The sequence below is a fragment of the Numenius arquata genome, chromosome 1 (genome assembly GCF_964106895.1).
Source record: "Numenius arquata chromosome 1, bNumArq3.hap1.1, whole genome shotgun sequence".
In the NCBI taxonomy this organism is placed as follows: Eukaryota; Metazoa; Chordata; class Aves; order Charadriiformes; family Scolopacidae; genus Numenius; species Numenius arquata.
The window spans coordinates 122,594,406-122,665,420 of record NC_133576.1 but is presented as its reverse complement, the minus strand read 5'-3'; the positions used below and the strand labels follow the sequence as shown (position 1 = coordinate 122,665,420).

The 71,015-nt window shown below is 40.5% G+C and overlaps 1 protein-coding gene across 3 annotated transcripts; it reads right to left on the bottom strand.

The window, feature by feature from the left end:
* Nucleotides 1-22,586: 22,586 nt before the first annotated feature.
* RDX (radixin) lies at nt 22,587-64,102 on the bottom strand. Of its 3 annotated transcripts, XM_074146908.1 has the most exons (14): nt 63,835-64,102; nt 55,919-55,990; nt 45,948-46,031; nt 40,087-40,182; nt 37,594-37,868; nt 33,686-33,769; nt 33,073-33,219; nt 31,497-31,593; nt 30,691-30,854; nt 29,908-30,038; nt 28,072-28,232; nt 27,015-27,107; nt 25,956-26,198; nt 22,587-24,970 (listed from the first exon to the last, which is right to left on the bottom strand). In XM_074146908.1, exons 2-14 carry the CDS (start codon nt 55,928-55,930, stop codon nt 24,806-24,808), a joined length of 1,752 nt encoding a protein of 583 aa, XP_074003009.1. In that variant the 5' UTR covers nt 55,931-55,990; nt 63,835-64,102; the 3' UTR covers nt 22,587-24,805. The 3 variants fall into 3 exon arrangements, with proteins under 3 accessions (XP_074003009.1, XP_074003028.1, XP_074003018.1); XM_074146927.1 differs by lacking the exons at nt 55,919-55,990; nt 63,835-64,102 and adding an exon at nt 46,764-46,815 and having other exon boundaries at nt 45,948-46,033; XM_074146917.1 differs by lacking the exons at nt 40,087-40,182; nt 63,835-64,102.
* Nucleotides 64,103-71,015: the final 6,913 nt, after the last annotated feature.

Below are 71,015 nucleotides of genomic sequence, written 5' to 3'. Positions count from 1 at the left end.
TGTGGTCTCTGGTTATAATCTTTGGTGCATCAGGGGTTTATATGCAGCACTTTCTATCCTCGCTACATGTTGTTGGGGTTTTTGTTTGTGTTTTTTAACTTGCTGGGTGTTTGTCCTTGGGCTGCGTGGTATTAAAACAACCTGCAGAAAGAGGATTTTGCTACTTCTGGCAGGCAATTTTCAAGCCAAGTTTTTGAACTTTTTACACCACCATAAGTATGTATGTCTGTTCGTTCGTTTGTTTTTGTGAGCTTTTTTGTGCTATAATCATCTATTTATAGGAAACAAAGATTTACTACAGCACTGACTTCATTTTTTAAACAGATAATTAAGTTACCAGTTAATGGTGAAATGGGTAACAGTATATTAGTAATTTATAGTATGGCACTTTTCATTGCTTTCTTTGTTTTGTTTAAATAGTTACATGTTTTGTTGATGCAGTCGATTAGTAATATCAGATGCAATCAGAGTAGGAAAAAAAAAAGCCCTTTTTTTTTATTAATTTACGGTTAAGGTAAAGGCCTTATTGCCCGATTTTCAAAGGTGCTGAGAATTTGCAGCTCCCTTTGAACTTAGCGGAAGCTACAAAGGCTCAGAACCCCCCCAAACCAGGCCACCCTGTTTCAGTTCCCGTCTGTTGTTACCCAGCTCTGCGTGTTTCTGGCCAGTAGAAAGGGAGCCTGAAATCGTAGGGTCCCGCTTAGTTGTTTTATGTGTTTTTCCTTTGTATTGCTGCACAAGTATACTGGATAAAATATGCTTTTCATAAAATATTTACCTGTTTTTAAATGAATTTAATTATCTCAATGCAAGTTTTGTATTTAAGATACTGTTTGATTTTTCTTGCTATTTATCAAGGCTGGCCTGAAAAGGTATTTTTGTGTTGAGGATATGCAACCTTTATTAACTGCACTATGGTAATGATATTGTAGCTCAAAATAATAACTTAAACTTTTTTTTTTTCCTTTCTGTCTGGGCTGGGGAGGGGAGGGTTGCGGGGAGAGAAGATACCGTATGTGTTCCTGAAGTTAGTTTTTGGACTGTTGCATCGTGTAGGCCTGATTCTTGCCACAAATAGTGTAGTTTTAGAAACAGACAAACCAAGTCTGTTTTAGTATTAGTAAGGGATATTTCTGGTTTTTAGGTCATGGGTTTTACTAGCACCTCATAAGCTTTTTTATATACATATATGATAGAAATAGATCTTGCAATTGATGTCAGATGTACTTACGCGACATAGTCAGTTGCCGACAGTTTTACGTTTCCATCCATTGTAACGATGTTCAGTGTTAAAAAAAAAAAAAAAAATCACTAGTTTACACTATTACTGCTGATAATTTTGGTACACTTGCTGGAATTTAAAGTAAGGCCCTGAAGAACCAGAAAGTACCTTTTACTGTTGATACAAATTGTATCTTTTTAACTGAGAACTATTTTGATTTGTAGATTTAGTAGAAACACAAATGTATAATTATAACTAGTCTTTTGGGCAACATTTTATCCCTTATTTAAAAATTAGAGATTTCAGACATAGACTAGACTTAGACAAGTAAAAGTAGATATTTATTTAGGTGTCTGTCTCAATTTCACACATTAAAAAGAAAAAAAAAGAAATTATTGGCATCTTCTTCCTTCTAAAATCTTTGTAGTGGAAACTCACTAAAATAAAGGTAAAATGCTGCCTGAAAATGATGTCCAAGCACCTTTGAATACGAAGACGTTTTCACTACTTGTGTGACACTGTGTGTTGCAGCGAGTAGGGTTTGGGTATACAGTAAATGCTTCTAAAGAGCATTGTGCTTATAGAACATATCCCATAATCTGAACCGTGTTCAGCAAACCGATTTGGGAGGCGGTGCCCACGCAGCTGCCGCCGCGCTGCGGGATCTGCCCTCGCCTGTCCCTGCGCTGATGCCGGAGGGCTCTGTGCCGTCTGCCCTGCCTTGTCTGCTTAGGGAGGGGACCTCTTCACCTGTGGCAACAGTTTTTCCCTGGATTTGGTTGGTCGCCATCCGTAGAGCGTGTTGTAATGTAGAGACGGATGCAGCACTGACGCTGAGGTTTGGACTGGGAAATGGATCTCATCTTAGTTGTACACTAAGATTTTTTTTAAATTGAATTACACTTAAGTACTACACCATAGTGTAGATGCAGCTGTTTTAATAATGCAATTATTATATTTGTGTTTTTAATGGGTTTCTACATTTATTTTTTATGTAGGAATTCACTTCTGCCAAAAGTTGAATTCCTTTCAGCATGAACAGAAACTTGTGTGTAGAATAGAGGTGTTTTCTTCTTTTTCCCTGTCACATGAGCATCAGAATGCTTCCTACTACCTACATGTAGCAGTCTGGCCTGGAGTATTGGATGATCAGGCTCAGACGCGTTGTGAAAACGGTGCGAGGAGACACGTGGGACTGTTGTGCTGCAGCGCCCAGACCTGGGTTATCAGTATCGATTGCCTCCGCCTACATTTAATGCAGTATTGAATCCCTGAAGGTGTGTTGGTTGCTAGAGACTTCTTGTAATAGGTTCTGTGCTTTGTACTCAAGCACTGAAAATGCTTTAAAAGTATATGAACAGGAGTAATTTGGTGGTTTTTAAGGTTGTGCAATGATGTGCTAGTTCCCCTTAGGCTCCCTTAGGTTGGGTAAAGCAAATTTACTGTGCACAAAATATTGACCTTGATACTTCTTTTGGTTTTGCTGTGATAATAGAGAGAATGAGGAGTTGCATGTGAACTCCTCTGCTCCTCCTCCTCGAAGAGATCAGTCTATATATTTTACAGCCTACAGAGAGGACACCAGTAATGAAGAGGAAAGCGATGATACTGGTCAAATACTACATTTGTCAATGTAATTGTGTTGATGCAAATAACTGAGCTGTAACATCCTGTGTTTCTGGAACAGTAAAAGGTAGTTCAGTGATGCTGTCTTTGCCCCCGTTGAGTGCCGGGATTGCAGTGAAGGATAAATACCTTCAAGTTAGGCCTGTCCTATCACTAAGAGGGCAACGCTTTCCTTTGTCTTCAATGCTTGAGAGTTGTTTTGATATTACCAGAAACTGCATATTTTTAGATACAATCCCAAGCCATTATAGCTACATCAGTAATAGTAGATAGAGACACAGTATTTTGAATGCACATTTACATTAGGTGTCTGCCCACAGCTGTTTTGTATACAACGTGTTGCCAATATTTAGAGTTTTTAAATATGTCCCATGGATACCTAGCTTTGAGCTGAACATTGCCAGGCTACAACAGTATTAATCACTTTGTTGTCTTTTAAAAAAAAACAACAAAACGTGTGTGTGTATGCACACACATATACGTTTACACACACATACACACATCTGCTTGGCAAGTGGGTTTAAGCCGACTGCTAATAGTCTGAGGTAAGATCGTATCTTTTCAGGTGTCCGGTTTTCCTTTGTATGTTTGAATTGTAGCTCAGCCCTCCAGTGCAGAAGAGCTCTGGGGAGAGCCAGAGGCCTGGTGTGTTCGTGTGACACCCCAAATAGAAGGTGTCCCAGTCTGGTGAAGACCTTGGAGGGGACTTTGGCAGCCTTGGAGTATGTGGACTGTTGTTGAGCTGTCGACCATTTTCTGCTGTGAAAGTTGTCGCTAATGGTGAACACTTTTCTAAAACTCTCAAAGCGATGGCTGTGAACCAGAGTACCTCACCTGGAGCGGAAAGCGGGGGGCATACGCCCCAGCAAGCTGGGCGCCAGAGGACTAAATGCCTTGGGTGAGAGATACCGCAGCATCTTGCCGCGGTAAGAGACTACCAAAACATTTATCAGTTTGATCAGTTGATGGTTTCACCAAGGTATTTTTCAATGTGTAAAGCTTGAAAAAGGAGACATAATGTTTTCATACTGTCCGGAGCATTTAGAAAAATACCCGACTGACTTTGCATTGCTACTGAAAATTTAAAATACTGTGCAATTAAAGAGACCGTTTTTTTAAATAAAAATAATTTAGAAATTATTTATTTTGATTTACAGTGTGACTCTTGCTAATTTATTCCTTGCATTATAAGGCCGTGGTGGAGTGCTGTTTATATTTTTTTATTTATCATAGGAACTAAAACTGCTGAGAGGAAAAAACAATAGATTTAAACTTAAAACTCTGTGGCCTTGTTTTGTTTTTTATAAAAGGGCTGAGGTTTTATAAATGTCAAATCATGCATTTTATATACTTTGTACATTTTAGAGAAGCGTAGTTTTAAGAATTTTGTTCAAATTAAATATGTATATGCTCATTGTTTAGACTAACCATGTAACTACTCCTAAAATCACCTGTGTTAAATGATTGTTCCAGCTAACCTTTTGCTAGGTAACATGAGAGGTGTTCAGGCTTCATCTTTAGATGTTCTAGAATACATTTCATATACCTTAAGGTTTCATCAGAAACTGGTGATGGAGTCACCTCATCGCACCTGAAATGTCTGTTTGCACGTGAACCGTCCCACTGTCTGGGGGATTCTCCTGGCAGTGCGTTACAGGGTAATACACTGGCACATGTGAACTGGGTGGTGGGTGTTTGTACAGGCACTATTGGATACAGCGTGTTGTCTGTAGTTAACAAATATGCTTTAAATAATTTTCCAGCTTCTGTTTTTTCAGGTTGTAAAGGGTTGTCGTAACTTGTGCTTGAAGTTTTTATTACTCTGTCTGCCCTTTAACCTGAACGATTGCAATACTTGGTGAGACCCTGGAACAGGTTGCCCAGGGAAGTTGTGGATGCCCCATCCCTGGTGGTGTTCAAGGCCAGGCTGGATGGAGCTTTGAGCAACCTGCTCTAGTGGGAGGTGTCCCTGCCCATGGCAGGGGGTTGGAACTCGATGGTCTTTAAGGTCCCTTCCAACCCAAACCATTCTATGATTCTCTGAATAGTTCTCATGCCCTCTCTTAGACTTAACTGCCCTTCGAGACCCAGACTCTGAACGCTTACGCATACGCCCAACCTGAGCCCAAGTGCTCGCATGGGCCAAATTTAGTGGCGTTAGAGAAGACCTGAGTAAAACTGGGGTGTGTGTAAGCGCGGGAGGACTGGAGGCCTTGAGGGGCACAGCTGGGGAACCACCTGCTCCCAGAAAGAGGTGAGATCTGACTGGTGCTGGCAGGATTGGACTCTGTGGGTACTGGGAACACCTATAAACCAAGTCTACTCAGATGTTTAAGCACATCCAAAGGTGTAATAATCTACTCCTCACCTTGTAAAACAAAACCTCTCCGTTTTTTGTAAGCCAACTTTATCTTTTGGTCTCAGATGAAGTCCAGTTTACCAAGTTCGGTTGGCTGGTTGGTTACTTTTTATTTATCTGAATGACATTCTTAATGAAAGTGATGTTTTAAAACTGTTTTACCAGCATATTACAGAACATCCTACCAAGGAAACAGAAATGCAGATACAGCAGCAATAACTTGTGTTGTGTAGATCTTTTCCCCCTCATTATCTCTGTACTTGTGTTGAGTAGGTAAGAATTTAATATTGTCCTGAAGTCGGCTCCGGCAAAAACATTAGTTAAAAATAATGTTTGGACGACTCGATAAAGCAATTGTCAAACTGGCTCTTCGTTCCTTCACTCGTTGTTCTGTATTATTTCTGTGATGTGACTATTCACATCTTAAACCCACCTTCTAAACCATACCAAAAACCCCATGTACACGGATTCTGCTTTCAGAGAAAAAAAAAAATAAAGATTCGTTTTCTTGATTGATGGGCTGGTTTTGTTTCATAAAAAAAAAAAATAAATAATAATCTCAAGAGCAGCATAGGGAGCATATCAGGGAGTTACAGAGAGCTTTGTGCTTCTGCCTGCACAATGAAACTGCTTACTCTGAAGTTAAACAGAGAGTTTCAAACATAAAAAAAAAAAATATTGCTTATCAGTTCATTTTTAATGCAGTAATTCATATTCAGTAGGTGCTTTCCCTTCGTTTCGCCTACTGAGAAGACTAAAACTCTGGGGTTAGATAACAACATCAGTCATGTAGTAGCAGAATTTGGATGGTGACTTTCTGCCTGTGGACTTGGTCTCCTTTCAAGTACTGCTACACGTCTGTTCATCTTTCATTGCGTAATTATTAGTGGCCTGGCTCAGAATACCGCGGGGTGAGTAGAATAGAATAGAATTTAGAAGAGAAAGCAGAAGCTGCTATAAGCTGTGGTAAAATGACAATCATCTGGAATACATGGAGGTGTTGAATTGGGGTTTTTTTGCCAAATTGCACTGCCTGGCAGGGGCCAGGAACCCAAACTGGCTGCGGCCGCCTTTCCTTCCCCCTCCATCCTGACGTGGGTGCAGGAGCAGCCGGGCAGCCCTGCAGCGAGGAGCGGTGCAGGGAGATACGGCTGCAAATGGAATCGGCAGCTGGCCTAAAAAAAAACCCGAAAAAAAACCCAAAAGTAGTGTTGCCCTTCAGCAGTTGTGACCACTGGCAAATGCTTTGCCCAGCTGTGGACATCTGCTCTTTTACTGTACCCAGCCTGAGCGTATGATGCGACTGTGCCTCCTTCCAGGGTAAGCGGAGGCACTGGAGTGAGATGTGAAGGTCCTTCCCCAGCAGCTGGGTGGAAATACCGCAGCCGTGTACCTCCGGGGACGCTGATCTCGGAACCCACCATCCTGTGCACGGAACATGGCTGATCCCAGCGGAGGAGCCATTGGAAGCTGTGTGTGTGCAATGCAAGGGGCAGGAAGCGCTTCCCCGTCTCTTGGGGTGAGGTGGTCCCATCCTGGGACCAACCTGTGCTGCCCACACCACCGCTGAGACCCAGCTTGGCTTCAGGTGGGGGATTCCTTTGCAGGCTCTTGGTCCCTAACATCCCATTTTGTGCCTGCATTGCGTTTTCCTGATGCGCTGCTCGACTCCGAGCCCCACTGTTGCCCTGTTGTGGGCTGGGGGAAGCCGAGGCATCGCTGGCCCAGCTGCTCCCATCGCCTTCGGCTCAGCGGAGCCTTCGTGCTCGCTGCACGGAAAGAGGTCGCTTTCTGTCTGAAGGGCAGTTTGAATTGTCAGAGCTGCTTTTCAGTAAATCAAAGCTTGGAGCCTGAGCAAACAGTGTGTATGTAAACAGAGGGGTGGACAATCCCGTCTCCAGCAGGAAGAGCTGAATTTATGGCCTTGGGTGAGGTTTCCTTGGCTGCTGGTCTGTGCCACACAGTGCTCCCGGTCTGTTTGACCAGCTGCTTAATGTCTCTCTCTAAAGCATTTGCATCACAGAATGATATGGGGTTGGAAGGGACCTCTGGAGATCATCTAATCCAACTCCCCTGCCAAAGCAGGTCCACCTAGAGCAGGTTGCACAGGAACATGTCCAGGCAGGTTTTGAATGTCTCCAGAGAAGGAGACTCCACCACCTCTCTGGGCAGCCTGTTCCAGTGCTCTGCCACCCTCAGAGAAGTTCCTCGTCATGTTTAGATGGAACTTCCTATGTTCAAGTTTGTGCCCATTTCCTCTTGTCCTGTCACTGGGCACCACTGAAAAAAGACTGTCCCCCTCCTTCTGCCACCCACCCTTTAAGTATTTATAGTCATTGATCAGATCCCCCCTCAGCCTTCTCATCTCCAGACTAAAAAGACCCAAGTCTCTCAGCCTTTCCTCATAAGAGACATGCTCCAGGTCCCCTAGGCCCCCCCAGGCGTCTCCGCATGATAGATCCAGAAATCTTCTATTTGCAGTAGGTGAGGAAATTAAATAGCACCCTCTGCACACTTCCGCTTACACTTTTTAAACTAGTATCGTAGTATTCACCTGGCAAGAAAATGCAATTTTGGAGGGCAGAGGCTCCATCCCCCAAAGCATAAGCAAAGGAAGGACTCAGTTTATGGCCTCGGTGGTGTGAATTACTTCTGCTGTACTTGTCAGGCTGAGCAGAGCTGTCTGAAGACCCCACACACACATCTTGGAGGGCTGCATCCTGCTTTGCTTGACCTGCAGCCCCCACCCAGATGAGTTAAGGAGAAGACAAGTTGGTTTTCTTGCAAGTCACAGTTCTCTCAAAGGCATTGCTTAGGGTAAGAGAAGAGAAAAACCCATTTCAGATGGAGAAGCAAACTGCAGGGGGAAGAGACACTTTGAAGCTGAGCTGTTCCAAAGCTGCGAGCTGTAAATCTGGAGAGCTGAGGAGCAGAAGGTAGGGCTGGGCTCACGCTCACAGCCCAACCACAGCCACCAGCTTGTTGTCCCTGCAAAGAGAGAGAGGTAACAGGGCCTGGAGCACATCCTGAGCTCGGGTCATAAGCCCAGTACGAGATCTAATGAACCGGTTCTAACTTTTCTGCTAGGTAGTTTTTCAGCACGCTGAAGTTACTTATTTTCTAAAAAATAGTCGCTGCTTCCTTGTTTGCGCTGCTCACATCTCTGTTTGACTCTGGACTGTAGGATGCCCCAGCTCTTGAGCTGTGGGATGGCACCCGCTAGGGGATGCTTGTCTCTCCTATGAGGTGGCCAAGCACCTCCAGAGCGCAGCTTCCAGCCACAAGTGCCCTAAAAATTGCTTAATTACTGAACTCTTTGTTTATGTTTGAGATGCTGCATTCATCCCACTGCAGGAGTAAAGATCCACCCAGTCTGTTACATACAGAACGGTCGTCAGTGGTGGTGTTAAACACTGAGGGAGGGAGCAGCAGAAGTGCTGCATCTGACCTCGACCGATGGATCGCTTTTAACATCAGCATTCCCAGCTCTAGCTCTTCTCTTTGGTGAGACCTCACAGCCACTATCAGAGTTGTGTTTGGTCCTCATTTGCTGAGGAAACCAGTGAACTGGACAATTCAGAGGAGGTGCAAAGCCACAAGTGTGATTTGGCAAGTCCCCGGACATGCTGGTTTCTTCATAGGTGGTTTGCTGATGTGGGTAAGGTGTAATTTTATGAAATTGCTTCAAGAATGCCAAATCCAGCCTTTTTTAACTCAGGCCACTGGTGCTTCTGTAATCTGGTTTGGTCTCTTTGGATGGTGGTCTCACCACTGTAGCCTCTTCTCCATAGCTCTGATTTCTCCCTTGACCTGACCAAGGCAAGTGAGTTTCCCCAATTCAGTTGAGTCTTTAAGTCCCATGAAGATCTACTTGCCTGCATGGGGCAAGGGAGGCTTGGGGAGCTTGGTACCAGGCTGCAGATTTCTCTTGTGATAGCTTTAGCAAGAGCCTGACAGGGATCCCAGCAGCTCCTGATGGAGGTTGAAATGTTGTTACTTTGGAGATGAAGAGATTCTGTCAGTCACCCAGGAGCTGAAACCTGAACTAGACAACCTGCATGACCTTGTCCAGAGAAGCTACAGGGGAGGCTGTTGTACAACCACACAGGGATGCTCCTTGCAAGGCCATTTCCAAGCAAGACAAAATGTCTTTTTGGATGCTTCGGGCAGCGTCCTCCAGCCTTGCCGGATCTTTGAGCTCATTCTGTGCTGAAGAAATGTATGAGAGATTTTCTGTTTCAGTGCACAAACTGTCCCTTGTGCTCCAAAGGTTTGCTGTGACTGTAAAAAAAAGCTGGCAAGGAACTGGGCACATCAGGAGCGCACGCGTTAAATGCCACCCTCATCCTGCTCTTCAGCATAACGAGAGAGGACCTGTGTTCAGTAGCCCCCAGGACCCACTCTTGAGACCCCAGAGTGGCAGAAGCAGCAACATGTTGAAAATTATTGAAATACCTTCCACCAACCAGGTTTGCCGCACACCCTGTTTCACTGCCCCTTCCCAACCGCGTGGCAGGCTCCCAAGGTCCTACAGCCACCACCAGGAAGGAGCTGCTGCCCTACATTTCTCTGCCCATCCCTAGGGACGTATCCAACCCCACAAGCCTCTCCAAGGAGACCTTGGGTAAAGCTCCAGGCTGAGGAGGACCTGCCAAAAACCAACTCGTAGGAGACTGAGGAGACCAGTCCTCACTGGAGTCCCACAGGGGACTCCTGGACAGGACCAGGGGGTGGGTTGAGGAGCAGGGGTGCCCCTCTCCCACCACAGCCAACAGCCGTGTGCTGGGACGTATGTATGAGCACCCTGTGGTGGGTGGGCAGATGTTCCCTCTCTGTTTAATGGTCTCCACAGAAAGGGCTGGACTTTTTTCATCTTCTCCTGGTCCCTCCCCCCCCCCAACACAGCTGAACTTGCCAAGAGCAGCAGGTAGGTATGACAGAAATCAAACACCGCTATTAATTTACATGAGGTGGGTGCAGTGTAAGCAAGAGGAGCGTGGGGGATAGGGAGCTGGTGATAGGCGCTCACCGGGCAGGTCCCTTTTGCCGGCCGGGCTCGCCTTACACAGCTCCCCAATTCCACCCTGGAACCGGAGCTGGGGCGGTGCTTGGGGTGACCCCACGCTCCATCCCTCGGGAAGCAGCCTGGAAAGGGGAACACTGCGCCGGGGTCTGGCCAGGGGTGCTCGGGAGGTGGGGAGAAGGAATTTGGGTTTCATCCTCCTAGACAAAGCTTTCAGGCATGCACAAACCTGGATTTAATTTATATTTGGCAAATTTCAGAAATAGTAATTATCTCTTTTTTTTTTTTTTTTTTTTTTTTGTTCCCTGAGAGGAAAAAGCTGAACTGGATTCAGAAGCAAAACTCTCCTTCTCGGGCAGTGTCTTTTCCTACCTGGTCCCCTACTGCCACCACCTCGCAGACCACGGCAGCACCTCTTGCTGCTCCAGCAGTTGTTGGTGACTCCAGGACGAGCCACATATTTGCAGACTGGCTGTAAGCAGCGACCTGCTGGGGCTCAGCCCCAGTTAAATGTGGTTTTGGGGTGGTGCATCCCATGGTGGCCCTGACCTGCCCCCAGCACTCAGGGGCTGAGGCTCTGCCCTGGTCCTGTCACGGTCACCATGGCTGAGGAGAGGCGGATGCCCCAGGAACTGCAGAGAGGGATAATGTTCTGTTTCTTTATTGATTTATTTTATACGAGATGAAATGAGTTGCGCTTGGCTCCTTCTGCGAAGAAGTGATTTAATGAATGCTGGAGCTCTGTGCACACGGGACACAGCAGAGCTGCTCGTGGTCGGCATGGGCTACCTCTATAGAACTATTTCAGAGAAAGGAAAATGTCAGTGATAAAAATGGAAAGCGTTAGTGTGCCACGTGCTGCCAGGAAAGGGGGTTGCTACCCTATTCTAAACCTGGATCAGACTTTTAATGAGATTTAACTTGTTCACCCCACCCTTTTCTTTTGACATTTAAACTAACTTAGTGGGCTACCACCCCCCTGCTGAGGGCCAGCAAGCGCTGCCACAGGAGGTTACCGGGGCTGGGGAGGCATGCAGGCTTTCATTCACTGACCTGCCAGTGCACATCACCTATGGAAAGCAAAGCGGCAGCAGAACTTCAGTCATAACATGACCAAAACCAGGGAAAAAAAACCCCAAATGTATGTAGGTTTAGGATGTTGCCCTCCACGGTGGGGGCAGCGAGGCGGCTGAGCCCCAAGAGCTCTTGACCACCTGGCCCTAGCCATGGGCAGCCCGGCTGCCTTCAAATCCAGACCCTGCTGCAGCCACAACTCCAAAGACCACTTGTGAAATTAGAGGAGAGACCCATGATGAAGTTCCACCAGGACCAGCAGAGCCGCTGGCCAACCACCAAGCGTGGAAATAGCATAGAGACAAGAGGTGAAGGGGACAAGGCAGGGAAAACACCACTTCGAGTGGTGATCAAGTCACTTTCTGCCTTGCAGCCCAGGCACTGCTCTTCCATGCTGGGGACTCACAGGCATGATTGAATTCACGCTTTCCTTCCCTGCAGGACAGCATCTCTCATCATGCAACTCTGCTACAATAAAACTTCAGACAGACCTTTACCTACGGGTAAATACCGATCTGCTGTTTCACCAACATCCTCCTCCTCACCAGGGCAAAATCCTGCCTCCCCCGGGGTGACTGAGAAACCTCCTGTGGTCTTCCCACCATTCTCACCCCACGTGGAAGGCTGTGACAATTTTCAGCCATCAAGTCTCACACAAAGTGGCTGCTGCAGCGGAGGAGGTGACGTCCCTGGCGCTGGGTCCTCCAGCAGCTGTCAGTGGGGAGCTGCCACCACGTCCCGGAGCCACCAGCAGCGGGTGGAAACCTGCAGGTTCCAGCTAACGAGCAGCCGATCTGACCCGTTACAGCCCTATCAGAGCAGCTACAGTTTGAACGAAGCCACCACCAGCAGTGAGAAAGAGCCCACAGCTTTCCTTATGTCAAAATCGCTTCCGTGCAGGCTTCTATTTTTACATCTGGCTGCTGAGGTACATCACAGCTTCGTTCTGCGCAATTCCCCCTCTGCAGGACATCCACCAGAGACCTTCAATGCTGACAACAGGAGCCAGAAAGCATCGTAGGCAGACATCAGCAAAGGCAGCACAACAGTAAATAAAATCTTTGGGAACATTTTGCAGTTGTACTGCAGATGTAGCCGCGTGAAAAGGTCTTATTACCTTTTACTGTTAGAAACCTGAAGTAAACACCATCTTGGAGAAGGCTGCTTCTAGTTGCGGTTATTGCAGAAACACTTTAAAATCTGGCTAGAGAGAAAATTCATGGAGGCCACTGTGCCTCGGTTCCCCTGAGCACCAGGGACATCTCTAACCCCACCGTGGGTCACCCGGGGAGAGAGAGGCTGCAGGAACAACTTTTAAAGGAGTCACCAGAGCGCTGGGCAAGCTGGTCCCACGGCACCAGTGCCTGGCCTAGATGTGCAAAGCACAGCCCACAGCTGCTGGATTTTATGTTTTTCTGGGGGTCCTGACCCCAAACCTTACCCTCCAAGAGCTGAGCCGGCGTCTTGCTTTAACCAGTGGTGCCCTGGTGTCACCCACCGCCAGTCAGAAGTGGGGGGAGGCTTCCTTCTGGGCTCTGCAGGGGTCGTAGCAGGAGGCTGAGGGTGACCCACAGCCCACCTGCAGTCCTGAGGGGTGGGGGACGTGGCCCCAAACCCTGCCAGGAGGGAGACCCCCCTCCACAGGCAGGGCTGGAGGGCTGCTCCCGGCGGGCGGTGGGGGCTGCCGAGGGGAGGCACAGCAGCGAGCACCAGGGCAGGGTCCCGGGTCAATGGGAGGCCTGTGGGGCACTGAGGCAGTTCCCGCGCTGGGCCATTATCAGCCAACGATTTGGGACACGTGCTGTGAGGCTCTGACAGCCCCTGTTTCAGATCTAAGTCCTCCGATGGATCTACCTGCACGGTTCCCAGCATGGGAGGCCATTGTGCAGGAAGGCACCACGAGGAGCACAAATGTTTCCAAGGTTTGGTGTATTCCCAGGGGATGCCAGCTGAATTTGGGAATAATTCAGGTGTCCATCTACTCAATTACCAGCTCCCACCTTTTCCTTCAAGAGAGATCCATTCTCTGCAAATCCAGCCTCCCTTGGTTTATCTGAGCACGAGAGGTATACCTAGAAACTCCACTTCGGATTGGTGCCACAAAATGAATTAAACTTCTCAGAGAAATGAAAAAAAAAAAAAAAAACAATGGTACAGTCTGGCAATAAGCAACACTGATCATCAAAAGAACAGTGATTCTTTGGATTAACATTAAACGCCATTTATTCAGGCTTTTGTGCAAGGGTGCACAATTGGACGCGGTTACGTATACACAGTATGCACATCCTAACAGCGTACAAAAAGGCAAGTAGCAACGGGTGCTTACACTGGAAATGTATGTACAGACATATTAAACCGGGAGGTTTACATTAGAAAATTATCTGACGCTAGTCATATATCATCAAGGCTATTAGAAACTGCGTAGAAAACCAATAAAACTTGGAAAGTATCTACTCTTACTTCACTCGACCCAGGCTGGATATAGAGTCAGGCTTCCCACACTACACCATTTTGTGGGCAAAGCCTACAAGGTCCCCGAGCACTTTGAAGGGTCACATCACCGGTCACTCTAACACATCCCATTACATGTTAAAGATTAACATATTAGCATTATTTCCCGCTTTTCTGGGAAGAACAACAGCTTAAATACTTCAAAAAGCTAATTTTCTCCTGGGAAAAGACAACAAAGGAAAGATTTAGAGAGACCATGAGAGAACCAAACATTAACGAAATGTCGTAACAGCACTTCCTGGTCCTTCCAGAAAACTCTTCACGGACCGGGCAGCACCTAATTTAAAGCGCTGTAAACTGTCCAGATTTACAGAAGCGCAATAGCAGGCCCCAGGTCTTCTGCTGATCTTTACCTTGTTCCTATCCTAAGGGCTGCAAGAGATCGTACTTTTGTAACCTGCACAAAAAGACACAGAGAGATCAAGTAGATTTAGCAAAAGGATACTTAAACAAAAACAATGAATAGAAATAGACAGCAGCATCATAAGAGCCATGCTTCACTTCCTGCAACTACTCCAAATTTAATTTCTGACTGAACTTTGTTTCTAAGACGTCAGCAGGATGAGGGAGCACTAGAAAATGATTTAAGAAACACGTGGTTCTTGTGGCCAAGGCCCCCATGGACACTGAGAACCCGTCTTCATTGACTTTCCGCTGGAAGAGCGGGTCCCACTCTAACTATTCTTCCACGCCAGAGCCAAATTCTTGCACGCACCAGTACTGTTTTGATGGCAAATTTTAGCAAATTATCAAGAACCTAATGCAGCCAACACAAACCACAGCTGAGCGTGTCGGGTTAAGACTGAGCTAAATCCACTCCCAAAGGTGGCTGAAATAAGATGTGCATAAATACACCAAATATAGGACATCATTGTAGAACATTCAATCACAGCCAGTATGACTTCAGACATCTCTTCTTTTCAGCACAGCACACGTGCCATAGAAGCTCTGGGGTTTAGCTTATTCGGTTTTTTGTCTTGCATGAGCCTTTTGGGGGAAAGGTGAGGACAGCACAAAGAATCTCTCCCCAAATGTATTTCTCTCCTGAAGTTTAAAGTTCCCCGGTGGAAATCTTTACAATGAGTCAAAATTTACTTGAGTGAAGATACTTTTCAAAAATATAGATTTTCCATGTTGTTTTTTATGAAAACTCATTGCTGAACTGGCTTGAAAAATGTTTTCCTTTTAGAGAATGACTTCCTTAAATATATTACATTATGAATAGGAAAAGAATAATCAGTATTTTAAATTCAGCCTTCCTATAGTGGGAACCTCTCGTTCTGATTGTTTTGGAGAAACACTTCAGGTATAATTATTAATAAAACAGAATTTTATACAAAAGGAATCAGGAAAAAGACTTAACTACCAGATTCTCCTTGAACGAGTTGCTACTCAAAAATAAGAAGCCCTCAATAGCACTTTTTTTTTACGTTTACGAGTGCAGCTACAGCGGGTGACACGCAGGGACGTCACGTCAGATGTTATACCCCAGCCTGTTTCCCACACAAATCATTTTCTGGCACAGAAAGTCAGTGGGAACTTCCAGGGCTTGAGCATAAGCAAATAAGATGTGTGGTTAAGATTTGGAAGCACTAAAACCACTCCGGTGTTTTAAAAATCCGACAGCAATTCCTGGCTGGGGCTGGGGGTGGGGGGGGGGGAAGAACTCAGGCTTCTGGCAGCGAGTGAAACCGTGGAGTGGGAAAGTACCACTGAAACCAGTGAAATGTTTCCTGGCACTAACAGACCCCCAGAAACAACCGGCTTTTGCAGGAGGATAAAAATAAACAGGCAGGTAAACAGACGTGATTTTTGATATCAAGGACAAAGCTGAACCATACTCACTCTACATGCTGTGATATTTTTAAAATCATTTTTTAAACACAGTTTCTCCAAAAAGCTTGATTTCTATAACTATTCAAGATCAGAGTTTACATAAAAATAAGTAGCAACTTGTGTATTTCACTTTAATAAAGCCATTACAAGGCCTGATGCCAAATACTGTATTAGAAATCTCCAGTTTAACCGTGCCATATATACATATTTTTTATATATGTGTGTGTATATATATGTATAAATTATCAAGCTCAGTTGAAACCAAGGCAAATTATACTACCTTTCCCTTAGAAAACAGTTTCATCCATTCAGCCCCAGATTGCAAAGCTAGTTGCAGTGTCATAGGCAAAACACAATTATTACAAAATCACTGGCAAGGAAAAAAGCATTTTTACTCTTAAAATGATAGAATAAGCCACAACAGAAGTAATCAAAGGAAATATGACTGAAGAAAGAAATATACGGTATTCTCTTCTCCAGCGCTCTCTAAAGAATCCAGCAAATGTCAATAAACAAATAAATAAAAAGCCTGGTGAATTTTACCGAAGTACTTTGCTACCATAAATCTAGTTTGAGAAAAATTCCACCTTGCCAGCCGCAGCTGCCTGCCCCTCGCTTCCACCCGGCAGTCTAAGCACTCAGATAATGGAACACAATTATTTCCATAAGTCTTAAGGCTTCAACTTTTTTCTCCCACAATGTTTTTAAACTAATAATTATGCAACACCTTCCTTCCCTGTCTTAATTTGCATTCTCATACTGAAACGCAGTTATTTAATTGCATTAAAGCTCGCAAACTGAAAACTGTTTTTCAGATGAAATAAATGGCATGACACACTCACAAGGAAAAAAACAAAAGGCAAAGCAAAACAAAACCCAAGAGCAGCAAAGCAAGGTGAGAAGTAAGAACCAGTTCAAAGACTGGGAGAAACAGGTACAACAAGGGCCACCCAAAGTATATAGAAGTCATATAGAAGGGCCAGCCAAAGCATACAGAAGTCCCTATAGAAGTCATATAGAAGAGCCACCCAAGCATATAGAAGTCACCGCTAGAAAAAAGTTTCTCCAGAATTTGTTTTCGTGGCCCCATGTGAAGATGAACGGAGACAGGTAAGAGATCTTTCCCTCCACGTCTGCCACTGCCTCCTAAAGTCAGGATGGGCTGAAAGAGCTGCTGGATCCCTGACTCCTCAGAGACGTCTGCACTTTTGCTACAGGGGAGTTCAGCTTCCGCCAGGGTGAGCTGCAGGCGAGGCTCAAAGCCAGGCAGGGCTACAACCATAACTCCTTTAAATAAGAGTCTGCAGGAAAAAGTCAACTATTTGGGATTTTTGGGGTTTTTTTGTTTTGTTTTGTTTTTTCTTTTTAGTATTTTCACATCCAGGACAACTGCTGTGCAGAAAAGGAAATCCATAGCACCACGCAACCGTGCCCGACCGCTCTGCTGTTGGAGCGGGCACAGCCATCCTGTTCCAGCGCCTTCTCTTGCATAGCCCAGACAGACGGACAGACAGAGGAGCGACACAACGGAAGCACGGAATTTCTCTCCCACTGCTCCCGTGCGTGCATGACTAGGGCCAGGCTCAAAGGTGAGCCCCGTGGGTATAAACACTGCGATTCGGATCTTCCCCGGTTTTCTGCCTGCGCTAGCATACTTGTTTTCTGACATTTTCTGTTCTCCAGAACGCTACTGGCAATTATTAACCAGTCAGTACGGTTATTTCTTCTATAAGGGTGGCAAAGACTATGCATGCCTGGTAAGAGAACGTGCAGCCAAAAGCAATCCGATTATTCCAAGGAGCAGCAATAATAGCTCTAAATTTAAATGTGATGAGTTAGCTGGCTTTGCTGAAAACAACACTGTAAGGTCCCAAATGCAAAAGAAGAAAGAGGAAGAGCTGTGTCTTCAAGCGGCACAGAGAAGTACAACCACTGGCACTGAGCAGCAGGACGGATGCCCGAAAGAAGAGAAGAGATCCAAGAAGTGAAAATGTGAATTAAATGGAAGAATAAACTATCAAGGACAGGAAACACACAGCAGAAGTGCCCCTTAATGATATGAAGATTTCTTATCATTTTTAGACATTTTTCTGATGCGTGAACGAGCTTGCTGTCCTGTCCCCAAACCCGAAACACTGAATCTGCTCCTCAAACTTCTTCCCAGTCACAGTGGTGGCAGTGGCAGGACGGGCTGGTTCCTGTGCTCTGGACGTTCTCTACACATTCTCAGCTTACTTTGTCAAAGATCGAAGTGCACTTGGCAGAAAAGTTTTCGGCTTCAGCCCCGATGCAAATGAATGTCTCTCTGGCAATACGACTGCAATTACCATATTCATAGAGATTATTAATTAATCAGAAGTGCTGCTTAAATAAAAGTAAAGCTAGACTATTTCAGCTCATCAGTGTAATGTATTTGAAGAAAACATTGGACACAGGAGCCGACCATTTACTGGAAGCTCAGTTTAGCAGACTATTACTGAAGTTATAGATGAAGTAGTTAAACACCGTATCAGGTTTAATGAAGAAATCAAGGGTGATTAAGAAGCGTGAAAGCTGAGGCCACAGGGAGCTGCAGGCTTGATAGGAGATGCCACAGAGCTCAGCGTGTGTGCGCAGGGAGCCCGTCACGCCATCGCTCTTTCCCGTGGGTTTCGCTGTGCTGGGACCAGCCGTGGGGCAGCGGGGACCCTGCATCTACACGGCTCTTCTCTTGTCAGGGCAGAAACACTCTAAGGCAAAATTAGCGGACTGCAGAGGATGTCTTCTGCTGAAATTTAGCAAGCTATGACACAGAGACCAGCCTGGGCACACACAGCCTTAAGAACTCCCAAGACCTTTTAGTGCTGGGCATTAGGCTTTCTAGTAAGTATTCAGACAATGGCAATGCCTCCTGTGTAAATAAGGTAATCTAAAAGCAAACAAAAAACCCAAAACACATACAAGCAAAAAAGAAAAAAAAAAAAAAAGCAATGCAATTGTCCTACCTCTGAGCTTGATCTCTTTGCACCTGATCCATTTAGGCAGAGCACAGGGAACATTAACTCCTAGGCACACCACGTGCGTTAGGAATATTTGTATTTGCACCGACCAGGCCGTCTCCTTTGATGTGCATTTCCATCTCCCCTCGCTGCTTCTGCTGCCTAAACCTACTGCTGTGGACAGAAACACTCCGACACGTTATTTACGAAAGCCAGTATGAACACCCTAATGGAATCCCAGCAATTGGAAATGCTCCATTTCCCTTCGCTAACTTCGTCTTTCCCTATTAAGTGGGCACAATCTGTCTCTTCCTGAATATCTAGAACATTGCAGGCACCGTTGCCAATATTGTGGTCTCTTCTTGTGAAAAAAATCTGATGGTTTGGGATTGGAGCTTTCAGGGGAGGTTTTTTGGGTTTGGGTGAGTCCACGTCATTCACGTTAAATGAAACATACGCATTTGATACGTCAGCAATGCCTGCGCAGCCAAGGGAGAAAAAGCAAAACAAGTCAAAGTTTAACTGAGTTTAACTATACTCCAAAGGAGCAATTTATCAACTCGGAACCCGCAAACAGTAAAGTGAGCACAAGGGATAGACTCCAGGAGTCAACCCAAAACCCGGGAACTGGCCTGTGCCTATACATCTGGGCCCAGCTCCGCGAAATGGAAAGGGCACCTCCCTCCAACAAACTGGCTACTGAATTCGCCAAACAAATTATTGGTCGCACACAGTGAATTTATGGATGTTGCAACAGCGCACTGAAAAGGAGTCCTCACCCCCAGGGAATACATGGGCCAGTTAAGGATTCCACCTCACCACAAGGTTTGGGTTTGGTTTTTGGGTTTTGTTTTTTTTTTTTTGGGGGGGGGTGTTTTGTTTTTTTTTTTTCCTTATAGTCCTGAGCCATTACTCTTCACCCAGCGTTTCGGCCGGGCGGCAGGTACTGCCCATCTCTCAGCAGAAACAACAGAATACGCTCGGGGACGGGGGCAAAGAAATTACCACAGTTTGTTTGCTGATCCTTTCACATCACATTTTCCAGGAAAATCTCACCCGCCCAGCCAAGACACGTCACGTTACGTCTATGAGACAACTTCTAGCAATAAGTGAACTTTTGCTCTTTTGTAAGGAAGCTTTCAATTTCCTTACGTTGGTATTTTTAGCCAAAGAGTATCTTTATGAACACACGATGTAAACTCTATGAACACGTTTGCATCAACAACCTCACCCCGCTGGGATGCATCATCTTTTGTTAAAACCCACGATTCTTGAAACTAATCTGAGGGCTTGTGGAGAACAAGACTTTTTAGATGATCCACATGTGAACAGCCATGGAAAATTCTTGCATAAAAACTCATTTTTAAAAGCAAAAGTTTTAACTATTCATTTTATTCTCTATTCTTTCTTTTTTTAAAAAAAAATATATATATATACACTCAAGGTACTTTCTCCTCAGAGGTTTAAAACATTGTGTTTAGAACAAACCTCCTTTTTCCTCAGCAGCGCCTATGCAGGTCACTCAAACAGCATTAGAGAACATGTTTTAAGAGGAGGCAAAAGGACAAAAATGCTTCCCAAACTAGGTTTAAAAAGGCAGACGTGAATTTTGTTCCGTTTTGGACAAAATAAACTGAGTACACAAGAAACGTACTCAAAGAGTACAACCAACAGAAAATGTAGGACGTGCAGAGGGGTCTGCTTCCAGAAGACAGAGTGTCTTCCTTCGCATTGAGGCATTCTGGGGGATTGTATCAGTCTGGCCTGTAGACACTGGCACTGTTTGGAACCCTTTTCTCTCCACCTCAAGAGCATATTTAAAAAAAAAAAATCCTTCCAAAGCACTTACCTCCCCTGTCAAGCACAATATTCTGAAGTTACACACCAGCTCATCTCTAAGCATCTGGAGGAAAAGAAGGTTATTAGGAGTGGTCAGCATGGATTGACCAAGGGGAAACCATGCTTGACCAATCTGATAGCCTTCCACGATGGCACGACTGGCTGAGTAGATGAGGGGAGGGCAGTGGACATTGCTACCTTGACTTCAGCAAGGTTTTTACCACTGTCTCCCATAGCATCCTCATAGGTAAACTTGGGAAGAGTGGGTTGGATGAGTCAACAGTGAGGTGGATTAAGAATTTGCTAAAAGACAGAGCTCAGAGGGTCGTGATTAGGGGCACAGAATCTAGTTGGAGGTCCATAGCAAGTGGTGTTTTCCAAGGGTCAGTACTGGGTCCAGTCATCTTCAATGACCCGGATGAAGAGGTGGAATGTACTCTCAGCAAGTTCGCTGATAACACAAAACTGGGAGGGGTGGCTGACACACCAGAAGGCTGTGCCACCATCCAGCGAGACCTGGACAGGCTGGAGAGTTGGGCAGAGAGGAACCCAATGAAGTTCAACAAGGGCAAGTGTAGGGTGCCACATCTGGGGAGGAATAACCCCATGCACCAGTACAGGTTGGGGGCTGACCTGCTGCAGAGCAGCTCTGCAGAGAAGGACCTAAGAGTCCTGATGGACAAGTTGACCATGAGGTCGCAATGCATCCCTGTAGCCAAGAAGGCCAATGGCATCCTGGGGTGCATTAAAAAAAGCATGGCCAGCAGGTCGAGGGAGATCTTTCTCCCCCTCTACTCTGCCCTGGTGAGCCACATCTGGAGTACTATGGGCTCCCCAGTTCAAGACAGACAAGGAGCTACTGGAAAGAGTTCAACAGAGGGCTACAAAGATGATCAAGGGAACGGAGCACCTCTCTTACAAGGAAAGGCTGAGACCCGAGTCTGTTTAGCCTGGAGAAGAGAAGCCTGAGAGGGGAATCTCATCAATGCTCTTAAACATATAAAGGGTGGGTAAAGAAGATGGGGCTACACTCTTTTCAGTGGTGCCCACCAATAGAATAAGGAGCAAAGGGCACAAACTGGAACACAGGAAGTTCCATCTGAACATGAGGAAAAACTTCTTTGAGGGTGGCAGAGCACTGGAACAGGCTGAACAGAGAGGTGCCTCCTTCTCTGGAGATATTCAAAACCTGCCTGGATGCGTTCCTGTCCAACCTGCTCTAGGTGACCCTGCTTTGGCAAGCAGGATTGGACTAGATGATCTCCGAAGGTCCCTTCGAACTCTTACCATTGTGTGATTCTGTGACATCCATGCAGAAGCTCTCTAAAACAATGAGAAAACTCACATCTAATGCTTCAGCAGGGTGGGCTCCAAGATGAGAGAAGCATAAAACTAGAAACGCACAGTAAAAAGTATCAAGTAGACACATTTTAATTCATCACAGCAATTTTGCCATGCAGAGTAACAAAAAGGGTGATGTGCTTCTATTGAGCGCAGGGCCAAACAAACAGAAGACAGAATGGAATGCCACTTGAGAGGTCTAATTTACCTGAGTGCTGTTTAGCAGATTAATTTGTATACCTATTTATATGGGACTGTTCCTTCCAACTCCAAGTGTATTAGACAGGTGAAAAAGCCCATCAACTTGCCATTATAGAAGGCATATACTTGACAGCACTGTCCACTATGATGTGCAGGATCAAAGAAACACATCAAGGTTTCTCAATGCTTAAGACATTGACCTATTAAACTAAATTTCACTTAACGTGGGGCTAAGCAATATGTAGGCAGTGATTGAAAGTTCTTACATTACCCATAGAGCTCTTATGTGGCAAAATTACCCTCTGTTCTCAAGAAAGTCAATTTGCTCTGATGATTCACATCCTGTTTTGAATTGACAATCACCAGTGCTTCCTCCCAACTGTATGTAGTAATTTCTTAAGCAGAGTACCCATCTCTAAGGGTATAATTTGAACTATATTTTTCTTTAAATTTCATTTTGACCAGAGTGTGAAACAAAAGATGACCAAAATTTGTACACTGCTCTGGAAAAAGGCCATTACAGTGCATTTAGCAGAGCTGACAAAAAAAGTACATTAAATAACAACAATGGACCTCAGAGAAATTAACTGTATCTCTTTATTGTTAACCAATGAATGTTATCCAAAATAGTAGATGTAATTGTAGCTTAATTGTACAACACAAAACATGATGCTAGAGGAAAAAGCATGTGGAAAATTACTTCACCAAGTCATCATTAAATGTATTCTTAGTATTTCTGCACCAGTAAGTGTTCCCAACTGCTGGTGACAGCAGCTATTACCACTTTGTTCATTGTGAAAATCCATATTACAAATGGTTGTTCCTGGTTGTTTAGAAAAAAAAAAAAATCACACAGCTTTATAAATGGATCTAATCCATTTAGCCCTACTCTAGATATTGTAGATTTATGAACAGCAAACTTTACTGGTATTTTTTCGCAACACTGAAACTGATGTATCAGTGTTAGTGCACACTTTCCAGGGAAAAATGAAAACTCACTGGAAGCACAGTATTTCACCTGCTATGGCGAACTGTTCAAATACTTCAGAAATTTGTTTAAGCTTCAGAGTATGAAGCCTGTGAAACAAAAACTGTTCTTACAATGCACTGCAAGTAGAAACACCAGCTTCCACCAAGCAGCATTTTGAAGCATGTGCACGCCATCTGCACATCAGTCTTTAAGGTCAACCAGATACGTTTAGCCCCACAAACCAAAAATATATTAATGTATCTTTATTTTATTTTCATGATGTCACCCCACATAGCCAACCTTTAACTCCACAAAAAAAAAAAAACTTAGTAGGACTGTTCATAAGAAATTTAAACCTATCGTGCATGAAAAAAATGTTTAATAAAATGGCAAATTTTAATAGATAAGTGTAAATTTATGAGTGCATAATATCAAACAGAAAAGAGCTGAACCATCCTCAGAGAAAGCAGGGCTCTTCCACTGTAGAGATTTACTAGGGTACTAGAACAGAAGGAATAACTGCAGTCCACATTAACTGTGAAGTTATTTCTAAAGTTCAATTGCTAAGAAAGTTTCTCAAAAAAGCAGGTCTCCTTTTCAAGAGGGAAAGGACTTAATAACAATGATCTGACATCAGATATGACAATTAAAATATTAGCTTCAATGAAAACTGAAGCTACCAACACTTTTACTCCAATTCTGGGAACTTTCATTTTGCATTTGGAAACCCCAAAACAGACTAACTTACACGCACGTTCTACACCCCTCCCAGGAGATAGTATACCAGTGACAGGTTACAGCTTTAAAACACACAAAATGCTTTTACAATTTAAACTCAACAAAAGGCAGTTAGACAGTATTTAGCACTATAAATCCATCTTAAAGTAAAACAAAATCCTAGGAGTAAGGGCTCCTAGCATTCTATGGTATCACTGTGTAGTGATAGTCAATTTAAACAGTTTTTTTCATGGTGTTTGAAGGACCAGTCATCATGTATATAGTAGTGAGGTAGGATACTGTCCCCTCCCTGGGACTGATGTTTTCATATGCTCCCTTGCCAGAAAGGTCCAGGTCTCCCTACTGCAAATAAAATAATTACAAGCAAATAGCACATGAAGCTTTGTTTTGTTTTTGTTTATTTTTTTCCCTTTGCTGCATTAGAATATTTTGCGCATCTAAAAGAATCACCTAGGAAAAGCAATACTTATTCAAGCCTATCAGCAGCCACGTGCTGCCCACAGGTAGTGTTCCATTTAAAAATATTTCCTGGAACTACCACCTGCCATCCAGACCTTTGTGAACAGGCAGGCAAAGAAAACCATCAATGATGACAGGACATGAAACACCAAAGAATTTCACTTGGGAGAAAAAGAACAAAACTGAAAGTCAGCAATATCAAACTCTTAATGGTGTAGCTACATTGAAAAACGTAATTTCAAACTTCATACTGAAATAGTACCCATCCCGTTTAGGTTCAGTTCCATTCCTCTTTCTATTTCTTAAATGTTTAAGCAATACATACACTTGTCAGTCATATACTTCACATCAGTTTCTAAAGAAAAAATATGAAACAATGAAACTGAAAACATGTTGGGGAAAAAACTGCTATTATTCTCCACACCCTCCCCCCTCCAAAAAGCTAGGGATGACAGACTGCCTTACTGTCAAATACCTTCCCCTAAATTTGTCTTCTAGCCACTGTAGTCAAACTGGTATTAAGTGCTTTGGCAAAGTGGGGTGCAATCCATCAAATCTGCAAAGGCCTGCTTTTTTTCTCTGTTGGTGGTTCAGCTTTACGAGGAACATATATGCAAAGTAACAGCTCTCACATTGCTTCAAACTCATCGATACGCTGCTTTGTATTGCCTTGTCGGATTTGTCGAAGAGTCTTGTACTTATCACGGCCTGCTTTAACATTCTCAGCGTGAAGGACATCATTTTGTGTTTTCTTGGTTTCATCTCTGGCTTGAGCCAACTCAGAACTTAAAGCCTGTTGAATAAAATATTTGTATTTAAGTGCTTTGACTAATCTTTTAATAATTCTGGAATTTCTGTTAACAATTATTCTGCAACTGGGATAAGGATTTCTTGAATGCCAACCTACGAAATGCTTGTTGTGCTGCTCAGTAACTCAAATTGTGAGATCTATCAGAAAGACAGCAGAAGGAAAGAGAAGAGGAGCACTGGATTGCTTCCTTACATAAATCTGGGCATCAAACTAAAAAAACAAAAAGGCCTCATACCATAACATCCAAGAAGTATCAGAACAGCAGGATAAAGCAGAAGAATGACCTTTTGCAATTTCTGCTTGACTAAAGACAGCTATTTTATCTCCCTGATCCTGTTCAGTGATTGGCCAAGCAGAAAGGAAATTACACACACGCTATTAAGATTTTGTTGCCAGAAAAAGAAGCGGCTTTCCATTTCTTTTGTTTCCTTCCCAAATAGACATTTCATAACAAGGTAAAGGGTTAGCACTAACAGATTATTATACTTTGAGGAGTAAGACTAGTCTAGGAGGAAAAGCTCAATTTCAGGGAAATAAGACTAATCCAAAATGGGCATAATTCAGATATTGCATTTACAACATCTGTGAGTAACTGCAAATAAACACAAATACTACTAAGCAAGCATCTGTTCATAGCACTTAATAAGTCTCAGTATTGAGAAAGGAAAGCATTATGTTTCAACATTCAGTGTCCTGGACATTATATAATTATTCGAAACCTTTACTGGCCAATGTGACAACATACTAATACTTTTAAGTTATAAAGCACCATCTTACATCCAATCTTCCTATGTATTCCACTTCTAGAACTCTATGAGTGATACTGGTTAGTAAATTAATAATAAACATAGTAAATGATAAAAAGGCTGTTTCTTTGACACACCATAATTTCAATGAGATTTTTGAAAAATAAAGATTGAAAACACAAAGCCTGAATTATGTTGATAAAACTACGAATCTTCATTACCTGGAGCTGCTTCTTAACACGTTCATTTTTCTGTGTTTCTGTTACCCGCTCTTCCTCACTCCTGTGATTCATGACACCATCAGAAGACAGTTCTGCACTGGCTTCAGCATTGTTCTCATCATGTTCATCATGTTCATTCTCTGTTGGAGGAATAACTGGTGGGGGAGGTGGTGGAGGAGGAGCAGACATCACAGACTTCAGTTCTTCTTTGGTCTTTTCCAAGTCCTCTTGGGCTGCAAAAGCCTAAATATAGTAAAAAGCACTTAGCATCTTTTAACATTATTTATGAATAATCAGAAAAATAAAAATAAATATTTGAGATATTTTCAGACACACGGGAACTGTCCTTTATAAATGACGCAGCCAGCTTAATGTACTGAAAATTGTCAAAAAGGAATATAGGGTAAAAAAGATAGGACTCAAAGCCAACTGTACCAGACTCCAGCTATTTCCAGCAGTTTACAAGAGTTAGAGAATAGGGCAGCCATACTGATTGCTTCCCAACTTTCCTAGCCTCCTGAAATTTGAGGCTCAGGGACTTCCTAAATCAAAGGTGATGTCCTCGAATTTTGTATTCAACCAGAACTTTTACAAATTTGTTCCATTTACATCCCATAGCTAATTACATATTTTGTGAATAAATACTATTTTACTTTAAACTATTGTGCAGTTACATTTGATGTGCCTTTTGTTACTGTTCTGGTTCATCTTTTCACCACCACTCATTATTTTATATATCTCCCTCCTGAGGTGTTTCCTTTTCCAACATGAAGCTCCAATCTATTTCATCCCCACACCTAGGGAAGCCATTTCAAATCTTTAACCATACCTTTGTGATGAGAATATCAACCCCTTCGTGACTATTTAATATTAAGAAATGAGTTAAATAGAAGTATAAGCTGGGTTCAGTAGACTGGAGAAGAAAAGCCTTTAAGAAAGGCTTCTCTGAAGCCTAAGGGAAAGAGAGAGATTCAATCCCACGGACTTCCAGTGGGATTTCTGCTCTCATCTCCCTTAGTTTCTTTGAAGTTCTGACTTCACACAGCATGAGCTCATTACTTTGTGCTGCCATTCTGAGGCTTCCTCTTCTTTCTTTTTCTTGGCCTCCTCTAGAAGTGCAATCTTGGCGGTGAATTCAGCAAGTTCTGCTGCCTAAAACAAACAAAAAATGAAGTTTTAATTTAGTATCATTTTGGCTCTGCCGTGGAAGAAAGCAGAGCCTTTGCTGTGATCCGACTTGAAAAGAGTTAGGTACCATCCATCACTTCTCTGCTGAAAATAGAAATTTTAAGCATACGTAACAGTGGGAATGAACCAGTACTCACACCTGATGGAACTAAGTCCAGAAAAAAAAAAAAATTATTTTCTGCACTTCCAAAGCTTGCTAGGAAAAAGCAAGTTGTAGTTACAAATTAGCATTTGGGATTGTTTCAGTTTAATACAACTTTAATGGTTCCACCAATAAGATTATGATTCTGGATCATAATCGCAGTACTGAGCTAAATCTTGCCTTCAAAATTGTGTGCTAAGTTTACAGAAGATCAAAAAGTTGAGAAATAATTTCTTCTACTATTTTCATGCCTTTCTCAGTTATTATGTGAAAATCTTGAATGCGAAGTAGTCTAGTACAGAATGTGAGAAGATACTGTAAATGCTGGAAATGGTGTGTGGGGGAACAAACAACAAAAAAAAAACCACAAAAAAAAACCCCAAACCACAGTGTCACCAACTCCCCACCACCATTATCAAGCTTCAGAACAGACCTGCCTCAGAGAACAGGCTTCCCAGTGGACTGCAGAAGGAAGCTACTCTTGTTCTCAGCTGGATAAGCCTGACACTATTAGAAAGGGAATGTAGTGAGCATTGCCAGTCTAAAATGCCTGCTTCATTATTTCCTACAGCTCCAGAGTTTGGGTTTTTTCTTGCAAGAAGTGGCAAATCTAATGTAGTTTTCTAAAAAAGTTCCCACAACAATCTGTAACATTATTTGACGTACTTTTTATCCGTGTTTCAACTTACTTGTCCATTTGACAAAATAGATATAACCAAGAATAAAGGCTACATTTTCAATTATCTTTTTCAATTTTTTTCAAAATAGGGTTAAAAAGCTTCTTACTAGCTGCTCCTGGTTCTTCATTTGATCAGCTGCCTGCTTGGCTAGAGCAGCTTTAGCTTCTTCAGCTGCTCGACGCTCTTTTTCCAGGCGCTCTGCTTCCTCTTTTGCACGCTTTCGTTCTTGATCCAGTTCTAGAGCTCTTCTAGTCTGTTCCTCTAGCTCTGCCGAAGGAAAGTTTGCAGACAAGGTATCAGTGCCCAGCTCTTCCTCATATGTAACACAGACAACAGCTGTAACACGCTCAAAATAAAGTAACCTAGAAAGCTGACAAAGATTTACAAGGCTGCCTCAAGCTAAGACAGGCTGTTGAGCATGTTACCTGAAGCTATGCTCCACGTCTGATTGTTTTCTCCCTTCTCGTTAAGACATACTTTGGATATACTTCACCTCACCTGACAGTTCCAACAGCCCAGTGTTTCAGAAAATTATCACTTCACTGATAAAACTAAACACGCAAATATACATACATATACATGCACATATACCCTCACTCTTACTACTGAGATTTTAGATACATTAAATCATACTCTCTTACAGTAAAAAAGCAAAAAACCCTCTTCTACTCTATTGAAATGCCTGACAAAGATTCCTTAATTGCTACAGACAATTTAGGTGTGTGCCTCCAGCAAAATGACCTAAAACCCATTGGAAGGGTCAGAAAAAATTATCCCTAGAACAGAGCCAGAAAGATGCAAACAGGAAAATTTTAAATCAAGGGATTTAAATCTACTCAAACAAAATCCTTCCATGAAGATGGAGAACACTTAAATACCAAGTCAACTACAAGAACCCAGACACCATTTTTATAAACACTTTTTCATATATCAACAGAAGGCTAGAAAAACCAGCAGCACATGAATATCATACATTGCATCAGAAATTAGGCCGTGTTGCATACAAGGGTTACGAGAAAGTGTACATTGTTAAACCTTTAGAATCACCCTGACACTGTTTCCTCCTGGCCACAACGGCTGTCCCTTAAACTATTCCAAGGCACAGTTTGTGTGTTACCTGTCTGGATGTGTCCAGCCTGTTCTGCATTGAAAGACTGAAAAATGCAGGGGCAGAGCTGGAAAACAGTGCCAGGCATATGTCATTTATTTGCATAGATTTAGTCAGCGATTCTCTCTACTGTGCCTGAAGCCAACAGTTATGAACAGAAGAGAGGAACGACATTTTTACGAACGTGAACAAAACCTGAAGCAAATAAAGAACATGGAAAAAAGGGACTGGAAAGTAGTGGAGGCAGGGACTCTACAGGGTGGTTCAACACAAAAAACTGTGATTGGTGAAACTACGTTTATTCACTGATATGTCACAAGATTTTAATTTTAAAATCCTCAGATCTTACAAGGGAATAGGAAAATAAAGAAACAAGGAATTTCCAAATGAAAAGCTAAATTCAACAAAATCCTAGGGGAAGTACTTTGAATCTTCATCTCTAATTTCCCTCCTCCCTCCAAGTCCTGGTTTTCAGCACTGTAAGCATTTCATAACTCTGGGTTGAACAGTGTATGCATTCATTTCTTTTTTATTAAAGAAAATGGAAACTTTTGCTATGTTAAGAATTAGTTTTATATTACAAATATACACACATATGTGCACACACACCATATTTTACCTCTTAACATTGAAAAAGAATCTCTCGAGTAATACACCACTAAATTCTTGTTGTTATTATTAGTGAAATAAATTAAAAAAAAAACAAAAACAAAAAAAAAAACCCACCCCACAATAAAATTCACACACACCCCAAGAGAACTGTGGAACTGAACTACCCAACCGAACTAAACATTGTCATCAGATATAAGAAATCCAGGATCAGTAAGAGCTCACCTTTCTGAGCTTTCATTGTTTGTTCCTCAATTTGTCTTAAGCGTTCCATTAATTCTTCCTTTTCACGCTCTATTCTTTCCTTTTCCTTTTCTGCTATCTCCCTTTTCTTCTTCTCATTTTCTAATTGTGCCCTGAAAAAAATAGTAAAAGGGGATTTCAAACCTCAAACAGATTAAATTCTACTGTAAAGATGCCAATAGCCTATTTTTCAGTTTACTCAGCTAGCAGAGAAGCAAGCAATTTTAAATATTTCAAATTCAGTTTTAAAAAATGCAAGAACAAGCAAGTTTGTTTCAAAAAACTGTACAGAAAAACAATTTCTGAACAGAACTGATTAGCAACCTTGGTTATGGTTCAACTAAGTAAATCCACAATTATACCTGCACTTTAGACATGACTGGTGTTTCATCTGGGCTAGAAATGGCAACGGTATTTTTTAAATATACAAAATGTAAGCCATGACATTCTTCACTGCACTTGCTTTAAAGGTTCACCTGCAGAGCATGAAAGTCCCTAAGGATCAAGCAACAGCGAGTTAAGACTGTTTCACAAAATAATAATGAAAAACAACAGTACAGCTACTATTACTATGCTGAAAGCTCAAAAAAGATACGGCTTTCCATTAAGACAGGTGAGACATGCCAGTCCACAAACCTGCTTATATATTACAGAAAGAAAAGCAGCTCTCTTTTCTAGAATGCTAAGATGTCTGATATTCTATGACTTAGTTTTCTTAAAAGGGTAGAAGAATTTTTTTCTGTTTCATGGAAGTTTGTTAATTACCTTTCCAATTGTTTCTGATGTTTCTCTTCTCTAGCTTGGGCCTTCATCTGTTGCACTTCAATTGTATCAGGTTTCCTCCTCCTCATGTACAATTCATGATTTCCCATACACAGTGCCAAAATTCGCTTGTTAATTCTCAGACGGGGTGCATAAAAAACAAAATCCTAGCAAAAATAATGGCAGCATATCCATTAATCTAAAAATACGGTTGTGACAAGACACAAAGCATTACTGCATGCTTGCATTTGTTAAATTTAAACTTACAAGTATTTTAACATTCATCCTCTGAGCAATCCAACACCATAATCTATAAATTTAGTTACTGCCAAGAACTTGCAAGATAAATTCAAAATTACACACGGATTCCTCCACGTAGAGGCTAGCTAGTTTACATGACATTATTTATCTAAACTTCTAAAAAAGTGAGACTGATCTCTATTTCTCAAGAATTTCGACCTAGAAAGTCTCATGAAATGTACTGCTCTAATAGAAAAAAAGAAAAACAGAAGTGAGGGCCAGAGAATTTAGCATCTTACACTGTGGGCTTTTAAACACATCAAAGAATATCAGTTGACTTAAATTAAAAGAAAAAAAAAAAAAAAGAAATCTTAAAGAGTATCAACCAGAATGAAAAGAGAGAAAATAAACATACCATACTTCAAAATGAAAATTTCCTTTCAATTAGTGACTTTTCTACCAATAAGAATAATAAATGTTATAAAATATTTACTCATGCCGTAATGTCAAGTCCCTGCAGGATTAAATCTCTTCATATACAAAGGCATTCTATTCTACACACTACTTACAGGGGCCTTTTTGTCAATTGGCTTTATGACAAATTTTTTGTCATTAAAAGAGATGTTTCTTATTTCACTCCAAGGAAAACCAATCTTGGGTGTCAGCCTTCAAAGAGAAAAAGGTCTCATTAGAAGCAGCAAAGGTGTGCATTCTGTTTATGTCCATTGAGTCTTAACTCTGTACCATTTTCAGTATCAGAGTTACATTTACAAAACATAACAACAGTTCAAGCATATTTTGGTAGATAATTTTTTTTTATATACATTATTCCATCAAATGAATAAATTAGATAAAGAATAAATTACATGGCACTGTAACAGAAGGAATTTCAATTTGTGACATTCTACTAGCATTAAATAGATGCTAAACATCACAATCACGAACTGATGACTTATAACCTATTGATAATTTTATTTTCAGTGAAAAGAATAACTACTTAAATTTGAGAAAACTGACATTTCAAAGACTGAAATTAAATTAGCTTTCAGCAACGTTGTACTTCAGTTTAACTCAGATATAAGATGTGTGCTCTTACATTTTCAAAGTTCAAGTCAAACTTATTTCTCTTGCATCTTAAGTAAAATAAATTCAGTTCAGTTCAGAAACTGTTACAGTGTTATGCACCAAGTGCTTAAATGTAAATATTTTTTTTCATGAGCATGGAACATTTTTTCAATTCATGTTATCTTAATTACAAGCATTAGGGAATGTTTACGTATTTGATTGCTAACTAGCAGGCATTAAAGAATACCAAAAATTCATTGAACATTCAATTTGATCCGAAAATTTTCTGAATATTTCCTTCATTCAGGAGTTACATTGCCATCTAATGGCAATTAAGGCTTATAGAATTTTGTTAGAGTATATGAATCGAAGAGCATTAAGTTTGAGTTCAGCTGACAGCTGTTATCTGGTGTTTGAAACATCATGTTTAACTTCAAATCACTGTGAAAGGACTGTTGACATCAGATACTACTAACAAGTGTTTGGAAAGCAATAAAAGAGTAAGTCTGTTGCTCTGTTTTCAGATTCTTCGAATTTCATACATTTCAGCTTTATCCCTCTAAGTAGGACAGAATATTTGATCTCTTTATCAGGACACAAGATTCATCTATTTTCTTTGATGTCTAAAAGGTTTCACTTTTGGATACCAAACTTTTTCATGCTCTAACGGCTACAACCCTAGTCACTGCTCTTAGAAAACGTTTCCCATTAAATACGTTGCTCAGTTTATCAACGTCCTTTTCATCCTGACTGAAGAGGAAGTCTCGAGGGAGTGCAAAGTACAGAAAGAAACCATGTAAAGATGGTTTAGGTATCATAGATCCATATTAAGCAACATAAATTTAAGTTTCCACAGAACCGCCCTTTCTTTCCCTTCTTTTACATCCCTAGTTAATCCTTCAAAATTCAAATACTCTGGCAGTTAACATCTATCGCTCTTCTTCTGTCTTTTACATAGATTAGAGCGTCTTTGAGAACCTGTTTTGCTAGATGTTACTGAACACACAATAAGGTGGTTTTTGTATAGTCTTAGATAGGATCTCCTAGGATAGAAATGCAAAATGAGTATTCGCCACTTACTTATCATCATGCTCATAAATATTCAGACCCAAAGCATCAACTCCTAGCCACAACTCAGTTCCTTTTTTATTCTTTATTTCAAAATAGTTGACTCCATACATTTCCAAGTCTTGTGCTATCTTAAGGTATTCCATCATAGAATCTTCCCTGATGAAAGAAGATAAAAAAAAAGAAGGCATAGTGTAGACAAATCAAAAGTACATTGTAAGAATAAGAGAACTGCAGAATAACTAGTTAGCGTAAGATTTAGCTAGGAATTAAACCCCTCTGAAATTCATGCGTACGTTGACTCAGATACTTGTAGAGCTCTACACCCAAGTACAGTCCAATCATCACACTTTGTCTTTTCACCCTGTGAGCTAAGGAAATACTAAATATATCTGAAAGTCAGGCAACTGTGGACAGAGGCAGTTGACAACCTTATCATACATGTAAGCCAAAAACCTAATTGGAAACTCAATCCTCACTGAAGCTTTCATGGACGTTTTTGATAACCACCTACCCTGCTCAGAATAAAAGAAAGCGGTTTCCAAACAAATATGGTGAGCCCCAAAACACATCTTAATAATAACAGAAAACCTGGAAGGTCTTGGAACATGTTTTGTGTAATTACCTTAACATTCCCCTGTGCTCTTCATGCCAGTTCTGTATTCTTTCTTCCCACTGTTCTTTTGTCAGTTTGTGCTGTTCTAACACGCTGTGAATAGAAGTTGTTGCTATTAAATAACAGTGACAACCTATTTAACCTCTTAAAGTTATAAAAGTAAGTTTGGTTATGCCACATAACATATGCTTTAATTGAATAAGCTTAAGCGTGACTTCCTATACACTCCTCATCTTCTTAACCCAAACAGACACAGAAACTTTGTATTTCAACAAATACACTGTCAAAATAGTGTGAAATCATTTCTTTTTTTCATGGTATTCTATAGTTTTGTACTATAAAAGTCACACCATGGCATATTTCAGCTTTCAGTCAAGTTATAAAATGTTTGAACACCTGAAAATACCTATAAAATCCTCATACAACAATGCTGAAAATTAATCTCTAGGCATGCACAGATAACACTCAAGCTTTCATTCTGCTGTCACTTGAAAGAAAAAGTAACACGTTAAGTTAGCAGAGTAGTTTGTTGGGGGTTTTGGAGGTTTTGTTTGTTTGGGGTTTTAATATCTAAAATCAATAGTGAAGCCGTTTCAGAAAACTATTTGATGTTTACCTACAGCAGGCTGCAATGATGGAATTCTCTATTCACCTACCAGAACTTTCAATGTAGCACTGCAGCAAGAAATCAAATGCATATGATAACTTTATTATGCTTTTATCCATGCACCTAGCATTTCAAGCATTCCTACAAAATTTATTTTGAAAGACAATTTTAAAAAAGGACTGCAAGATAATCTTACTAAAGAAGTTTGAACAGTTGTTTTCCTTCTTTTCTCTTTACTCAGGAAAGTAGGGATTTACTACTTTTCCCTACATTTTTAGCAAAGTACAATAAGGAATAGACTGAGTGATGCAGAAGATACTAAACACAGTCTTTCTTCTGTTCTAGGATCTCTGTCACTTGATTTGCTACTCTGCTAAGTTAGTGAAGCGCACTTTTCAGTGGTACCCACGTCACACTTTGATTTGCTTAGCGTGCATCCCTCTCAAAAGGCTTTCCTCCTCAAAACTGAAGCAGAGTTTTTAGTTTTTGCACCTGCACAACACAGCTAAATGATACAAGAAAATGCAATGACAATACATCTTTTCTGTTTGTTTTCTCTTTGCCCTAAATGTAATACTTACAGAAGCCTGTAACAGAACGCTCAAAGTAGAACAGCCTGCTTTGGCTGTAATAATCTAAAAACATCCTGGCAATCATTTACAAGTTTCTATTACATAAAGAAAATAATTCCAAGTCTTCTAGGACAATGTTAATTTATTAAAGAAGTTCTGTAATTAAATCAGTCCTGATTTTTACATTGTGAGCTGCTTTCCACCATTATCTCTTCTACTCCTCAAGCAGATATTCACAAAACATACAAAATAAAGGACAAAACAGGATACTACACTATCCCAGGATTATGTCACACAAGGGTACAACTGAATCTAAGAGCCCTGCTCCCAACCTCTTCTTCACAGAATCACAGAATAGTCGAGGTTGGAATTGACCTGTGAAGGTCATCTTGTCCACCCCTGCTCAAGCAGGGTCACCTACAACCAGTAACTCAGGACCACATCTAGATAGCTTTTGAGTACCTCTAAAAAGGGCGATTCTGCAAGCTCTCCAGGCAACCTGTGCCAGCACTCAGTCACCCTCATAGTTACCTGTGCTTTCTTGGGCTTTCCGAATTAAGTTAAATTTCTACTTCTACAGAAATTCTTTGCACTTTCCTCTTTTTGAATTGTAGTTGAAAGACACGAGGCAATGGGAACAACTGAAATACAATTCAAGTGTATCTCACTTCATATAATCATAGAATTCATAAACTTGAACACAATTTTTTATTTTATTTCTTTACTGCAAAGGTGGTCAAATACTATAACAGGTTGGCCAGAGAGGTTGCAGTGTCCTTCCTTGGAAATATTCAAAACCCAACCAGAAAAGGAATTGAGCAACGTGCTGTAATTAGAATAGAATATTCCAGTTGGAAGGGACCTACAACGGCTATCTAAGTCCAGCTGCCTGACCAGAAGTTAAAGCATACTATTAAGGACATTGTCCAAATGCCTCTTAAACACTGACGGGCATGGGGCATCAACCACCTTTCTAGGTGACTCTACTTTGAGTAAGGGGATTAGACTACATGGTCTTTAGAGCTCCCCTTCCAACCTCAAGTGATTCTATGTTTCTATGATATCCTCAAAGCTGGCAATGTCTTTGGTGATAGCCATCTCATCATTTGGCCCCCTCCATTCTCTCTTCACATGCTACTGATGAAGCATCACTAGCAGATATGCAAGGACTATTGCAACAGAATAACATAGCATGGACTTGATGCCTTATTGCTACCCAGTTCACAGTTACCCAGTTCATAGTTTTGAGCCAAAAAATATGCAGTAGTTTTGACAGATGAACATTAAGACCCTACAATTAACGGGAACTGCAAATCTTTTCTCACCTTTTCCAGTAAAATTTTGCAAAGCTAGTCTACTTTGGGAAACAAGTAAATATTTTTGACATTATATTGTACATTGTTCTTAAGTATTTTTATTATGTACTTGTTAGTTTTCTGTCAAATCTGGTGACAGGAGGCAAACCAGGAATAATTGTGTTCAAACGAATACAAAAAGCTCTGTGCTCACTCAGTGCTGACTGGCACACGACTGGTTGAAAGCATATGCTGGGAAATCATCTGAACGTTTGTCTACTGAAAAGGAGCATCTTAAGTATTTGAGTTTGTGTTGTACACAAGCACTGCACTGTTCACAGGCTGTCATCATAACTGAGCAAAACCCAAGATCTGTGGACTAACATATTCAGCAATGACAGGTTTACTGGTTTTACATCTCCCCACCTTCCTAACGAAGGGAATTTCTCTAGAAAGAGGTATAGACTTCACTGTCACCAGAAGGAAGTAAACAGCCAAAACCAAACTCTTTGCCAGGATCTTTAAAAATCTGAAACATTTTCAGGAATATTTGTTTCAATACTTCACCACAATCCTCTTGAAATGCTTTTTTGCTTGCTAGAAAATTCTTAAGCTTAGTTACACTAATAAGTGAGCTACTTTTCAAGCCAGACTTCTAAAGAAATCTCAAATTATTCCATGGGTCTTATTTCTTTGAAGACGCTTTAATGTTACATATTTAGGAAGCATACATTTGTCCATGATACATCACTATGGATTCATCTACACTAACAAAATAGTCTAACTTTGTACATTTTTGTTGCAATGCTTCTCTTGCTGCCAAAGCATGCCAGGAGCATGGTTTCAGTTGTGTAAAGAAAAAGAACTATAATCTTGGTGCTCGCTTTTCCTAACCAATTAGATGAGTGACTGACACAAAAGAGTTCATACTCAAGAGCAATGGCAACAATTAAGTTTCTCAATTTTCTCTGCCCAGGCTAGCATTTTTCTGCAATGTATTTTATTTGCAATACACTTTGTAATTATCTTCAGGAAATTATTATCATTTAAGTGTACAAAAACATCAAGTACTGAAGAAAAGTATTGATTATCAAATGAATCTTAGTGACTTCTATATTAGAGTATTTTGATTTTAATTTAGCAGAAGTCAAGCCTCCAGGAACATTTGGTCGTTTTGGAGTACTTTGTGAATTTCTTCAGCTAAATCTGTGCAGATGGTTGTGGATGGGACAGGAAATAAGTCTCAAGAAACTCATGGTTGCGACACTTCTTTGTTATGTAGAGTCTAAATTAGGATATCTTCAGTTTTACAGGCAAAACATGCACTCTTAAGAAAGCTACCATTAAATGCACATTATCACTTAATATTTTAATTATAAAGAATGTGCTGCAATCAAGTTTATATGCACCAGATAATGCATAAACATATGTAGTCTCACTCACCGCTGAGGGAGAAGTCTGTCATTGGCTAGGTAGCCGAGTTTATGTATCTCCTTACTGTAATCTCCATACTTGGACTGGACAGCATAAGAAGCCAGAAGAACTGCAGTTTCTGGTGGGCAATATATTTCATCATTTAAGATCGCTTCTTTGACTTGCAGGAAGAAAAGTCTCTGAGTTATTTCCTGAATTAACTCTTCAGATACATCCTCTGGAAAAAACTTGGCCCTGAACTTAAACTGCAAAGGATTTTCTTTCCTTACATCTTGCTGGGTTACCTGAGGGGGGAGAATAAAGAAATAAATAAAAAGAACACTAAATGGTATATTAAATATAATTAACTTAGCATAATGAACTATTTAGCTTCTCTACACCAAAATCCAGTGCTTCCTGACAAGCCTACTGTTGAACTCACTAAAGGTTCACATTGCACTGAATCAAGTACACCAATTTGGGTAAATCAGACAATTTTGAAATACTACTCAAAAGCTGTTTAAGAGGTTTTTTGCAGGCTTGCATGAATTTGTATTTATCACAATAAAGATCTGGAAAAAAAGAAGTTGTAATACATATTAAAAAAAAAAAAAAAATCAAAAACTATACCCAAGTATGAATTGCCGGAAGCAACAAGTCAGGGTCTAACAAGGTTTCTTTAGCAAGAACTATAGCACATTTCTTCAGTGTAAGTGGAAAGCTGGATTCTTTCAAAAGCCTTGAACTATTGAACTAAATACACATGCTTTGTTGCTGTGCAAAAAACATAATTCCATTAATAACATTATTTTTCTAGAATGGATAAGCCCTATAATCATGATTTCTGTGAAGAGAACAGATGTGATCATCTTAAGTTTTAAATAAGTATCTACTTCAAATTTCAACAAAACCTCATTTTTTATGTAGATTTTTCCTTTTCATTTGGGCTCAGCTTTCAGCACTGATTATGACTGAAGAAAAAACATTCAAAATTAAACTAATTTTAACATCAAATAATACAGTGACTGTTAAAAGGTACATTCATAATAAAATAAGTCTCGTACATCCCAACTCCTCAAGCACTTTATTACACATTTGATTTTACATGCACTAGTAGACCCTCTAGAATTTCTTTACTATGCATGAAATTATGCATCTGTTTGCTTGACTTCTAGGAACTATCAAAAACTGTGAATATAATGCAACCATTTAAACACATATGTAAGCAGCATAAGTACTACGGTCAACATTTCAGATGCCAATTTTACGTTTTGCTCACTTTTTCTTATTGTCCAACTGCTTCTGATTTCAATACACAGCACTTCACTTTGATCTCACCAGTGAACAATTAGTTGAGCTCTGGCCATAGTAAAACCTTATTTGCACATCTATTCTGTGATTTATCAGATCTCATCTGTATTTCCAGCAAATATTTAAATACTAACTCACAAGTTAGAGCCAGTTTATGATGACACATTTAAGAATCAAATGTTACAAGCTTTAAAATAAAAAGGTAGATAATCACCTTAGTCTAAGGTAAAGAAATTAACACACCATTGCTGCTCATGTACTGCAGCAGAAACTTAACTTGCTAAAGACCTTCATAGAACAAAGTCTTCTGTATTTTTTGTAAGTGATGCATCAAATCCTGTAGTCTCCAACCACTAGAGGCAAGTCATTAGGGCTAACAAAATATTTGTAGCACTACAATTTTTATTGTGTATAAAACAAAACATATATCAAATTCTAGGAGACAGCTTTGGTGGTTAGCAGGTTTAACTCACTGGATTTACCACAGAAGAGAAGTAAAGATTATATAAATGCAGACAGTGAGACTTGCTCCTAAAAACTTCCCAGTTTACCTCCTAATACTGAAGATAAAAAAGGTATGCTTGATTAAGTCAAACTCAAAAAGTTATCTTTATTCTAAACATTGCCATTAATAACCTGACAGCCAATACTGAAACAATAAGTGACCATTCAAATTCATAATAGAATTTAAAGTAAAATTATGTGGTTCCCAATAGCTGGGAGATACAAGGTGTTCAGTGCTTTCCGGGGAAAAACAAAACAAAAATTATCCTACAATCTACCTATTAGATACCTAAACAGAAGTTTAGGAGCCTATTATTGCTGCATTGCTTAAAGATCTAATAGCTGTAGACATGCAAATTCCTGAAGCTCAAATAGTTCACACTCACCCAATTGCAAAACATTTATTATATTTTGCTACATGAAAACAGGCCAATCATATGAATTTAAGTTCTCCTAAGGCATGCATCACCATGGTACTGGAAATCCAGGAAACAGTATCTCCTTCTCAAACTAAATGTTGGTGCAGCTTTGCATATTCTTTTATAACTAACCAAACTTAACACAGTATTTTGCCATTTAAAGCAAATGAAAAACAACTTTTCAACTAAATTTGAAGCTGGCTATATACCACCTACAATATTAAAACAGCAAGCCTTAGAAAAGTGTACTTCAAACTGTACACCAGCCTAAATATTAGGGAATTGTTACCTTCTTATTTAGCTTCAGCCAAGTTGAGTAGCCTTTGCTGTCCACATACTGTAGCCCAAAAAACCAGACTTCACGAAGACCAACAGTTTTCACCACCTAAAGATAAATGATCCATAATCATCAGTAATCACTACAACAGCATTTTTTTTAATGGCAATTAAGCTACAGAAACAATCTCAAACTGAAGTGTAATCAAGTTTTAAAAGAACAAACAAAATAAAAATAGTAGCAAAACATCAGGTTCAGGGAAACATTCACTTCAGAGATCTAAATAAATTCAAACACTGTGTTGCCAAACTAACAACTGGAGCGTGCAGCTTCCTGCATACATCAAACCCAGCACCTGAGGAGTACAAGGAGCCTGATATTTCAAAGCACACCTGGGAAGTAACCTGCAGACCTACAGACAAGTAAATCCACTTCAACAGAAGACAACTAGTGAAACTATTAATAAAGAGTAACACTTACGGACAAGTATGAGGTAATAAGGATGAATCGCCTCTTTCAAATATTGTTGAGATCTTCTAAGAGTTAATAAAAGGGATAAGGATGATCTAGCTGATAAACCATATGCATAGATTTCCCCTAAGATTTCTGATCAGGTCTATCACCAAAGGTTATTAAAGAAACAAAATTGTCCTTGAGTAGAAGGAAGGTCTTTTTACGGACATACTAGTTAAAAAGAAAGAAAAAAATAAGCAAACTGTTTTAACAACAGGCTTGTGTAACCACTAGGGAAGTCCCTCAGGACTTCATATGTGATCTGCAAAAAAGGATGAAACTGATGTGACAAAGTCTGCTGTAGAAAACCCTACATAGAGATTTGTGAATGAATAGTAAAGATGAACCTCAATAAAAGACGGTATTTAATAAAAACAAAATACTGTACATAAAAGACAGCAATTTTAAATATGTGAAAAAGTTCTCATTGTAAAGGAAAAAAAGCAACAAAGCTGTTATATTACTATACACATTCATGGTATTCCCAAATCACCAATACTACATATGGACTGGTCACATCAACTTAAAAAAGGATGCTGCAGCACTGCAAATGTTTCAGAAACATTGAAAAGAATCATCAGTGACATGGAACATTTTCTGCTAAAGCTACTGACAGAAACAAGGAAAGGAAAAACATGATATTGGTCTATAAACTTGCAGGATGCATAGAAGGAAAATAGAGAATGATTATTCATTATTTCTCATAATGTAAGAATTAAAGAGAATCAACAGAAATCATTAGATAGCAGGTTCAAAGCAAACAAAAAGAAGCACTTTTACTACACAGAGTATAATGAAATTGCGGAACTATCTTACAAGTCTTTTGCATAGTAAAAGTACACATGGATTCAATAAGCAATTGATCAGAAAGGTCCAGCAAAGATTATTTAGTAACTGTAAACTCTGTCTCCAAAAGACCCAGTATGGCAGTACTTACGTATGTTCTCAGGTTGGACCATGCTGGCAAGCTGGTTTACTGAAGGGTGTTTTATGGAAGCATTCAGATGCATGTGAAGTAAATAGAATTTTACACATAGATCCTCCTCCATTTTAAAGTAGTACTATCGGGTTGCAAAATTAAGATTTTGAAAATTAGAAAATGTCACAAGACAGCTGTGCAAACCTACTTCTGATGCCTTGCATATTTGTATTATTACTTAACAATCATTCAAGTGCAGCTTTTTTCCCCTCCTCTACCCTTTCACCTCCAAGCTCCAAAGGACAGAATGGACAATGTACATAGATCCAACCTGATCCCTTTAGTGAGCAGTTATTTTCTCTGGAATTCCTACATCATTTACTTTAGAAAATAAGAAGTGTTAAGAACAAAATTATGTTACTAATAAGGTCCTGTGTAACATTAGTGTCCCAACACAGATGTTTCAGACCTGTTCTGCTGCTTCTTTTAGCACAGATCTCCTGTATGACGCTGATCACACTGCTTATCACTTTATCAGATGACTTGGAGAATGCTCGTCACTTCACAGCTGTCAAAGTTGAGCCTTTGTACCTGATCAGCTCTCTGAGCTGCAGAAGTCACTAAGAACTGAAGATGCTCAACAGCTCTGCCCATAAGGCAGGAGGAGACAAGTGCTTATGCTCACGTCAAAACATTTTGCTCTCACCTGCTAACTACAGCCCTTCAACTGATGTGCACATTGCACATTGAGCTGGAAGCCACTGTGCAGCAGGACAGCTATGACATAGTCGCCATCACGGAAACATGGTGGGATGACAGTCACGACTGGAATACTGAGATGATAAGCTCTTCAGAAGGAATAGGCAAGGAAGGAGAGGCGGGGGTGCGGCTCTGTACATTCGGGAGTGTTTTGACTGTATAGAGCTAGATTCCAGTGATGACGAAGTTGAGTGTTTATGGGTAAGGATGAAGGGGAAGGCTAACAAGGGGGATTTTGTCTGGGAGTCTGCTATAGACCACCCAATCAGGATGAGCAGGTTGATGAGGTATTCTATAAGAGGCTGGCTGAAGTTTCACAATTGCCAGCCCTTGTTCTGGTTGGGGACTTCAACCTACAGGATATCTGCTGGAAATATAACACAGCAGAGAGCAGGCAGTCTAGGAGGTTCCTTGAGTGTATGGAAGATAACTTCCTGACACAACTGGTAGGAGAGCCTACCAGAGGAGGTGCCTCGCTGGACCTACTTTTCACAAACAAAGAGGGACTAGTGGGAGATGTGGAGGTCGGAGGCCGTCTTGGTCTTAGCGATCATGAAATGGTCAAGTTTTCAATTCTTAGTGAAGTAAGGAAGGGGGTTAGCAAAACCTCCATCTTGGATTTCGGGAGGGCAGACTTTAGCCTGTTCAGCAGGTTTTTTTGGGTTTTTTGTTTGCTGGACTCGATGATCTCAAAGGTCCCTTTCAAACCAGGAAAATTCTGTGATTCTGTGATTATTTAAATACAGATAACTTGTCTACTGCAATGCAGTTACACATACTTGCAAATCAACACTAAAAACACATTACACATTAGCCCATATTGCTTCAGATTCACAAATAAGGAAAAAGCATCATCTATCACTGCCTCTTGGCTCAACGGGCAGAGGAAAAAAATTTTCTGAAATTTGGTACCAAGATAATATGAGCACTTATGCACTGCAGTAGCATGATATGAAAAATAAGTACAGAACGAGAAACTTAAGAGTTTGATTCTGGCTCAAAAGATTCATTAAGTAGCTTTAGGCAAGTCTTCATCACATGTAAAACAGATCCATCCACCATCACATCCTACAACATGACTATTAATAGGCAATAAAAACTTGGAGAATAAAAGCAACCGGCACGTTTTGGCAAATCAAACATACACATTAAGACAACCTAGCAAGAATTTCATCGAGTCAGATTCCAAAAGATTGTAAGGGAGGCTTCCAAGATTTCTGGAAAGGACAGTGGGGTGTAAATTGAAATAAAGGAGACAATCCTCCTATTCTTTCTGACAACTAGAGTAAACCAGAGGTACTGATGCTCAGTGCAAACAACTTATTGAAAACAACAAAACAACCCCCACCATTACTACCAGTGTGTGGAAACATACCCACCACAGCATTCTTTCTGTACTAGGAAACTTAGTTAATCAATTTAGCATGTCTAAGGAGAACAGATCCCCTCTTGATCATTCTGAAAACTGACAGGATAGACAGAAGGACTAGTGATAAATATGTTAAGATATCTTCTGAAATACAAGTTATTTAAAAAAATAAAAAAAAAAAAAGGGTTTTCACAATAAATAAGAACTTTACTGAGTTTCACAATGGAAGAGAAAAAAGAAAGGCACAGACATCAAATGCTGAATTCTTATCTGGTAGCAGATGAAGACGACGAAAACACACACGGAATGGGAAACAAATCAACAACTTTAGAAAACACCAACTAAAAGCTTAAAAGAACTGACTGGAAAAAAAGGCCAAGTTGTTCACCAAAAATGTAGAGGAGCACTAGAAAACAGCTAAATTCATGGAGAGGTTATTTTCTGCAAGCAATAACCAACAAGTCTACTGTCATGCCCACCATCATTTCTGCATTAAACCTTGAAGGCCAGTCCTCTCAATAACAGTGCTATTCAATTCTCTTTCTATAGAGAGAACAGCATAACTTTTGTCTGAAAATTTCATGCTGGTTTTGCAATACAGTTCAGCTCCTGATGGTGTTCCGTGGAACGCACATATGAATTTAAGATCAGGCTGAAATTGCTTCTCTCCTCACACATAACCATGCTGGTTGATTTTGCTTGACCTAACATTTTTTCAATTTAAACTTCCAGTAATTGATTGCAAGAGCTGGTGAGACGTCCGATGCCACACTATGAATCAAGGAAAAAAGTTGGAAAGCATGAAAAAGAATTCTGAGCTGTATCTTTGTTCCAGGCTTGTGAATGCCCCAATTTGGATGAACCTGATTACCTGGGCACAAGACGTTACACAGTAGATGGTCACCCCACCCAATACTGCATGGCAGAAGATAGCAAAGGTTGGCAAAAGACAAGTAACAGCTTGAGGCTTCTGTGCCACAGAATTTCATACTTTCTATTTGATGGTGGTGTTGGTTAGACAAAAAGCAGGACAGCCCCTTTCTTCAAGAAGTCTTTGTAAGAGTCATGAAGTCTATTTTTACGTAGAGACTGAAGATACACTGCTAGTGACTTCAGAGAAAGAGGCTGGGGGTACAAGTGTTAGGAGTCAGACAGTCATTTCAAACAAAAATTGCAAGTGAAATTTCATTCATCTAGAAGAAGCAGCTCAGTGTTGCAAAGCAATAAACATTCTCCTCCTTTCAACTTACATATGAAGACATTTAATCAACTCTTCAAGGTCAGCTAACAGCTTACGACTTCTTAAGGAACTCTTTCAATGTGTTACTTTCTCTTAACACCCATCATTACATACTTTTAGCATCTATAGTAGAGTGGACAGAAACAACAGTTCTACCAGACATAATTGTTAATACGGTTAAACTGTTTTTGAAGAGTAATTTTGAACATTTCTGTTCAAAATTTTAACTTTTAACTAAATGCATACATCTTGTACCTAGATAATGTAACATATTTATTCGTTTCTTAAGGAAAAACAAAACACCACATTGACAAGCTTCTATTTTCAACATTCTCTAGAACACTCCACAACCCAGATCAAAAAACTGTTTCAAGATTCTGATGGCTAACATCACATGAAATGAATGCAAGAACAACCCTTTTTAAGAAATCATTCATATAGCCCGTTTGACTGGTGTACGACAGAGACACTATCAAATCATAATGTGTAGTTCTGATGGGTCTGCAATCCATAAGGCATGTTAAAACCATCATTTTCACTTCCCCACTTAGTTTGGTTTTGTTTGCTTTTTTTTTTTTAAACTTGAATTTCAAATTGGATCATAGGACAACATTACTTTTCTAACATTCAGGAAGTGAAAAAGTATCTACAGCTTCCATTCTTGGAAAAAAAAATAAAATAAGTTAGCTTTCCTTAATGAACTTTTATCATTACATTCATTATTAAACAGTGGAGGCTATATAAATTTCTCATATGCACAATTCTAACAATTATATTGCAGTTGCAATTATGATGATTAGACATAAAATATACTGTTGATTTCAAAATGGTTCTATACGCATGATTCAACTTAAGCTTCACTGTTAACCTATTTACACAGAATTGTCTTTGAATTTAATACATTCCATGAGAAGTAACGAGGAAGTTCAAACTAACTGAGAGCATAGCTTAGATAGTGGAAGTGTTCTCATGTATAGATTATGTTTCTCCTTATATTTTCTCAAACTATGCCTTAACACCCACAATAGTTTTGTGTTTGTATACATACATTCAGAGAGACACATATAAGTTACCTGATCAAAGAGCTGCTTGCCTGTTGTATTGGGCTGGATGGCAAATTCCAACTCTGCATCCATTGTGGTTACTCTGACGTTGATCTACAGAAAATAAAGTAATATTTAAATCATACTGTAACAGTGTAATGCTTCTATATACTGTGATTAGCCTGTAAGAAACAATATATGGCAAGTAAATTCAACAATTTTAATTGTGTCCTATGTAGATATAAAAAAGGAAAATTTGAATCTGCAAAAAGTATCATATTTTATTTATTATAAAAGCATACTCAGGATAATATTTAACACTAGGTTTGAAGGTCAAAGCAGGGAACAAAGTTCAAAATCAATTTAATGGGATAGCTGACATGACTACTGAACACTCCAAGAACACTGGGACATTCAACCACTGAGCACTATCTTTCAGTGGGCTTCCCAAATGTTTACAAAAGAAAAAGTACCTAGTCATATACATATCATTTTTAAATATTTATACTTGGCAGTATAAAGAGAAAAGCAGACTCCTGCACTGCTATTTCTAAAATAAAGAGGTTCAACAGTCTTAAAGTATATAGGAATAGAGCTTGTGCACCTCAGGACAGACTAATAGCAGATTTTTCATCAATGGAAGGAGGAATTATAGAAGTTAGCTCCCCTTAGTATTTATCCCATTCAATTCCCTTACTAAAAGGCTGAAAAACCACTACTATTCAATGAACTTCTTCCTTCTCCTGAAATAAAGGACCATTTTCCAGCTGACTCCTGACAGTCACTGTTTTTATTTGTTCTAAAACAAGCAGTCAAATATTCCAGGAGATATCTGGAAGCCTATCTTACTTGAAAGTACAACAGTCTGTTCCAATTGCTCTTCAACTGGTATACACAAAAGTAAGAATTTTCATGGAACAGAACAAAGTACTAAATGCACAGTACTGTCTTCTCACTGTTAGAACAGCCCTTCATTTCTGTTGCCACAGTATCATATTTTATTTATCTTTAGTGAACAGCAATATAAAGTGTTAAAGGTCAAATCTACTTTGCTATAAATGCAAAACCAGAAACATGAAACTTATTTAAGGCCCACAGATATATTCTAATTTCTCTCTCTCTACTATAAAGTATGAAACAGGAATAAATTAGGACTTGTATTACAGGTTCTTACTCTACTTGATCTCTGCCCGTGTAAACCATTTCCATTAACTATTTCCCTAATTTTGCCACCAGGTGGAATACTTTGAGAAGTGAGAGTCTGGAAAAGTCTCCACAAGACAGAAGGGAGATCCAAAGTGTAAAAAAGAAAACTGGATAGAAGTTTGTCCCCATGCAACTGATTAAGCTTGTTCACTGCTTTCTTTAGTGTCAAGGTAAACAACTTTGGGCATGAGCTGGATACAAAAGACAAGAGTAGCAGGAGTCTGAGGACCTCTAGGTTATAGACCTGCAAACAAGGAAGATAGCAGCAGGTTAGCAAACTTTTTTGTGTGCAAACACCGATAAAGAACAAGAGTTGAAGGCTTTGGAGTAAAAGATAGCAAACTTTTATTGCAAAAATTAGAGGGTATGTGTCAGAAGGAGAGAAGAGAGGTGTTTTCTGCAGATTCTCTCACTCAAGAGGGAAAAAAAATTGCTTATTCTCTAACTGAACAACCCATTTTAAATGGTAGATCTAACTCACTGCCAGTTGCACTGGCCTAAGTTTGGGGGTTGCCCCCTAATTACAAGAAGTTATTTTTTTAAAAGCAGCTTTTCAATTTTAAAAATGAAGCCTACTTTAAGACAGCTACAAGTAAGCAAGTTACAAAGGCTAAGGCTAAAATGTAACTTTATTAAATGCCAAAGCACTCTGTTATGTAACAGCACCATTGCCAAAACAAGAGGCATCACAGAAGATCTCCGAAGCGCAAGTTCAAGAAGTGTGCTGCAATTAGTTGAGTCGCAGCAGAAACTTCTTACATAAATAGCCTTATAACAAATGTCATCTTCTACAAATGCAAGAATTACCACCTGAAAGTCTGTAGCCCTCAGAAGAACTAAAATACTCAAACAGTAAAATAATAGATGTAGCACAGAAGCAAACAACACAGATTCTGTTTGCTTCCAGATATTAGTGCCTCAGACAAAAGCTGAGTTCTATGCGAGTACAGAGCTGCTCCACCTACAATATACATTAGGAGCACCTGCTCGCTTATGCGCATTACAGTAACTGCTTTAGTCTTCAGCAATTTTCTTTTTCTTTGAACTTCCGATTCACAGATCACCCAGCTGCTAATTAATATCTACACCTTCAGTTCTACTAAGAAAGTCACAAATTATATGATAGCAATATTAAAATGTTACCTTGTATGAGTTATTTAAGAAGAGACTTACAAAGGTAACACTACACCATTTTCCTTCTGAAGACATTTGGACTGACTGAGATTTCTGGCATACAAATGCTGAGCTTTTACAACCTTGTAACACTGTCTCATAGCTTTAGTTATTTCTGGGCATGGAAAGTAAGGTTAGTTTTGGCAAAACACTAAGACTGAGCCCAGAAGGCTTACTTATCTAATCCAAACCTCGATCACACAGCATGCTCACAACAAAAATCAAACCTCTGGTGTCAGTTGTGTTGTCCGGAAAATAAAGCTCACCAACTACATTAAGAGTCATGGGGGAAATTTCCACATTATAAATAAGGCAGGGAATTAAGGGAACACAGGCAGAAAAAGAAGGCACAGTAAATTCAGCAATGGTCTGTCGCTCATGTGATCTACCGTTGGGTGTCCAGCTACTTTGAAGCAACACTCCCAATATGACACTGGTGACAGGGGGAAATGATCTGAACCGCAAATTATGAAGACAGACACTAATCTGAGTGTGATTACTCTGAACCAACTTTACCACATGAATACAAAAACAGGAAGGAGCTCTTGCAATGGTGACAAGAGAAATGTATGAAGGTTTCCTGTAGCAAGTGCTGGAAGGCTACCACTACTCATACCAAGAGACCCATTTAATGCCTGCTTTTCGATTTTGCTCTCACCAGGATTACACATCTTCCTTCAAACTTCAGAAACTATGACAAAGCACTAGACAAGACTTAGTCAATTACTTCAGCTGCTCAGTTGGGAGGCAAGTCCCGTTCTGCTGTGCATGGGCTCAGGGCAACAGCTGCAACAAGTCTCATTCCGTATATTCATACACAATTTTGACTGCCCTCCGAGTAGATGTCTTCTAAGGAACCTACTCTGGGTAAACTAATCAAGAAACGTCCTAGGTGGTTCTGCAATTCATAGGAGTACACTTGAGCAACCATCCTTTTTAAAAAAAAAAAAAAAAAATTAAAAAATGGCTAGACACAAACATTGGTTTTGGTGCCACAATTTAACAATTTACATCACTTATTACTGATGTAAAGATCTCTATGCAAACATTAAGTACTAGAATATCATGGTGATTACGTCCAGGAAATACTTAAAAATGCTATTGTAGGCTTAGTAACTGGGGAACTTAGACTTTGTGAATCCTCTGGGAAGGTCTGTGTGGTGAGAGCTCCCCCCCTGCTTCTCCACAGATTTGGCAACGTCACACCTGAACAGGCTGTATTTAAAAGGCCATAATGAAAAAAAGAAAAGGGCATGTTAATGAGTAATTTTATTTAAAAAAAAAATTCTAAAAGGAAGAAAATGCTTAGCATGAAGTTTTCTTCAGCTGGCTACCTTTAAAAAGTGCATTTTATAAACAAAGCTGCTGTAAGAAGAGTATAAAGAACAAAGTGAAGTTTAGCATAGTACAGGAAAAAAAAAGTCTGCTGGACATTCGGGAAAACACTATGCAAAGCTCTATTTTAGAGTACCAAATCTTTGTTTAGAATACCAATACCTACCCCACAGCTTTTAAAGTGACTATTTAGTTTGGCTCATTTGCTTATACTGAGTAATATAAATAACTGGCGAAGGACAGAAACCTTTCAGCATAAAAGGATCACCAAATATTTGGAAAAATTGCTACAAAAAGTATAGGTTTTCCTTACTTCTAAGGAAACTTCCTTGTCCCAATATTTGAGTACATATACATATTTTTTAATTTATTTGTAATAAAATTTTCCTAAATAATAATGCTTTAAACCCTTGCATTGTGACAGTTATCTTCATCACCTTAGAGAAATATAGAATGGTTTGGGTTGGAATGGACCTTTAAAGGTCATCTAGTCCAAGCCCCTTGCAATGAGCAGGGACATCTCCAACTAGATCAGGTTGCTCAGAGCCCCATCCAACCTGACCTGGAATGTTTCCAGGGGTGGGGCATCTACCACCTCTCTGGGCAACCTCTTCCAGTGTTTCAGCACCCTCATTGTTAAAATTATCATCTTTGTATCTAGTCTGAATCTACCCTCCTTTAGTTTGAAGCCATTACCTCTTGTCCTATTGCAACAGGCCCTGCTAAGAAGTTTGTCCCCATCTTTCCTGTAGGCCCCTTTTAAGTACTGGAAGGCCACTATAAGGTCTACCCAGAGCCTTCTCCTCTTCAGGCTGAACCCCAACTCTTTCAGCCTGTCCTCATAGGAGAGGTGCTCCATCCCTCTGATCATTTTTGTGGCCCTCCTCTGGACCCACTCCAACAGGTCCATGTCTTTCCTTTGCTGGGGACCCAGAGCTGGACGCAGTACTCCAGGTGGGGTCTCACGGGAACAGAGTAGAGGGACAGAATCACCTCCCTTGACCTGCTGCCATGCTTGATTTGATGCAGCCCAGGATATGGTTGGCCTTACACTGTCAGCGAGTCTACATTGTCAGCCTACGTTGAGCTTTTCGTTCACCAGTACCCCCAGATCCTTCTCAGCAGGACTGCTCTCAATCCTGTCATCCTCCAGCCTGTATTTCTCCTTGGGACTGCCCTGACTCAGGTGCAGGACCCTGCACTTGGCCTTGCTGAAGCTCATGAGGTTCACAAAGGCCCCATTTCTCGAGCTCATCCAGGTCCTTGGCATCAGAACTAGCAGCCTGAGTTTATCTGTATTTTACCAGACTTGCTTCAGAATGATTAAACACAGTCAAGGGAAAGGGAAGAACACAAACATGTTAATTATTCCTTGTGAAGGGAGCAACTGATGTTTTGATAATAAATGTTGCTAATGTGTTATGAGGACATTTGCCACAGCTCACAAAATACTATTTATAAAAACCAATCTAAAGCAATTTATCTATGAAAGAATTTATCCAAACCAATAAACACTATAATCAACGAACATACCTGCAACAATAAACATCCATGTGCATTTCATATAGGAATTATATTTTTGTTGTATTCTTTCACTACTTTAAGGACTTGGCGGAAAAAAATCTACACTTCCTTGTAGTATCTAACTTCAACCCTCCACAATTTGATGGGATATTACACAGTCACCACATTAACCTTCGGACCTCTTCTCAAATGGAGACACACTCCATAGAATACGCACAAAAACTGACTATTAGATTAATAGTCTAATGTGTCTTATTACTGTACTTCAGCCACCATTTGCAGATACTGGTCTTGGCACTTCAGCTTTTATCAGGAAGTCCAAAACTGAGTAGGTATCAACATTTAGTAAGAAAGCCTTTTAAAATGACATGAAAAAGGTTTCCAGTGGTTTTGCCTTTTTTTTAATAAATGCAGTATGAATTAGTCACATGTAAAAGCCACAGAAACCAGTCCAATTCTTTATAAGGAAATTGCATATAGCAAAAAAAAAAATCTTCCAAGAGTTTCTTCACACTAGCTCAGCCAATTCCTGTAGCAAGTTTGCATATTAAATTATTTGTGTTAAGATGCAGCAGTATATCAGTCCCACTGCTTTACAGACTGTATAAATACACACAGCATACTCTCCATATGACTCTTAAGACATAAGGAGAGATGCAAGAGAAAAATTAATGAAGAAGATGAGGTAAAAACATAAAGATTAAACAGCACTAGGAACAGAAGGCTACTGAATAAGGGCAAATACGTTTTAGTAATAGACAAAGCAAAAATAAGCAGTCCTTCACACTGACATCAATTGCCTATTTATACTGCAAAAACGAATCATGTATTCAAACCATAATTCAAATACTGCACTACACATCTCAAAGTTTTTTTTGTAAAACAACTCTAGTCAAAAATTAATTTATACATGATTTCAATTCAACCACTTTACAGAATTTAAGTTGATCTTGTAAACATTAATTCAAGTTTTAAACATGAAATTTTAAACATTTTAAACATCATATTGCAGACTGATACCTACTACCTTCTGAATACACAATATCGCAAAATAGTGAGGAAGTAAAAAAAAATAATTCTTTTTTAATCTTAGTAGCCTTGACATCTACCCAGCGTAATGGTTTCTCTTCCACACCTTGCAGTCTTGTACAAAAACGCTGCAAAATACCAGCAAAAACAGCTGATAATTTTAACTCTTCTTACACCATATGAATGCAACTAATATTTCAGTCAATTAAACCTAATCTTCTTAGCCTATGAAATGATTAACAGTTATGTAACTAATGATGTCTAATTTTAGTTCTATGTTTCTATTTTTGTTGAAGATCTGGGAGAATGGCATAGAGCTGAGAAACATTGTCAGAAGAAAGTACTGAAAATAAGATTCAACAAATATTCTATTCTTCAGTAAGCAGAGAACTAAGCACACTGAAAACAGCCCTATTAACAGCTCCAATTTTGATTACAGCAGCAAAGACCTAATTAAAAAAAGTCACCAATTTTTTTTTAGATGGATCACAACAGAAGATAAATGAAAATTTTGCACTGCTAGACAGAGTTGAGAATATTAAGTCTCAGAACTATTTTGTTTTAAAAGTAGAGGAGATGTTGAGTGAACTGTTTAGAAGAACAGAAAGCCACTTTGTTACAAACACAGACACAGGTGAACAAACAGACTTGTCTACTGAAGCAATAAAACAAGAAAATGTTTCACTAATGTGTATTTGTCAGACACGTACTACCTTAGTATCTCAGGTATATTGTCTCAGGATAATATATTAAAGTCACTTCTACCCTTTCAAAACAGCCTTTTCACTCAAGCTATTTAACCTAGTAGCCTCTAAGAGAGAAAATCCCAAACACATAAGAACAATGACCTTTTGCCACCATGTATAAGAAGATCATTCACAGGGGCATGAACCTTATTTCAGACTGAGACTTCTGGGAAAAACGAAAGACCTCTGCTTTAAAATTCAACTATGCCAAGACCCTTTACTTCATTTACTTAATTTTGTCTGAAATACTACATAACTTCTCAACCTAAAAGCAAAAAAGTTAAACCAAAATCTATTCCATTGGGTTTTTTTCTGTGAATTAATGTTTCCTGATTTTGTTTAAACTAATCTATTGCTTAATTATATTGTGCATAACAAAAAAAAAATTCCAAAAACGTAGAGAGAATTCACTTATAGTTGTACTGCACAGATTCATATATTTACAAGACGACCAGATTTTCTGAAAGCTATCAACTGGATCATTACAGAAGAATCTGGAAGAAAAAAAATATAAATATATACCTAAATAGGTCACAGTAATAAAAAAGAAGAGAGCTATAAAATAACGCTGTCAAAATTCTCACCAGTTATGCTAACTGGGTTTTCTTAGCCCTTATCCATAATTATTTCATTAGTTTTCAGGTTAAAAGACCTCCAATAATACAATTACAGAACACTGACAGTCACTGTAACCGGCATCAAAAATAAAGAACAAGGAGCTGAAACACAAATAGCTTCTGGACTAGAAGTACATTTGGTTATTGTGGATTGTCTTCAAAAACAACTGGTAAGAGCTACAGTGTATGTCCAGAGCAAGAGATCTTCTACAGTCCAGTACTACCAAACCCCAGCAGAACAGCAAGACTCTTCAAAGAACGATGTTGGATTCATTAAACATAACCAATGACTAGGCTCTTACTGTCTCCAAAGAAGAGGGGGGGGGGGGATGAACCGGGGGGGAGCACCAAAGCAATCAACCATTTAAGAAGCAACCAGAGCAAAATACGAGGTTTGATTTTTATAGGTAAAATACTTTATCTTTGGCATGTGTGCTACTTTTTCATTCACTGGTTAGCAATTATAATTACAGCAACCTGTAGCTTACAGGAAGAAATCCACATAACATAATCAATTTAATTTCATTTTTTAATGGCTCCTTTCACTTGGCTTCCTTCTAAGATGTCACATGCGCCTACATCGTCAGGAGACACACGAGAACATCCCAACACACGAGAACTCTTTATATAAAGCCCTTCATAAAAGGAAAAAAAAAAAATTATCTCATCTGTGGCATGAGTCCAGCTTCTTTCCTAAGATCTGGTAGCTAATTTCCATTCCTGGGGTGGATTGTGAGCGCTTCCAACACCTCTGCAATCTCAATTCTAAGGATACTGCTTTTCTTGTCAACAACCCTAAAACTGTATTTCCTACGATTTTCTTAGGTCCTTAAAATAGAGGGAACCCTGCCTGCCTAAATTTCACGGTTCCAATCCCAGAATTTAAAAAGAAGCAATGTCACCTAGGCTGTCTTTTTTCTTAGTCATCATTTCTATGACTTCACCACTCTATAGCTGCAAGGAGTTGGGGGCCTCAGGAACCACAGCAGCTCACAGTGACTTTTTGCCTTATTCTTAAAATACTGTTTTCCAGTTGAGAAGCTCTATCAAAGGCACCGCTCAATTATTGTAGCCAGGACTCAAAAAGGTCAGAAAACAGTGTGCTGCTAACACATTTCCCTGCCCTTAATAGTGCAGTTTTCTGTAAGAAGGGAGCAGTATATGGATCTTACAACTTCAGAAAGTGCTAAGATATTGCCCCCAGTCCATAAGGCAGGGGAGAGGGAAGGAAGAAGAAATTAGAGAAATAATACGGTATGGCCAGTTGGTCAGTAGACCAACAGCAAGGCTCAGAACAGAACTTCTAGCCCTTGGACAGTCCCATGCTGACATTATTCATTAAGCTGTACTGGTTCCGAACACTGACGTGCAATACGGACTATTTACACTGGCAATTTCTGATTAATCACAAAAAACTTTTTTACATCTATGTATAGGTATGTATATATGTGTACACACGTGCACACAGACATATTTACTCTTAGCAACAGATCTGCTCTGCTCCTAATCTACAACTTCAATGAAACATCAGAAAACAAAGAAAGCCTGAAGGCTATTACATAAACCAATTGGGTTGAATAGAAACCGTCTCCCCTGACAATTCGGTTCCCTTTCTGAATGCTTTGCTCACTGGTTACAAGGGGAACAGAAAACCAAAAGTCATTAAAACACACAGCAGATGAAATCCAAAGCAATCAATATTACACCAACAGCAAAAGAAACAAGCTGCTGAATAATTATCTCCTCAAAGAATTCTAGAACTATTATTAAAACAAAAGTTGGAGATTATTTTTTTTCCCCTGGATAGAAAGTGGATGAACCCTTATCTCAGCTGAAGTGAGATGAATAGGAGACCACAAACATTGCTTATTTCCTCTCTTCAACGCTTACCTTTTGGGTTATACCCTCTACTATGGTAAAACTGTTGCTGTCACAGACCCTTTAACACATGTTCTGTCTTTCCCTGCCAAATCCTACAGCAAATCCTTCCACTGATTCTCACAGACATTGAGTCAGGCTGCAATTATGCCTCCATTAACCACTGTATGTCATCTCATCTCAAAGTAAACAATTCCTGAAAAGTCATTCCTCCTGCCAGACAAATGGGCTCTAAGTTCACTGTGGTTTGTAAGTACTGCCCCCACTACTGCCCCCACCTCCAAGTGTGCTCCATGCTACCTGCCGTACTAAGCTTTCCTGATCTTTTTTCACGTATTGGTATTAAACTATCTCTCAACTCCAACTGTACATTATCAGATCTTATGAAATCTAAAAAGGGCAGAGTCAAAACAAGTAGAGCTGTTATAAGATCACCACTCTAAAATGTGAAAACCCTGACAGATTTTAGATGAGTAAGAAAACAGCTACTTACTGGTTTCGGCATTTTTCTTGTTTTCTTTAGTCTCTTGTCCACTTAAGTCTTCTACAAAGTCTTTGCCCCCTTCTGCCAAAAACAAAATTTAAAGTGTTGTTTTTAAATTAATCAAAACAGAGTTCATGTACATCACAGCAAATAGTACGAATTCCAAAGCAGTTGCTCTACATGTACAAAATATACTTTTCAGTAGATGATATAAAAAGCAATTAAGTTAGCCAGCACCAAAATCTACAGGTTTCTTAGTAACCTCCTTTCTATTTTTTGTAGAATATTAATCAATTAATGTCAGAATAAAGAGACAACAGTTCCCCAAGTGATACAAATTATTTTTAAAACTTTTTATATCAGACATTTTTCAATATAAAAACCATTAACATTATTTACAAGGAAGCAAAATTTGTACAAGGAACTCCAAAGCTGCAATTTAATCTGTCAACTCCAGTCAAACTTGAAACATCATGAAAACAAAGAAAAACCATAATTTTAAAGCATCAAAACTATTTCATGTCTATAAAAGCATCTGTTTCTCTCAGTGAAGGAATGATATAGTTATTTTCCCAAATGAAGAGAAATGCAAGTACACCATCCCAGTAAAAGAAGAATATCTGCTCTGCTTAAAATATATTTTTCTCTTTTTTTTTTTTTTTTCTAAGCAGAAAGGCTGTAAGTTATGTCTACATGGTAATGGAAGTATTCACTATTGCGTTCTGTTCCAAAAAAGTTGCAATGTTATTGGTAGATAACTTGCAATGTTATCGGTAGATAGCATCCTGCCTCCTTTTCAATTCATTCTAACTCAGCTAGTCACCTTCTTGCACACTGTTAAAGTAATGACTTCCATGAATCAGTCCTGCTGCTGATCTGCAAAGAATACAAGAATGGCACTGCCTTCAAAAATATTAACTGAACTTACATTTATAGTAAGAAAAATGAAAGTGACATACTACTCAGAACAATACAAGATGCCAGTAGTATGACTGCATCAGGTGAATAAAATATTCAGAAGTGCTTAATAAAAATATATAAGGAGAAAAGCAAAACGTTTAGAGTAATTCATTTATCAAAAGCAAACTTTTGTACAAATGGCTTCTCATTCATAAAGAAAAATGCAAATATAAAGTATTGTTATATATATTTACAAAAGAAGTTCTTTTTCCTTGCTTCTTTGCAATAAAAAATACAGTCGACATCAGAAAAATTTGCACAGCAACTTAAGGTGCAGTAGCATTTCATTTTTATTGCTTCTTCTAATCTGCAGAGATATGTTTGAAAAGAGGGACTGGACAAAAAAGAGAGAAAGGATGAAAACAGAATTTAAAAAGCATCAATGTTGCTGGCTGGTAAAGAAAAATGACTGTTAAGACTAAAGATTACAGAAAGAGACATCTAATGGTATAACACAGATAGGGAACAAATTTTGTTTAATGAAAAATCAGCCTGAGAAAATTAAAACTGTGTCTTTAAGTTACATTCATCATGATATAATTAATGTAGCACAACTATAAAAGTATAATACTATGTTTGCACAGCATAAAGAGAATTACATTCCAATAGATTTTTTTTTTTTAATTACGGAAGACATTCTAAAGTATTGGACAGTAAGGCTACTCTTCTAAGATACTGTTGAATATATTCTGGAAAACTATGAATACACTTTTCTGCAATTTCCTTCCCCCCTCTTTTTTTTAACCAAAAAAGCTTGAGGGGGGGAAGGGGAGGGCAATAAAAAAGGGTGCTTACAACACTGGGTTTTGATAAAATTTTGTAGCTCATTTCCAGTTCACAGAAGAGATTGCCCTCTCTTCTTCCCACTTTCCCCAATATACTCGTCAGGAAAAAAATCAAAAGAGCAGTAAAAGGCAAAACAAGCTTGGCTTTAATATCTGCTAACAGTAAGCAGGATTCTGAGCTGTAGTAATCCCTGTGTTCACCTTTTTGACAGTAGGGGCTCATTGCTTGCAAAACTGAAGGCAGATTGAAGCCCTAGAGTTAAACTCGGTTAATTAACGATGCAAAAGCTAAATTAGATTCTCATCCACCATTTTATAAGCGTGCCAACTCAACAGTACTGAAAGCAATAGAAAGCAGCACAACTATTTTCATGTGCTTATGGTTATATTGGCATTGAAAAGAAGGGGTATGGTAAGATGACTGATAACTAAGTCCAGTCTCCAGGAAACACATGAGAGCATATGGCACAAGGCAGAGAACTGTGTTAACAACTGATTACTTTCTGAGGTCCTTTTAAGAAAGAACATGTCTATCACCTTCTAAAATGACTGTTACACCTTCATATGTTTTATCACTGCAAATTCTTCCATAAATGTGTCCCAACTTTTCACTTTGGGCTTTACCCAAAAATTTTGTTAAACTACTATCAACCAACCCTAAATCACTTATTTGAAAACATATTTTAAAACCTTAAGGTAATTTTTAAAATCAGAAACACGACTACAAAGTTTTATAGGATAATTCTGTCATCAAATCACAATTGGTAGACATGTAATTTAGATGAGTTTACAGAATTAACATTTATTGTTCACATGTAATAAAATAAAGCTATCAGCTAAAAGTAAGAATCCTCTTGTGCAAAACTCAGTAAAAATGAAGTTCCACTGTCAGCCCCACATATCTTCAGGGTCTGACAAATTATCACAGTACACAAGCAACAGAAGGAAAAAAAAAACCCCACAACTCTATGCAAAACAAATAATAGCCAAGGTATTTGTTGTTGAAGTGTTTGCTGTAATATCTTTTACAAGAGTAAAAAGAAAAAAAAAACCCTCTGTCATTCCTTTAAAAAAAAAAGGAAAGAAATGTAATAAATTTAGAGCCAACCATGCTGAACTTGTTTCTAGTTCAGATCGTAAAGTCCTTGTGCCATATTACAAGATAGAAAAAAAAAAAAACAAAACCAAACTCAACTTATAGAGTCTACAACTTAAATTCACAGACCATTGTTTCCATTTTTTTATATAATGCAAAAACCAGACAGTCTTTACGCTTCCATACTCAAAATGTTATGCAATTTCAAAACATCATATTCACACAAAAGCACTTTAACGAAGTAATACATCTATATAAAAAGACATCAGAATCTTAAAATTGTGCAAAAATTGAAATCAAGTAAGCACTGAATAGAAAAATAACACCCTATCTTTCCCAATTACTGGCAGCAGCTAACATTAACAAAACAAAACAAACACAAGAAAAATATTTGGCCAAAAGAAACCAAAAATCACTGCCAGGCAAAATATTGTGCATCGCCACTATTATTACTGGAGTGGGAGTTCACTTCTGCTACTTATGCGTTTCCAATAGATTTATATTTAGTGGATGCAACCATATCAGTTTTACTAAATTTTTATCTTTGAAACAATTAATTGTATTTACTTTTATCTTAACACTCATGTGAAACGGCATTGCAAATAGAGAGGAAAAAAAAAAACAAACAGCCAACTGGGATTGGGAATGATATCCCTGTCGCTTCCGGCATTCTGAAACCAACTTGTGACCTACTAGACATAAAGGCTCATCACTTTGGCATTTCATTTCCCAAAGGTGCCTCTTCCAAGTCAGGATTAGCAGGGTTGTGACTTTGCAGAGTTCCTTCTGCTACAACACTCCAGCCCCTGAGATCTTCACAGCACAGGCAGTAATCTGGACTCTGGACTAAACCACCAAAACACCAGTAGGCTCCACATCACAAACAAACGAAAAATCATCCAGAACTTCAAGAATTGTCTTGAAATGAAGAACTGTGATGGCAATTCATTTCACTACAAGGCAGTTAGGATTTTTAAATCAGTATCATCCATGTTTCCAGTTATGCCACAGAAGCCAACAAATAACGCAATTGTTGAAAGATGACAAAGAAAGCTTTCTTCAGAAAATGATGGTGCATAAAATGCTCGATGCCAAAATTCTGTCTAATAATTTATGCAGCAGCTGTTTTCAAAAGAAACATTCATACACACAGCTATGGGTCTGAGGTCAGGTGAGGATGGGATAGGAGGCAGAAGGCTTGAGCAGGACGCATGGCTGGCGGAGAACCAACCCTCAGAAGCGGGATCCCTGTCTGACAGCTTAGGACCTTCTCTCAGAGGCAGTCTCTTCAGCAGTGTAGCTCCTAAGCTCTAGCGAGAAGTTCATAATCTGTTTTCTTACACGCAGATAGCAGAGACTACAGAGCTTTAGCCACAGCAATACAACTAACTCATTTATTTACAGAAACTTACTTAAAATTAATATACTTTTTTGTTTCAAAGTCCTATGCCATTCCATTTTTTGTGACACCTAAAAGTCTTAGCTCTCTGGGGAGGCAGCAATAGGCAACTTACAGGCCACTGTACCTGACTAACTGGTCTCTGCTTTCTACAAAAACGCCTCTCTGCTCCAAAGCAGCCTGTGAATGCCTGCAGGGAATCATCTTCTACACTAACACCTCCCTAATGACACACTTGCTGCAGTCCAATAAAGAAGTTCATTCGCCACAGACTTTACTTCAGCATACATCTTTTTCAGACAGACAGAGAGGTCGTCTAGGCAATCGTCTGTGATGTAAGCAGACCTATGGAGGGAACCAAAACAAGCCATGTATCTCACAAAAAAAAGGGGGGGGAGGAGGGAAGAAAAATAGGAGCTGAATTTTATAACTAACATGTAATAATTGAGATTTGACCAGTGCTGGATATCACACACAGAGTATTACATAGCAACTTTTTTTTTTCAGTACAGTATCTTTGCCTTCTTAAAACCACTATTTCGCCCAATCCTCCCTTCCCCGAAATACTTGAGATAAACTTGCTGTCTTTCTGAAAAGTAATTGCAATATAACCAGTACAACTGTTGTGCATTAAATGTATTTATAGTTAAATATATTTTGAAGAGTGAAGTGTTTCTTCCAGACTGGAGTTCCTGAGAACTTCAGAAGTACAAATGAAAATATGGCAGCTGCCAACATGGTAGTTAAACAAAAAGCAACACAGGCCAGCCAAAGAATATTCGTGCAATACTTGCAGTTTTACCAGTTAATAAACTGGTATGCTATAGATGTGCTATAGAATTTACATACAGTTTATATTTATTAAGTTTAGTAACCTTACTTCAAATTTTAGCTTCAAAGTACCCAAAACTGCGCTATTTGAAATAACTCCAAGGTTCTGAAGAGTCCTACAATGACAGGATGGCCAATCTTCCCATGTACATGTGTACAAGGGAAAATGGAAATTAAGAAGCGCGACTGATGCAGGTACTCTGTTGTTTCAAGGTGAAGTAAACCTTTATCTAAAAATACAGTTAGCAAAGAATTATGACATAACCAAAATTCTGGGTATATCCCATTTCAAAACCAGATATTATATTTTCTGAATAATGCTATTAAATCTCTCAGAACTAGTTCCACAAAATAAAGAAAACGTATGAACTGGTCACTCGCATCAGTCTCCATATACACTAGCTAGAGTTCTTAAATGGAAATGTTCCACTGTAGATATTATTAACACTCTTTCTGGGCCAATGTAATATTTGTTTTTCCTTGTACTATGTGACTTGAAGGTTTCATTTCACAGAGTGATTAATAAATGTCTAAAGCCGACAGGAAAAAAAGCTTTTAAATTCAAAGCACAAAGCTAAGGATTAGCCTACTGGTAAAGTTACCCCACGGATGCAGCCCTTCAATGTTGAAAGGAAAGAGTTTTCCTAGGCCCCTCCAGCTCTGGAGTAAACTCACTGAGCATGCAAGACACACTGAGCACTGCTTTAATGGATCAGTATCTTTCAACAATCAGGACTTTCTTCAGAAGTTTGTATAAAGCTTTGTTTACATTTACAGACTTGAAAATCCTCCCTTTCCTCTACTCCCACAGACTCTTAATGCAATACAAAGCGACAGGACGGCTTTGATGTATTTAACCCATCCAATAGAAAGAAGTAATACCTTAAACAACTTCCCTCTTCGCCTCTGCCAACAGAAGTACCCCTTCTCAAGAAGATGAGCAAGGCTGTTGAGGAAAAAAGGCCGTACACCTATCCTGGAGGTGGCTAAAGCAACCTTCTTTACCAGGAACTGTCTTCTAATATCATAGTCTCTTACACTTCTTACCCTCTTCATTTTGCATCTTGTAGATGGATCCATATTCTTCCTCTCTTTATGGCTTTACCTAATTTTCTGTGCACCAAAGTTTACTTTTTTTTTTTTTCCCCTGGCAGCTCTCTTATCACCAAGCCTTGCAATGCTCTTTACTGCAATGGCAGAAATAGTCAGTCCAGAACTCTTTTTATTGTCTCTACAATCACTTTTACACCATTTCTTGCAGTCAGCATGCAAGGAAAACTCTCTGGACAGCTCCTGACATGTCACACCATGTCATTTTCCATGTGTTTTCTAAAGCTGTTTGTTGTACTTTTGATCTCTAGTCTCCCCATCCTGATAGAAGAGCTGTGTCACTTCAGCACAAAGCTTGGAAACATGCCACTGCCTTGCAATTGCCATTTGCTGGGAAGTTGCTTATCTGGGAACATTGTACTGATGTGCAGTTTATTTTTCTCACAGCCCCTCTTATGCTAAATCAACAGATCAATAAAGGCCATACTTATAATTCAACAAAGTTACTACTTGTCTCTTTAACGATCACAAAACTACCTCATCACAGCAGCCATAATCTTACTGTATACCATCTTCCCTCGCAATGCACATTGCCCAGCAGCATTGTGCCAATACACTGTACAAGAGCTGACAGCAACAACGGTATTTCTACGGTCTTCTGAATACATGAAGTGCTGTGCAGGCAGATGCATCCTCAAAACGTTTCTGTGACACAAACATAATGACAAGCATCTTCTATGAAAACAAAACAGAGTAAGATGCAGAGACATGTCTGAGGCCTGACACAAGCCACTCACAGAGGCAGAATTAATTAAAACTCGGAATTACAACTCCCATAACTCAGTTAAAAAAACAGAATCTTTTTAAAAGCCTGTACCAGAAAGAGGAACGTGAAATACTTGTCTAGGGTGCTACACAGACTGGAAAAGACAGCTTAATAGCACCTTACAATTGATATGATTAGTTGTGTTGGCATAAAGTCCAAAGAGTTATTTTTTTTCACGTTTAAATTAAGAAAACTGACAAAAGAGAAATGAATTCCACAAAGTTGAAACTAAAACCCCTTATCTGCACTAGACTTTAAGCGGCAAGGTTAATTACAAATGCCCACGACTCGTACAAAACGTTAATCCATTCAAAAAAAAAACAATGCACAAAGGCTCATTCAGGGCCGCTGTGCCCATTACGTCGGTCAGTATTTAAGGACTCTAAAAACGTGCATTTGTTGAAAACAATAGACAGCAACAGATGCTCCACAGCACTTGTTTATGAAGTAATTCCTTATTATTCCTCCACACCGCCACAGTCAGCTGGCCGACCCGACTGCCACATGTCTACGGTAACCTCCAGAGCCGCGACGCCCGGGGACATGAATAATGCAGCGGGGGCTGCGCGGCCCGGGCGGCCCGAGGCCGCGCTCCCGGGGCTTCCCCAACAAAGCGCCCGCCCGCCTGCCGCCCCCTCAGCAGCGGCGGGCTCGGCGAGCCGGGCCCCCCTCACAAGCGGCGGCGCCCGTTCCGCCCCCGGACAGGAGCGGCGTGATGCCACATCCCCGCAACAAGTCGCCCCGCTCCCCGCCCCCCAGGAGCTGCGGGCGGGCTCCCGCCTGAAGCAGCCGCCAGCGCGGCGGGGGAGCGGGCCCCCACAGCCGCGGCCCGCCGCCCCCGCTCTGTCCTCCGGGGCGCCGCGGCAAGGGAGACCCCACCCCAGCCCCTACTGACAACCGGCCGCGCCGCCCCCTCCTCAGCGCCCCACCGCTGCCGCTCCCCACACCCCCACTTCGCCTCGCCTCGCCTCACCTCACCTGAGGCTCCGCTCCCCGCGAGCGGGGCGTGGGGGGGACGAGACCCCGAGGTCGGGTGCTTGGGCGCGGCGCTCTCCGCTCCTCCTGGGGCAGGGTGGTGTCGTGGCCCCCCCACCCCTCCGCCGCCGCAGCGGGGCAGGAGGCGCTGCAGGACCGCCCCGTTGCTGCTCGCGGCGCCGCCGGGGACGAGGCGCCAAACGCGGCGGCAGCTGACAGCTCCGCAATATGGCGGCGTCCGCCGCCGTTCAGATTTCCCCCCCCGCCCCCCGTCAGATGCCGCTCCTGGGCCCGCGCTGGGCATGCGCCGCGCGGCCGGGCATGCGCCTCAGGCGGCGCGAAGCCGCTGCCCGTAGTGCTGGTGTTGGCGGAGGGTCTGGCAGCGCGCGGGCGGCTCGGTGGGCGCGGAAGGAGCCGCGCACAGCTGCGGCGAAGCAGCGGTGCTGCCGACCCGGGGGGGGGTGGCGGCGGCGGCCGGAGCTCCCGCTGGGGGGGACATGGAGGGCGAGGGACGGGGGTCCCGTGAGGGGATGGCGGTTGCCCTCCTCTGTGGCCCTTCTGGAGGGAGCGTCCTGCGCGTTCGGGCTGAGCCGGTGCTCGGAGCCGCGAGTGCCCCGCGGAAATCCGCGGAGGCCAGCTCTGCCCGCTCGCGTGTGCTTGTAATCGCTGCTGGGCGCTAGAGCTGCCCTCCGACAACTTGTCGCTCATGTAAGTGAGGGGAAGATGAGAAAGAGCGCAGCTGGGCAGCGGGTCTGAGGGCAGGCGGGAGAAGAAAGTGTCAGTGAAGCCTGAGCCATGCGGAGGGCGGCGGGGGTGTTTCCCGTCCAAAGGCCCGCGAGGAGATGCCGTGCCCGCCGGTTTGGCTGCGGAGAAGGCGGCAGGGGTGTGTTTCAGGAGTCTGTGGGTGCGGCCGGGCGCGGTGGCGGTGCGGGTGTTGGGGCAGATAGTGTGGCACCGAGAGGGCCATGCCACCGGGCGGGAGGACGCAGCGGGGCTCGGGGGGTGGTGGTGTGGGGGGCGGGAAGGCTCAAGCCACGATGGCCCTTGAGGAAAGGGGAGTCTTCAGGAGAAAGAGCGCGGGATGCAGTTGGGGTGTAGAGCTGGCCCTGCTTCCCTCAGCGATGGGACCCTCCTCCTTTTCCATCACTCGGGTGAGGGAAAGAGTTAACGGTGTAAAAGTGTTCGTAGAGACAACAAAAAGAGTTCTGGAGTGACTGTTTCTGCCATTGCAGTAGAGAGCATTGCAGGGCCTGATGATAGGAGAGCTGCCAGGAAAAAAAAAAAAAGTAAACTTTGGTGCACAGAAAATTAGGTAAAGCCATAAAGAGAGGAAGAATATGGATCCATCTACAAGATGCAAAATGAGGAGGGTAGGAAGTGTAAGAGGCTATGATATTAGAAGACAGTTCCTGGTAAAGAAGGTTGCTTTAGCTGCTATGTGTGGAATCACACCTTTTTTTTTTTTTTTCATATACATACTTTCATTTTTGTCCTACACAATCCCAATGGGGATGGAGAAGAAAACAGCAGTAAGGACAATCCTGAAGGACAGAGAGGTTGAGGCACTCCCAGCCCCCTCTGTGCTTTTGCAGTTTATTTTTGTTTGCAAGGAAGGGAAGGTCCCCCCGCAGCTCGGTGGCAACATAGCCAGGGAGGCCAAACAGCAAAGCTCAGTGCAAAGGGATCCACTTGAGCTACCAACTCTGAGTCATGCAGCTGCTATTAATACACCTCGCCCTCTGGCTGTCTGATAAAGAGGGAAAGGTTGGGGGAAGAATTAAGAGGAATTTTCAATTAAAGCTGCTTCAAAAAGAATAATACATTTTAGGATGAATCGGAGCTGGGGAGAAGGGGAAGAAGAGGAGGGCAGCCTGGCGAACAACTAGGAATAATCTCCCAGAGAATATGTGGGAGCCTCACGGGCTAAATTTTGGTTTTTAATTTGTTTGGACAAAATTTAAAGAAGATTCCAATAAACTAGATGACTATATAATACAAACTATGATGAAATTAAACTGAATTATAAGCGCCTGAGTTTAATTGCTTCTTCTAGAGGCATTTAATGAGTTTAATCTGTGATGATTTTAGGCATTTTATTGTGTATTTCAAACAGCCATTTCTCTCGCAGTCATCACCACAAAACCTGAACATCTCAGTCTATTAAAGGTATGTTCAATTCCCTCCCATGGGCTAACATTTCAATTCCAGCTTTGTTTATGCCTTTTTGCTCCAAGGAAGAAACAACTGTGGCTAATTCCTCCTCTCTGTTATTCTTCATTGTGAAGAACATCCTGGCTTGAAACAGAATATTTTGCAGTACATTAAATTTCTGAAGTGTCTTGCAGCCTTTGCAGATACACAGTTTCTCTGCCATTAATATGCAACGTACTCTTCCCTGTTCAGATGGCCTTTTCCTGCAGGTCAGAATAAGATCCAAGGGAATCGGGGGGGGGGGAACGGTAACCAAACCCTGTTCGTTCAGTCCCTAAAGAAATTGTCTATGATTCAGTGCAGTGCACGGATAAAATGTGTTTGCTTTAGGTGACTGAATTAGAGGCTTACTTTTCTTCCAAAACAGTCCATTGTGAACTGGCTCAGATATAGGAGTATTGCACTAGGGCATGGTTTCTTTACTAGTATTGATAGCATGTGGAAGAAAGTTCCTTTCAATTTGTGCATTATCACTGTAGGATATGCTTTATCTCTTATCCTGTTACATGAAGAATATTATTGCTTAAAAATGTCAAGGTAAATAATAGTCTTATCTTCCTTGTCAACAGTATAATGTGGTTTTCTTCTCACCTTGCTTCCTTAACAAGGTGTAAAATTGCAGTTTGTCTGATAAAGCCGGGCAGTAAAAACAAAAGTGTAGTTAGAGATCGTATTCTTTTTAGCCATGAAACTGAAACTACAGAAAGAACTACAGGCAATAAAAGAGAGCTTTCAGATACCCATATCAGCTTAAGTTACACAGTTCTTTAAGAGGTAGGTTATAAAGATAAAGTTAATGATAGGAATGCCGTAACTGCAAGATATAAAAGTCTGTCTTCCAGTAGTAATGCCAAAATACAGCTTTTCATTAAAACAAAAAACCAAACAAAACAGATTTTAAACTTTCATTGCCCTATCTGAGGAATCAATCCTAGAATCGCTTTTGAAAGATTTCTGGGCCAATGCTTTTGTTCAGTGCACCTGCTAAAGCATAAAGCGTTAGTCAGTGAGGACCCAGTTGTATGTTAGAATCTACTTTTATTAAAGCTAAATGTACAATTCGAGGGGCACTTACTGGACAAGGCATTTTGGAAAGGAGAACTAAGAAAAAAATCCCCTTGAAGAATTTCTGGGGTTTTTTTTGCATGTTGAATGGTACGCAGCACACCTTTACTTTATCCTCTAGCTCAACAAAGATTTATGCCATCAGCTGGGACAGATGTGTAGTTTTGCCCGTGCCGTGCCCCTAATGTGAAAAGGTATCCATGGGCTTAGCCTACAAGCCTGGAAGGTAGCCACTCTGTCTGGGAATATTTATGCCTATGACTCAACACACACGTAGTCATCTATTAGTCTGTTTACAGAAGCAGACCTTAGTCTAAAATTATTGCAGGGTCATTTTACTATTACTAATTGGATGGTCTAAAAGCAAATTGTTTATTCTTTTGTTAATATTTGAATAACAATAATAGGATATGTCACCTTAATGGACATGGATTGTATTTGTTTTTCCAACAAGTACGTTAGATTGCCTTTTAAAGTTTTTGCTACAAACAAACGGAATTGAAAGAATTTTGTGGTCATTAGATGAATCCAATTCACAGATATTTTAAATATTTGGTGAAATTACAGTAAATGTCTGAAGTAGTTGTTTTTATGTATGTTGTTAAATTTGCCTGTCGTTTAAAATTAAATGTATCTAACTTCAAAAAGTATTTTTCATGCATTATTAAAATACTAGATTTCAATAAAAATAAAAGGGTTCCAGTAGCAACACTAAGCATTCTAAGTTGCCTTTATTGTGTGCGTATATATAGTCTCAGCTTTGATCAGGTTCAAAAGGCAAAATCTGGTGTGACTCTGGAGGGATTTGTCCCTTTTCTTCTGAAATACCACAGCTCAATTAGGTGTCCTTCAGTGCCACCATCCTGCAATTGGCAGCACTTCCAGGGGCCTCAGCTCCGGGGAAGGTCAGGGAGTCCAGGTCCAGGACTCTTCAGCTGGATGTTCCCTTGCACGAGTGTTGCGATGAGGGAGGACAGCCAGCCCCAGCCCGCAAAAAACTACATGGAAGGGGGATTCTCCTTCCTCCAAGGACATGCAGGAAACAGAAAGGGTAAACCAGGACCCCAAAGCCTGATCAAAACATCTGAAAAGCAGTGGTCAGGATAATCTGCTGTGTTGGCAGCTGGCTCAGTGTCAGGCCGTTCTACCTTTTGTTTTAATAACCCAGCCGAAGAGGCAAAGCCTCTAACGTTGACGTTGAAACTGGCTGGCCAGCAGGTGCCTTTACTGTTGAAAATCTGTAAGGTTGTTTGCAAAAGTTTTGACCATCTCTCACGCACGACGACCTCTCCCAATGACATGGTTTTGGTTTTCCTTTAGGTACTTAAGTCCCTGGTACTGCAGCAAAGCTACCACAGCGGTGTCAGCCTATCTCAGAGCAACATTCTAATTCCTTTGCTGCTCAAGACTGGAAGTAGCAAAATGACTTTGTAGAGGAGTGTGTTTATTTAACAGTGTCAAACATGGATCTTAACAATTCATTCCAAGTGAATCAGTATTTGTGTTTCTGTGGTAATACACAAAATACCTATTACACTGTCCTTATGTTCCATCTATTATTTCAACCACCATTATAATTTTATTATTTGTTTTTTGTAACTGCTGGTAATCGCACAAGAGACAAGTTAACAAATTAAGCTGCTTTGCAATTAAGGTTGGGGCAAGCTGTCTGATCTCCTGTCTCCCAGATGGGACATATCTGCTCATGTCACTGCTCTTGTGTCATGTCACCCAAACATGCCTTCACTGATACATAAGGTTGTGATCTAACAGCTGACACTTCGCTGCAGCTCCTGCTTCTGGCCACTTAATGTTTTTATCTCATTCATAGTTATAATTATTACGACAAGTGCAAGTTGTTCCGCAGTGACAGCATTGTTTTTTTAGTGACAGTGTTTATTTTTGTTATAATCTGGCTGTAGCTGGGTCATGTCCATAGCACTGGAGATCAAAGCCATTGATAATCATGGAGGTATTCACTTCCGCAAAATAATGTTAAGTATTTATAATGAAATAAAATAGGAGGTAAGGTATTAGGCAGAGGTAAAGGCAACAATCCAGACAACAACTTTTTTGATTAATCTATTTCTGTGGGCGAAAATATGATTACCAAGGAATTGGATGCAAGTGTTTGAAAGCTTGAAAAATAAATACAACTGTTAGAGCCAAAGCAAATGGTTTTGTTGGTTGGTTGGTTGGTTGGTTTTTTTTCCGAAGGCACATGCACATTGTTCTGAGATACAGCCGTACAACTTTTTGAATAAACAAAATCATATTAAAAATAGAGCCATACAAAAATCATATTTAAAAAGTAGATCTTTTTACTAGGAATCAGTCACTGAAATATTTTTAGGTCCTGACCCCTTCTAATTTTACTGCATTTACTTGCATCCTTATTAACAAGCAGAAATAAGCAAGATGGGAAGAAGAGTCAGCAACGTGCCCTTGTGGCCAAGAAGACCAATGGCATCCTGGGGTGCATCAGGAAGAGTGTGACCAGCAGGTCAAGAGAGGTTATCCTCCCCCTCTACTCTGCCCTGGTGAGGCCCCATCTGGAGTACTGTGTCCATTTCTGGGCTCCCGAGTTCAAGAAGGACAGGAAACCGCTGGAGAGGTACAGCAGAGGGCTACAAAGATGATTAGGGGCCTGGAGCATCTCTCTTAAGAGGAGAGGCTGAAAGACTTGGGTCTTTTTAGTGTGGAGAAGAGAAGACTGAGGGGGGATTTGATCAACACCTATAAATACTTAAAGGGAGGGTGTCAAGAGGAGGGGGCCAGTCTTTTTTCAGTGGTGCCCAGTGACAGGACAAGAGGAAACGGGCAAAAACTTGAGCATAAGAAGTTCCATCTAAACATGAGGAGGAACTTCTTTACTTTGTGGGTGGCAGAGCACTGGAACAGGCTGCCCAGAGAGGTGGTGGAGTCTCCTTCTCTGGAGACATGCAAAACCCGCCTGGACACATTCCTGTGCAACCTGCTCGAGGTGGACCTGATCTGGCAGGAGGGTTGGACTAGATTTCCAGAGGTCCCTTCCCACCCCATATCATTCTGTGATTCTGTGAAGTTACAACTTTTCAGCCAAATGTTCTCAAGTCTTTGTGTCATCTCCCTTGTTCTACCAAAATGTCAAAACCTCAAAAGAGAAGTTCACCTTACCCCTCAGCTCCTTCCAAACAGTGGCTGAGACTCCTCTTTTAAAAGGGGAATTTCCTGGAATATTCATATATATATTTAGAAAATAAAAAGTGAAAATGTAAGTAGACTGTTCAGTTTTGTGTTTTCTGGTTGTTTTCAGTTAAACCCTGTGTAGCCCTTAATCATGGAACTGCTGAAAAAATTAAAAAAAAAAAAAGTCCCAGCATGAACATTATGTAAAAAAGTAGAGACTGAAACCAGCTCCTCTATCTATTTTAAATGTTATGCCTCCACTGAAATCACTGGCTTGTTTCAGAGTTAACCTGCTAGTACTGAGTACAAGGCTGTAAATCCGCAGGCATTCTGGGCTTCTGATGGAATTTAGGAACAGAAAAGGCTGAGCTGATATTAGCAAAAGCATGTTCCATTAAAACCAGCCACAGCTCTATCGCTGAAGTGGGCACCCCCATAGATTCTTTTTTTTTTTTTTTTTTTTTTCCACCTCATAAGCATGGCAAGTGAGGAATGTGTGGAGGCGCTTCACTTGCAGAACTAGATTAAACTCTCGGTTTCACCATCAGCACACCTATGAAGACACAATTTGGAGTCTGGGTGGTAATTTAGCCTGAAGAGGGCACCTGCTCCTGCAGCAGTTGCTATGTTGCAATCCAGCCTTATCAGAACAAGTCGCCCTCCATTGAAGTTCAGCAGAGAGAAGGGGAAAAGGCAAGATAGTTCTACCACGCTAAGAACTTCAGTGTGCTACTGCTCCA

Excerpts from the sequence above, each read along its gene's own strand:
- RDX (XM_074146908.1), bottom strand. Across the intron at positions 31,594-33,072 it reads ATTTATGAGCATGATGATAA|GCTGACACCCAAGATTGGTT; the intron begins GTAAGTGGCGAA and ends TTCTCTTTGAAG. Across the intron at positions 27,108-28,071 it reads TGAAGAACCAGGAGCAGCTA|GCAGCAGAACTTGCTGAATT; the intron begins GTAAGAAGCTTT and ends TGTTTGTTTTAG.